This window comes from Impatiens glandulifera, chromosome 3, assembly GCF_907164915.1.
Source record: "Impatiens glandulifera chromosome 3, dImpGla2.1, whole genome shotgun sequence".
Taxonomy (NCBI): Eukaryota; Viridiplantae; Streptophyta; class Magnoliopsida; order Ericales; family Balsaminaceae; genus Impatiens; species Impatiens glandulifera.
In genome coordinates, this window is record NC_061864.1 from 11,370,254 (window position 1) to 11,442,342 (window position 72,089).

The following is a 72,089-nucleotide window of genomic DNA, read 5'->3' on the forward strand; positions in this document are numbered from 1 at the left end:
ACGGGTCAACCCACAATCCGACCCAAGTATCCATTTACTCTCACATATATCTAAATTAATCATTTCGACCCGGCAATCCGGACACTTTAAAAATTAAGCATCATTATATATATATATATATATAAAGATTATCTACTCCCATAGTTTCAAGAGGATTTATATCTACAAAATTTATGGTATATCTCTCTCAATATTAATATATATTTCAAACTTTAACCAATTTTTAGTAAATAGATTGTTTATACAAGTTATATTTAATTATGTTTCTAGTTAAAAAATAATATGTATTCATAATTATTTAAAAAATAAAACATAAATAGAAGTCTTTCAGTCTAACAAAGAAATAAACAAACAAACAAAGTAAAGTCATCCATTATGAGTTTTTGTCTTGGTCCAATAATGGCGTTCTAAATCCTCAATCATAAACAGCATGCGCATTCCTATTTCCTCCTCTATTTAAACTCCTCTTTCATTCTCTTCTTCTTCACCAACTCATTTCAAATTCCCAAAACATAATAGATATGGGAGTCATGCAAAATATCCGCCGATCTGAGATATCATCAAATTCCCCGAAAACAACTCATGGGAGGAGGAGTTTCCAATTCATTAACAATAACAACTCTCCTAATTCCTCCTCTCATTCACCATTATCTTCTCCAATTCACACCTTCTCCTCTAAATCCATGAATATGGAAGATAACATCAAAAACGCCATGACCATCATCACTAAATGGGACATCAATTCCTCATCCTTCAACAAGTTCCTCTCTTTATTCGACGGTGCTAATCGAGGAGAATCCAGAGAGTTCATCAAATCCGTCATGGGTTTACGTCGCGCCATGCATTTCTTAGTCTCAGAGAATTCCAGCTCCGACAAACTAATCCTTGCTCAAAACTTAATGGAAACGGCTATGTTGAGGCTGGAGAAAGAATTCCATCAGATTCTCTCCGTCAGCCGCCACTACCTGGATCCTCAATCGGTCTCAAGTCAATCTTCACGGATGAAATCTCGATTGAGCATCTCCGACGATGATGATTACAATACCACAGTTGGATCCGAAGAGGAGATCATTCAGAAAACAGGGGAAGCGATCTCTGAAGCAGAGAGGCTTTCGGAGATCGCTATGTTGGATCTTAAGATTACAGCTGATTGTATGATAAGCTCCGGTTACGGAACAGAGTGCCTTAAAATATATAAACTCAACCGGAAGTCAGTTGTCGACGAATCTCTCTACCGTCTCGGCATGCAAAAATACGCTTCTTCCGCCATTAATAAAATGGATACACAAGCTCTTGATCGTCACATCAAGAGTTGGCGGCGATCTATAACCATCGCTGTGAAAACGCTCTTCCACGGCGAGAGATTCCTCTGCGATCACGTCTTCTCCTCTTCTAAGAAAATCCGTGAATCATGTTTCGCCGATATCTCAAGTGAGGCAGCAGCGAATATCTTCCGATTCCCGGAGCTAGTAGCGAAGACGAAACAGAGATCGCCGGAGAAAATTTTCCGGTTGATGGACTTGTACGATTCGATATCGCAACTCTCGCCGGACATTGATTCCATTTTCTCATTCGAATCGGTCTCCTCTGTTAAACTACAAGCTCTAAACTCACTTCTCAAGATCGGCGATTCTGTCAGAACGTTATTGTCAGAATTCGAATCATCAATCCAGAAAAACACATCAAAAATAGCGATTCCCGGCGGTGGAATTCACCCTTTAACCGATTCAGTCATGGATTATGTAACTTTGCTTTCCAATTACAGTGGGGTACTCAGCGATATCGTCGATGATTCAGAATCTCTGCCGAAATCGCCGATGCTAGATGCTCCGGCACCGGCGGTATCAGTCCGGCTAGCATGGATCATACTTGTACTTCTCTGTAAACTTGACGTGAAAGCAGAGCTCTACAACGACGTCGCTTTAACCTACCTATTTCTAGTCAACAATCTTCACTTCATTGTCCAAAAAGTCCGGACCACTAATCTTAGGTAATTAATTTAAAACTTTATTAAAACATATAAAATATTATTTGATTATATTTAAATAAATAAATATTAATTATTATTATTATTATTATTAATAGGTATATTTTAGGTGAAGAATGGATACTAAAAAATGATAAGAAGGTGAGACAATACGCAACTAGCTACGAGAGAGTAGCGTGGAGCAAAGTGTTCACTTCTCTACCCGATAACAATTCAATGGAAGAATCGCTTGAAACAATTAAGGGTCGTTTTCGAAAATTCAACATCGCCTTTGAGGAGGCGTATCAAAAGCAAATGTCGTGGGTGGTTCTCGACGAAGGGATTAGAGATGAGATCAAACTTTCGATAGAGAGGAAGTTGGTGCCGGCATATAGGGCATTTTATGAATGCAATATCGTGATGGTTCGTGGGGAGAGGAATCACGAGAATTTGGTAAAGTATTCGGCTCACAATATGGGGAATTATTTATCAGATATTTTACACGGAAGTGCTATGTCTGAGATCTTGCCATCTTTTTCTTCGTCAACGCGAACATCTTTTTCTTCATCGACGCGGACATGCAAGTATACATGTATTCCTTAGTGTCGTCACAAGACTAAGAATGTCTTTAAAATTACAATAATTAATTTCAAATTGATATACTAAGTTTGAAAATGAATTAAAATAATGTATTTTAAAACATATGAAATAAGTGAGTATATGTTTAAAAGATTGAATTTTGAATTAGAATTAAAATTAAAATAAAATTAATATTTCAATTCTAATTCTATAAGAATTCATACATGTGATTGCAAATCAATTATAGAGAATTTTAAGATATTTATTTGAATATATATTTTTCAATACTTAATTGTACATTTAATTTGCAAGGATTTAACCATATATAAACTCATTTTTAACTTGTCATAAATTAATATAGTGGATTTGGATTTAAAAAATTGTTAGAATGAAAATCCATTTAAACAAATTATACTTTTCATTTCATTAAAAAATCTAATTTTAATTTATCTTGTAACCTTAAGCAAATAATTGAATTATAATTCTACCCTTCAATTGAATTCAAGCTTTAACAAAACCAAATTATAGTCAGTGAGAAAAGGTATTAATATTCATTTTTTAATTTGTAATTGGAATTAAAAATCCATTAAATTGTGTTTGATATAAGAATTGAAGTTAGAAATGTAAGAAAACAATTCCAAAAATATAATAGATTTTTGGGGAGAATTGAATTCATAGCAAAATATTCTTAATTTTTCTTAAGACCATTATATTACTAAATTATTATAACTTTAAAAAATATTTGAATACATAAAAGTAATAATAAATTTTACTTTTTTTTTTTTTGTTTGTTTGTTTAAACTCAACATAACCCTATAGATTCGTTCATTGTTGATGTTTAATCTATTTTCTATAATAAAAAAAAAGTAATTTTTTTATATATGTTGGATAAATCAAATATTTAGTTTTTGTTTTTTTTAAAAAACCAAGAGAGAGAAGATTTAGATGATAGGTGATGATTTTGAGAAAGTAATGATTATTTTTGGTAAAATGACTTAAAGGGTATTAATATTTATAAATAAAATATAAAATAATAATTTAAAATATAGGGTATTTTTGTATTTTGGTTAATGATACGAGTGATGTGATGAATAAGAAGTGATTGATTGAAAAATGGATTTTAGGTGGATTTTTTAAATAACTTAAAAAAAACAAGGCCTTAGTTTTGCTCTGAAAATAAAACAAAATATTTAGTTAGGACCATTTGAGGAGACGAGGAGCTAGCTAGAATGCTCTATATTCTAGAATCTTGCCTTCAGGGTGAGGTGTCCAATTGAAACAATAATTTTATTTTAAAAAAAAAAGTTCATATCAATTTTAGAGGCTTAACTTAGGCGATTGGTGTTATTTAAATAATTTATAGAGGAAAAAATAATAATTTTTAAATAGAGGGTATTTTAATATTTTGATTAATGAAATGAGTGATGTGATTGGTGAAAGTGATCGATTAAAAAATTAGTTTGGTATAAGTTATTTAAAAATCCTAAGAAGAACAAGTTCTTAGGTATAATTTAGGTCTTGTTTTCGAGGTTATTTTAATAATTTAGAGGCAGAAATAAATAATAATTATTAATAATTTTGAATATAATATATATATATATATTATATTATAGAATAATTTAAAGGTTATTAATATAATCGAATAATCTGATGGCACGAGCCTAATCAAATCAATTAAGGTGGTTCCTTGTAATTGATGACAAATGGTATTAATAAATATATTTTAACATTCCACTTATTAAAATAATAAATTAATATTTAATGTCTAGATTAGCTCATTAAAAAATTCTTTAAAAAAAAGTTTTAAGAAACAAAAGCTAAACCTATTCTAAATTTGGTTAAAAACATAAACTAAATTTTAAACAATTAAATCACAAAACAATAAATAATTGAATTACAAATAAGTCATCAAACAAAAATTATTTAAACATTTTTTTTCTTGTAATGATTTTAGAAGTGATATTCCACTTTTGATTGAACTTCAAATTGTTTTCATTAATCGAAATTCTCCTCCATGTATGTATGATAGTGTTTCCATCAGAAATAATATCATCTCAAACTTTTCATTTTGTTCTCTTTTTCGTGCTATAAATTCTTATATTTCTTTCTTTCAAGGTATTATAGCTCCAAAAAAACATTTGAAAACATTCGCGTAGAAATTATCGCCCTTAGCCATTTTTCTTTACAAGCTCTATGATTTCGTTCCTTGTACCTGGAAAGTTGGTGATATTCATGTAATTCCGAGCAAAATTGATCCGCAACTTGGATACAAACGCGCACTCCCCAAATAGGTGGTCAATTATTTCCTCTTTTACTGCGCAGATTGGACAATTGACGTCTGAACTCTGAAATATTCATATACTTCTTAATTTTGTCTCTTGTCGCAAATCTTTTCATGAATGTCAGCCAAATGATGAATTGATGTTGAGGTATAATCTTTAAAAACCCGACTACTTTATGTCAATCGACCACTACTTCCTTTGTTATAATGATCTATCATTTTTTTCTGTCACGAACTTTTCACTCATAACAGTATCTCAGCTATTTGTATCATTGTTTCTCTATTGAATTACATATTATTTATCAGATTTAGAACTCTGACTCTTTCTGAAATACTTCTTAGAATAGATGTGCATTTTTCTTTTTGAATATCTTTAACTGAGTAAAAGAGACAATTTCTTTTGATTCTGACTATGATAGATTGTAATTTAATAATTATGAGATTATTCTCTAGCCATGGATCGTACCAGAATAATATTTCTCTTCCATTACTGATTTTGAATTTCATCATCTAATATGTTTCTCCTGTGTTGTTCCTTTTCTTATTATTTTTTCAAATTTTATGTACTTATCATTTCTAATTTATCTATATTAAAGTTAGTTTTTTTTATTCATCATATTTTATTTATTTTTAAGTAATAATAGAAAAAAAATGAATTTAGTCGCTTCTACCATTTGAGCTGTTATATTATCATTGCACTTTTAAAAAATTAGCATGATCTTTGTATGTATTATTTTAACTTGTCGGTTAAGGGAAGAATGAACAAAATTTGATGTTTTAGAGTCATTTAAGTTATGGTTTCATAATTAGCTTACAGTTAGATCATATATATTTTCTCATTAATATCATCTTTAAATTATTAATTAAAATTATTGTATATACTTTTAAATTTTAATTATTACATATTCATACTTCTAATATATTTTATCTCATTAATCTATTTTTCAATAATTCAAATAATTAACCCACCATCATCGAACCTAATTAGATGAATATACAATTTTAATAAATAAATTTGTTTTTTCGTTTTGATTGATCAACTGTACATTGTTGGTAAATTCTGACATAATTAAACTCTATACCCACTTGGATTTCTTTATAAATATTAATATTATTATTTAAATTATTATTATATTAATATATATTTATTGTAAATCAGATTTGTAACGATGACAATGTTATAAATTCTGACATAATTAATGAAATAAACTTTCAGACAAAAAAAAAAAAAATAATTAATGAAACTCAACCCTTTTAATTTTTATACAAGATGAAGGGCTAGTTTGATCTTTGGGCCAGATTTTATCTCAAAACCCAACAATCCCATCATAAATCAAATCAATCCATTTATTAATTAAAATACCCAAATTACCTTTACTTAAATATTTTATTTTATATTAATAAAAATAATATATATATCTTATAATATTTTATTATATTATAAAATTTATTTTCATTAATTTATAAAAATATATCATTTAAATTAAATTTTTCTAAAGAAATTTATTCAATTTTTTTTATATAAATTAACTTTAAATCATTATTCAATTAAATTTTTATTTATATAGTAATGAAAGTCTTTTATTTATATAAATACTTAAATTACATTCTACTTAATATTTTATTTTATATTAATAAAAATTTATTTTAATATATATATATATATATATATAATATTTATTTACATTTTAATTTATTTTAATATAAATTAAATTCTAAAATTATTTCATTTTAATTTTTTCTATTAATTATCTTAAATAAAATTTAAAACACAATCTAAATCTAATTATAATCTATTATATTATAAATTTTTAAATAAATAATTTATATTAAAAATAAAGTTAATATATCTAAACATTAAAATAATTAATTTATAAATATACCTTGTTTTAAATAAAAATTTATAATAATTTTAAAAAAAAAAATTGAGAGAGGTGAAGAAAAAAAAAGATAAAATTGGGAAACAGGAATGATCAATTAATTGTATTATTAATTATAACTATTAAATACATATATATAAGTTCAGTTAGAGGAGAGTGAAGGAGTGAAAACCAAAAAAAGGGTGAAAAAGGGAAAAATAAAATAAAAACTGTTTTTTACCTCATTTCGTAACCTCTAGATCAAACGAGCTCCAAATGTAAATATATATATATATATATATATATATATATATATATATATATATATATATATATATATATATATATATATATATATATATATATATATATATATATATATATATATATATATATATATATTATTTTTTTTAATTTAAAAAACTAATACTAGTTGTTCCCATTTAAATTTATCTTTTAATAGGAAGAACTAAATCTGAAAATAAAATGAATATATTTATTAAATTGAATCTGTAATCTTGATCATCAAAACATATCCTCAACTATAAATTTATAAGTTGAATGAAACATTAATCTTTTTGGTATATTTTAAATATTTACAATTTAATTAAATATTATTTCGCTTATTCTTTTTAATAATTACATCACTCAATTCACAAATTAAAATATTAAAATACCATTTATTTTATTTAAATTATTTTTTATCATTATATATTACTAAAAAAGATTATTAAAATAATTCTCAAAGTATTATAAATTAATAACTCTATCAAACAAAATTTAGGAGTTTATAATAATTATTTAAATAATTCAATAACTTTACACATATTTTTTATTAAAAAGTTTAATCAATTTATCAGCTAAAATATTTTTTATTTTATTTAAAAAATTATAATAATTAAATATAAATATTTTTTTAATATTTGTACTTAATAATTTAACTTTACACACAAAATTTAAATGAGAAATGCCTTAAATAAGTTGCATGTGGGAACAGTAGAATTTATGGTCTATAATGTTCTTTGTTGTCCCTGCAATTCAATTCCCCAACTCAGCAAGTCCTATTTGTCAACTGCCGGTATGTTTTTATTTATTTATTGAAATATTTCTTTTTGAGTTGTAATTAACAAGCTTTCATATTTTTTTTTATTTAATTGTCAAATATTGTCCATTATATAAACAATATTCTATAATACCTGATTTGAGTTTAAAATGAAGCTACAAATTAATCAAATTTTTTTTCTAACTGTATCTCCTGCATAAAATATGATTTTTTTTTTCTTTTTGTAAATAACTCTAATAAATATTCAGAAGAGTGAGTTGTACTCATTCAAGTTAGAGTTTGTTTAAAGTTTATTTGAAATAATCAAATGCTTAAAAAAATTATTTAGATCAAATTTTTAAAATGTTTGATATTTTAATAAAGTTTTGTTTATAAAAAGAAAAAATATAACCATGACGATATTAAAGAGCAAAGAATTAGATTATTCTGTTGGAATTATGTTGGGATTTGAGAAGTTGTAATTACTAATTAGGATAGAAAATGGGGGAAAGAGTCGAAAGATAAATATAATCGCTGAAAAAAATAACTGACACAATAAAATTACAATTTTACCAACAAAAAAAAATTAATTCTTACTAGAATATAAATTTCATAGTTAGAATATTTAGCGACATTTAACATAGTGTCGGAAGAAACATTTAAAAGTGGCTGACTTGTAAAGAGAAATTATGACCAAACTATAAATGCATTTTCTTTTATATTATTTAGAGGTTTATATTAGTATTTAGCAACAATTATTTTTTAAATATTCATAATTAGTGATTTGAAAATAGCTTAGGTGAATAATTTTTTTTATTTAACTTTTTATATTTTATATTATATATTTAATAATTTTTATTATATTTAATAAATAAAAGGTACGACAAATAACAAAAATGCCGACAAAATATATTAAAAAATAAAAAAAATAAAAGACCACTTTTAGTGCAAAATTCTCCTAAGCAAGCTCTGTGCCCCTTTCTTGATCTGGGTTTTTATATAAGAGAAATAATGTAACTCTATCATATTCTCTTATTCAAATTAAAAATATATACAGGAAGTAATATACTTTTTACAAACAAAATATTATAGATTATTTTTGTCATGCATGTAATCATAATTTAAATAGATAGTTGTAAAATGTGTTAGTAATTCACCTGCTATCTCCAAAGTAAGACATAAAAATATATTTAACATTAACAATATCCAAAATGAAAAAAATAATAATTAATATATATCATGACAAAATAATTATAATAAAAAATATTTGGATCAATTAAATTATCAATTTTTTTTAAAAAAAACTAACACGATCTTACACGAAAATTAAACCTATAATATTTGATATATTAAATATTAACTTTTTTTTAACTTAAATTAATAGTTACTCTAACTAATAATCAATCATTACATCAATAATAAAATATATCACTTAAATTGTATAAATTTTATAAAACACTGACTATTATTTAGTATTTAATTATTTTACCATTATATTTAATTCCTTACATTTCTTAATTGATCAAAACTCATTTTGTAGATTTTTATAATAAAAAAAATAGTTTAATGATTAGTCCACTAAAATATATATGGAAAAATATTTGAGTACCTGATATTTCCTATTACAATAATTTAAGTGAGAAAATAAAAATATAAAGATTTTGACAGATATTAATGTCAAGTTGTTGCACATATTTATTTATTTTTAAATAAATAAAAGTTTATTTATAATTTCCAAACCTTTACTTTTATAATTAGAGACCATCACAAATTGTTAAAAGAAACTACACAATTTGTTATTTAAGTATAATTAAATATGTTTTTTTATAATGACTTGAAAAAAAAAATAAAAAGATTTGATATAAATTGTGTGTTAAATTATCAAACAATTGTTTTACTAATATATAAATACTAAGGTTTATTAATTAATGATCGAATTTAAGATATTTGTGACATTCCACCTACTTTTTTTACAAGCAAAATAAGTATTACTACAAACAAAAATTAAGTTAAAAAATATGTATATTACAAGTTATTTATTAATGTAAATAAATTAAATAAATAAAATTTAATATATATATATATATATATATATATATATATATATAAAAAAAAAACAACTCAAAATCTCAATACTGAAACATAAAGCATCCTTAACTAGGATAAAATATGTCTATAATTTTTAAACTCTTTCATATTTAAATTTATTGTTTTATAAATTATTTTTAAGAAAAAGAGAAAAAGTTAATATATATATATATATATATTTAAATTAGCAAGATATTAATAATGCTATATATGAGTTATACTAAATTTATTATATATATTTGTTTTTTTGAAACTACCAACATTTAAAATTACATATATATATATATATATATTTTATTTAATCACTTAATTAAAATAATTATATTACATTGTTATAAATTTTAAATATAAAAAAATATTATAATCATTCAAAACTTGAAATTATCTTCCAAAAAATTCAATAAAACTCTAATATAAAAGGGTTTGTTGGTACAGACTTATTTAAAAAATCAAAAGAGAAAAAATATTTATGATTATTTTTAGTAAAATAAATTTATGTTAATAACTCATTAAAAAAAGGTTAACATTAGACAAACCCATAAAGATGGAGGGAGACTTTTAATATTGGCAGCCGATATTGAATTTTTTTTCTATAATTTATAATAGAAAATATTTTAACATTTTAGTTAATAAAGGTATTAATTTGATTACATAAATTACATTTTTTGAACTGAATTATTTAAATAACACAAATCAAACGGCAATAAAATTGATTTTGTGATTAAATCTGAACAATAATATAGTTTTAAAGGTTTTGTTTCATTTTTTTATTCAATCGTAATTTAAAATTATTTTATTATTTTTATACTCAATTTAATAAATTTATTAATTAAAATACTAAAATATATTTTATTTTATTTAAAAAATATATTTTATTGTTATATATTATTACAATTTTATTCAATTTATAATTTTTTTTAAAATCAACATTTTTTAAATGAATTCAAATTTATTCAAGTAAACCGAACTAACTCTACAAAATATATATATAGTACTGTATTTTATAATAATATATGAATAAATTAGATTGAAAGAATTTTGTACATATGTTTTTTTAACTATGATTTTTATATTATGTTATTAAATGAATTTTATTTAATTTTTATATATATTTTTATCTTTGAGAATATTTATGATAACTATGATTTTAATAATTAATTCTTATGATTTTTTTTTATTCTGATGTTCTATTATTTTTATTAATTTATTTAAATGAATTTGTGATAAATTATGTCATAATTTAGATTTATAATCTAATTTGTTGGCCATATATATATGTGACTTGTTTTAATAATAATAAAAAAAACTTATCCTTTTAAAAAACTTATCTTTAATATATGGCTTGATTCTTTTCTTTCTAAAAGCCTTCAATGATCTTCTGTCTGCCTTTGCCTTCAAGTGTGGATGGTCCTCAAATTTATTATGAGCCCCTTCTATTTATTAGCCTCCTCAATTGATAGGCTAGCCAGACTCTTCATTTATTAGCCCCTCAAAGGTAATTTATATACTTTTTTTTTCTCTCATTAAGTTTTTGTTTAGAGGCTTGTTTGATGTCGGTTATTTAGGTTTTTTTTAAAATATAATATAATAAAGGTGTAAGTTATTTGAGTTTAGAATGCATTTGGATAATTGAAATTAGAATTAACATTATAATTTTAACTCTAATTTTATAAAAATTGATATTAAATTATAATTTAATTATTGTGTTTAAAAAAATTATAATATTTTAATTTTATTACAATTTTTATGTTTAAAAAAATAATAATCAAAATAAATAAATATTACCTATATTATTAAGAAAACAATTAAACACAATCAAAATATATATATATATATATATTCTAAGTTAAAAATATATCAATTAGAGACGTGTCAATAGTATAGAAAAAATAAATTAAAAATAAATAAATATTAGAATTACAATTTTGATAAAAAAAAAATAGAATTAAGAATTAAAAATTTTTAATTCCATTAAAATTATTAATTTTATATCATCATTTTTATAATTCCAATTTCGTGTTACCAAAATATATTTTATATTTAAATTTTATAAAAGTTAATTAACTTTTTTTTATATTTTTAATTAATGTATTGAGTAATTTGTTAGTTAAAAATAAATAAGTATGATATATGAAAATTATAAAAATAAAAATTAAACAATTTCTATAAAGAAAATCATTAAAATTTGAAATTTTCTAAATAAAAAAAAAGATTTTGATAGATACTTGTCTGACCCAACTTGTCTATTTTAAATGCTGGCCAGTAAACAATCATACTGATAGGGACGCAAAAGCTAAAAATATTTTGAAATAAGATGTCATTAATTTACATTTTAAAACATAAAAATAATAAAACATTATTTAATATTAAAAATTGATTTCAATAAAAACAAGAGAACTACCCGAAACAACTTGATTTTGATAAAACAAGAGAATGACGACCTCTTAAATGTATTTAAATGAATAAATATTATTAATATATACATAATAATAAAGGATTACAAAATATTATTTCATATATATCAATAACTCAAAAAAATATTAAACAAAATAAATTGTAAATAAATTTTTAAAAAATTTACCCAAACCCAACTTCAAACTCAGATGCTGGGATTTCAAGTACAAATTATTCTCAAGATCTGGGTTATTTCAAGTATTATAATCGGATCAATTTAAACTATTAAAATGGATAATATATTTAATAAATATTATAATTGAAAACAAAAATAAAATGGTAAAAAACTTGTATTTTGAGAATCGAGTTACAATTTTAGTTGAAGATAATAATAGTAAACAATAAAATTAGGCTTGTTTTATATAAATTTATTTAAAAACCTTAATTGGTGTTGATTTAGTAAAAATGAGTTTTTTCTATACAATATTTAAACGGTATTAATATATAATAATAAAAAATAAATAATTTAGTATTTTAACTAATAAATTAAATAATTTGATCGATAAGAATTGAATAAAATAATATATTATTATATTGAAATTTTAGAAAAATCTCACAAAAATGGTCAAATAAATTTAAATATGTCTAAGCTTGGTGAAATATATTAAAATATTTAAATAAATAAATATTATTAAATTTGTTAATATATATATAATTTAAATATATTATCTAAATAAATATTCATATTTAATTTTATTTTTTTTATAAATACGGATCCAACATTGTCTCTTTATAAAAAGATTAGGTTTGAAACAATCACCTTGCACAACCTCGTTCAAGCCTCTCCTAAACTTGTTTGATATTTTTTTTCTACTAAATATTATTTAGTAAAAATAATAAGTTATTTAAAATTTTAATTGATTTAATTATAAAATATTATTTTGTATTTTCATTTTTTATGAAAGTGAATGGTTAATGTCATCATAACTTTTTACATTTTTTTTATCTTTTATACTTAAATAATTTAATTAATAAAATAAATAATTTGATAATTAGAATAATAATACAATATAAAAAATTAAGTAAAATTAAAAAAATACATACAAAACCTAAAACAAATTAGTAATTTAAAACATTCTCTCAATACTATAAACTATGTAACATATTATACATTAGAGCCAAAATAAAATGTGACAAGATTTAGAATTGACTGAGAGAGGAATTTGAAAGAGAATGGGTGAATGAATGATAATTTTTAATATTATATTTTTATCATTGTTCTGAATAATATACTCTTACCACAAAATTTATTTCTTAGACTATTTATCAATATAGAATATAGATCCCTTCCAAACATTTTAATATTATATTTTTATCATGGATCCTAATAATATTGAAGTACTCTTACAACAAAATTTATTTCTTAGATATTTGATGTTGTGTTTTTTTATTATTAAAAACCCCTATCCTATCTTATTTTATTTTAACTATTTAATAATTAAATTTATCAAATTAAAAATACAAATAATTTCTTTTTTATCTAACAAAAATAAAATCAGAAACCCCAATAAAAATATTTAAAAAAAGACCAACATGATCATTTTTACCTGTCTGTCTGAACACTTATTATATGTGGTTTATTGTTAGGATTAGTTTGATTCAGTCTAGTTGGTCCAACTTAATTAATGTCATGTTATAGATAGAAAAATGAAGAAACAAAAAAAAAGTATAAAAAATATGAGGTTTGATCCATCTTATTATTATTTTTGTTATTTATTTTTAAAATAAAATTTATGCATACTCATATTATTTAAAAATTATTTTGACAGATAAATAAAATTGATCGAGCCGATCAAACAAACTAAGACGATCTTCTAGCTAGTTGAATCGAACAGATTAAAAAAGATTTTTTTTTCAAACCGACTTCATCAATTTATTATGCTTCTAGATATACAAATTGATGCAATTAATTAAATTGCTTATAAGATTAAAGAATGTGAATCTTAATTAGTTGATGCTATATATGATCAATCGCATAGCTAGTATGTGTCCCATTTGAGGAGTCAGAATAATATTATTTGATGGGAAAAAAATTATTTGAATTTTGAACAATATCTTTAATATTTAAAATTAATACAAATATAACATTTTGTGTTTTACTTTTTTGACGTGAATTTATGTATTGTAGAGGCTAACATGATATATAGTCCAATATCATTGTAAAATTTAAATTTATTTGATTTAATGTAAAAAAAACACCAAAGAATATTAGATCGAATTAAAGAAACGTGATTGAATTGAGTATAACTTTAGCAATTTGATCACCAATACTTTAGCATTTATTTATCAATCGATTAAGTTTTTAATATAAAAAAAATAACACATTAATAACCTCTACAGATAGCAAATTAAATTTCATATAGATATATTATTAAATAACTCAAATAATTTATTTGTATAAATATGAATAATATGGATCACATTTTATTTAATTAAATTTAAAATGTGATGAATCCTTATTATATGGATAAGAGTAACATCTAATAATTGAATGTGTCATAAAGTGATGCTAACAAGCTACAATTTAATATGTGATTTAAATAATTACAATTCAAATTTAGCATCTTTACATTTTGTACCTTTATTGTTTTGTTTCAATATTGCAATTTTTTTTTGTCCATTCCTCAATGCTTATTAACTTATTATAATTTGTAATAATATTTTAAATTTATAATGTACTTTAGAGGTATATTTTTTATATAAAATATTATGTTATTGTTGTTAAATAAAAATATTAATCAATATTATTTTTTATAATAAAAATAATTATATTATTTTAAAAAAAAAATATTAAGTAAAAAATTACAATAAAAAAATAAAATAAATAAGTTCCTAAAACAAAAATTAAAATAGTTTAAAAAGTTGAAAACCAAAATATAAACAATATTTAAATCTTATTTATATATATATATATATATATATATATATATATATATTAAAGTAACTATTTTAAAATTAGGGATGGTGTATTTAATATTTATTTTATCGAAAATAAAATAATAATATCTAGAATCCAAAAAAATAAAATTATGGGTTGATTCTCCCTTTTATAAACTCATTAAGATTATAATTAAATAGATCTTAATTATTTGTGGACCCCCATGAGGTGAGAAACTTAGCAGTACCAATGACCTTGAAAATCATAATATTATAATCCCAAAAATGTCTAAAATTGCATGTTATATTATTTGTGACAAAATTGAAAATTTATCACACCTGTTAATAGTAGTATTATAGTATCACAACAAATTAGCAGTTTTGGTTGTTTGATTAATTATTTTTGTGTTTTCAACCTCCATTATAATTGGAACAATCAACGTCAAACCTATTATTTTTCTAATATCATGGGGCGACATTATCAATATATATAATTTTTTTAGTATTTTAAATTTAATTATATATTAATTTTGAACTTGAATAAATTTCTTATACTTAAGTTCAAAACTAATATATAGTTGGATTAAAATATACCTTTTTTTTTTCTTTCTCAGTATTTTTAGTTGTACTTAAACCTCATATTATGTTATATATATATATATATATATATAATATAATATAATATAATATAATATAATTATATATATATATATATAATATAATATAAAATTAAATTTAAATAATTAAATAATATGATAAATTTATAATAAAAAAAATTCTTTAAAATAACATTAAATTTTTTTTATTCTAAATTATTATTAATTTTAACAATTATATTTATTATAATTGTTAGTTTTATTAAACGAATGAAAATAAAATGATATGTTTCAATTTGTTTTATTATTTATTAATTTTGTAAAAAAAAATTAATAAGTTAAAAAATAAAAAAAATAAAATCAAGGACTTTCATTTTTTAGTAAATAACTCAAATTTGACTTCCCAAGTTAAAATTCTTTTATACTTTTTTTTCAAATGATAAATATTTTACATTTTGTCAAATACTTATATATAAATAAAATATTTATATTTTATAAGTAAATTTGATATCTATTTATCAAGTTAATAGTTAAATATAATTTTCTTTTCATTTATAAACAAAAATTAATAGTCAATATTGTTTTGTAGCTAGTAGGTAGGGTTCGGAGTTTGTCAGATAACTAGTCTATTTTGATCAACTCCGAACCAATAAGTCATGATTTGAAAATTAAAATATCAATTTAAACGGATTAAAAATGTGATCACAAGGGTTACACATATCACACAAATATATATAACTATTTAACCAGAATTCTTTAACCCAGGATATCACATCTAGCTAGAAACAGATTAAGAGATGGTTCGCATGCGGTTAAAACTTAAAAGTCCACCCAATAGGAAATTGAGTTGTTTTGTTTGGAGTATGTTATCTTCATTATTATGTATTATCTATTGAAAAAAGCAGTGGCCATCGATGGAACCACTTGGAGTCTTTTGGACAGCCAATGAGTATAGGATATAAGCCTGGCTTTGATCTTAAATATATTAATACTATAATTTGATGAGACATCAAATGAGATACATCCTTATCTCTCAACCTTCTTCGGTAGGGAGAAAAAGAGGGCACATCAACTTCTAGGTGGAGCCAATGAAAATAAATTTAGGGCAGCAGAATTTGGTGTATCAAAATAAATTATTAATTAGAGTATTTAGTAACAAGGTATGGTCCAATATTTTCTTGGAGCCAAATGGTAGTTGGGGAGACTTTAAATCCAGTAGTAAAAAGTAAGATTGATACTGATTCATATATGGTACAGCCTGGACTTCTGCTCACAATATTTAATGTCTTAACAGGTGCCCTTAAGTCCTATATATTTATATATAAACTATCATCCATCTCTCTTCATGTCCTAAACCACCTTATAATTAACTTAACAATATTATGGGTTTCAATATCCCCATTCTTTCCGTGTTCTTAATTATTTACATCGTGTTTTACGTTACCAGGTTCGTTCTTCGTCGGCGTGACAAGTGTTGTTACATGCTACATTACGAGTGCTACAAGGGGAAAGACGAACGGAAACTTGACACGGAAAGATGTGCCAACATCGTCATGCGAAACAAGAACCTCGGGATCGACGAGTACAAGTTTCTTTTGCAAACCATTGTCAGCTCAGGCATTGGCGAGGAAACCTACGCCCCGACCAACTTCATCGAGGGAAAAGAACAGTGCCCAGATTACCACGATGCGTTAACGGAGATGGACGAAATCATGTTCGAAACTCTCCAGGGGCTTTTGGCCAAAACCGGGTTCAACCCATCCGACATCGATATACTTGTCGTCAACGTCTCGCTTCTATCGACCGTTCCATCGTTAACAGCTCGTATAATCAACCGTTACAAGATGAGGGAGGACATCAAGGTGTTTAACCTAACCGGGATGGGATGCAGCGCTAGTGTCATCGGGATTGACCTAGTTCAACACTTGTTCAAGACTCACCCGAACAAGCTAGCCGTGGTGGTCAGCACGGAATCGATGGGGTCCAACTGGTATTGCGGGAAAGAACGATCTATGATGCTCTCCAACTGCCTATTCAGATCGGGAGGTTGCTCGATGCTCTTCACCAACAACCGTGCCTTCAAGGACCGAGCCATCATGAAACTAACGTGCATGGTTCGGACCCACGTGGGCTCTATCGACGAAGCCCATACCTGTTGCATTCAAGTCGAAGACGACGAGGGCTACCAGGGTTTCCGTCTCACAAAGTTCCTAACCAAAGCCGCCGCTCAAGCGTTCACCATCAACCTTAAAGTGCTCCTCCCGAAAGTTCTCCCTTTATGGGAACTTCTCCGTTACGTTTACGTCTCCACCACTCAAAACTACAAGTCGCGGTTACTACGAGCCAAGCTCGAGGAAGTGGGGAAGGGTTTGAACCTGAAAACGGGGATAGATCACTTTTGCATACATCCGGGCGGGCGGGCCGTGATAGAGGGAGTGGGTAAGAGTTTGAGGCTTAGCGAGCACGATATAGAGCCGGCGAGAATGGCATTGCACCGGTTCGGGAACACGTCGGCGGGCGGGCTTTGGTATGTTCTTGGTTATATGGAGGCTAAGAAGAGGTTGAAAAAGGGAAATAAGATATTGATGATTAGTTTTGGGGCTGGATTTAAGTGTAACAATTGTGTTTGGGAGGTGATGAAAGATATGGATGAAGGAAATGTATGGGAAGATTGTATAGACAATTACCCACCAAAGGCTAAGGCAAACCCCTTCATTGAGAAGTATGGATGGCTCAATGATGATAGTGTCAACTTCTTAAGGTTGCAAGACAACAAGTAAAAGGTCTTCTATTCCACACACAATTACTATTTTACCCCAAGTATTTTGTCTACTTTTTATTTGTTTCTTCAAGTTTTTAAATAATAAATTATTGTAATATTGGGAATTAAGAGAGTGGAAAAGGGACACAAGGGTATATGTATTCATTATGTTGTTAAGCTTATTTTGATACAATTAATTAAACTTAAATATATTGTTTTAGTAAATGTATAGAGTGAGTACCTTGATTTTGAATTAATGCAAGTGTAGACTGAATCCACCAGAATAAGTGTGAAAATCAGTCAGAATTGTACAAATCCAACTAAACTAGTGAATTTATTGAACTGAATCACCGACTATTTCTGAAATTGCTAAATTGAATTTATGGGTTTGCCTTATTACGATTAAAATTTAAAAAAATATTTAGTTCGGATATAAAAAAAAAATAATTGATACTTGTAGCATTTTTTTTTTGTCATTCGAGCTGGACATGTATAAACGGGTCGTATTCAACTCGGACAAATCGTGTCATGTCGTGTTGTTTTTAATTTTATATATTAATTTTTTTGTCTTTATATATTTTCATTTTTGTTTTTAATTTTATTATATTAAAAAATAATAAATATAAATTCATATTTTAATCGGATAATGAGGTATCCGACGGGATCGGTTACCTGACAAATCGGGGATGTGATACAAATAAAGATACCCTTCAAGTTCAGAAAAATGTATACTTCACTACCGCCTGATAGAGTATCCGTTGTCATCCTATATATCATATTTATATAGTTTACTTTTTTTTTTTTTTTTTTCTCGCTTACTTTTTTTTATATATGTATAATTTTGACACGCTCATGCATAAATTATTAAGCTTGTATTTATGTTGGCCCACAATTGTACTCTGTCTTTTTTTTTTCAAATGGTAACTTAGGTCGTATGTATTAAGTAGGGTTGTCCTTATTGTGGTTCTTTTATTATTTCTGCAGATCATTGGATGATGAATGTGGGCCAAAATGACTTTGGGCCCTTTAGGGAAGATGATATGGACAAGACCAAAGGCCTAAGTAAATTTGGGTCATGGCCAGAGTCCAAACTCTACCTGAATTGTTTATTTGGTTTTAAAAAATTGAAAATGGTGACTTTAGATACAAGTTTTTATTTTTATTTTTATTTTTTCGGAGTTTATGTATTTGATCTATTCTATAAGACTTTATAGCATTTAAACTACCCACCAACTTACCAAGTCCAGTGTTTTAATTTTAAATCAGTTTACAAAATTAAAACTAAGAACTCAAATAAGTATGTCATAAATATTGAAAGAAAAAAACATTACATGTGAGAATATAGTACTCTTCATAACACTTTTCCTCAAAAATTAAAAGTATTGAAGGCACATTTAATTTCTTGCAGTTTGACACATGATTTGGGATATCCCTGTAGTAGTAGTACTGTAATCAGATGAGCAACCATATTTTCCAAACAAGGACTTAAAATATGCCTTGGAAGCCTTAATCATCTTGAAAGTACTAATCAAAGAAGGCTGTAGTTTCATATACCTGATTACCTTCTTATTAGGGGACTTGTTTGGTTTTTCCTCATGATTCAGTTGTCTATTGTAAGAAAGTTGGTGGTGATGATCAACTGGTGATTCTTTCTTCTGATGATCAGAGCTTGAGAACAAATAATCATGAAACTGAAACTGATCTTTACAAGTAGGTGCATGATCTTGTGGAGATGATTTACTTAAAATAATATTGGAGTTGCGCCTGATGAAGTAATTGTTGGAGTTTGGTTTGATTTCAATATCAATGAAGCCATCTTCATGATCTATTTCCTCACCATAATCTGAATTACAATCATAAGAGTAGAGATCATTAATGGCTGTCATGATCTGATTATCTTCCTCTCTGTGTGTGTTTATTGAGGGATGGAAGCAGAAAACAATCTTCATTTATAAGCATTAATGTTGCCTTGATAATCACACCATTGTTTACATACATAAAATAAATGGACATATTACCCATGATCCAATAATGACTTAAAAAAAATATGTAACAATAAGAACATAACAATTTCATTTATGGAAATATGTACCCACATGTAACAATAAAATGCTACAAATTTTTATGCTATGAGATGAACTGGGAGTTTAACACTCATAAATGTATGTATGTATGCATGCATATTCATTCATATAAAAGTGCATGAACCTATTACAAAATCAAAACATTGTACATTGAAAAGCCAAAAAGTTGTCTTTACAATTGCCTACAACCTGAAGTAGCAAACTAATTAATAATGTTTACAAATCTACTTCAAAATTACAAATCTGTATTATATATGAACAAGATCATGTATATACATGATCCCTATACTACTATCAGAATAAATAATTATCATGCATTGATCTATGAATGTATCAATTTTGTTTTATTTGAAAAAAAAAAGTACATACAATAGAGTATAAAAAGAGTTATAAAAAACAATAAAAAAACACGTGTGTCCAAAATGATACCATATACTGGAAAGACAACGATATTAATTATTTGAAAAACATTTATATATATATATATATATAAAAAATTTTATATGATAAAATATAACATTATCTAGATACAGAGCCGGCCCCGAGGTTTAGGTTGCACCAGTCCTCTGTAGAAAAAAAAAAGTCTGATATATTTTTTTTGTTAATCTAAGTCAAGTTTAAAAAATTGATAAAACCATATAAAATTTAAGTTTGTAGGTTGAACCATTAAACTACACCATTTTACATTTAAAATTAAAATACATTTTAATAAATACCTTAATATTTTAATAAGTGGGCTGCCCTGGGAAGTGGGTTGCCATAACCCGAAGACTTGTCAGGCTTACCCAAGGGCCGGTCCTGTCTAGATATTCATATTTAATGTGTTGGCTCACATTTCAATGTATATTTTTTTAATTCTTTAAACAAAGAGTTTGTAATTTACATGAACATTTTTTAGACGGATTATTCATTGTCAATATTTCCTGAAGGGCATATATATGACATTTAACATCGTTAAATAAAAACAAAAACAGTAGTTAAAGTTGGTTGTTAATGATTAATCTTGTTTAAATTTATTTAAAATTTACATTTCAGATTTTGAACTTTTAGAATTGACAACAAAATCATTTCTCATTTTCAAATTGATCCAATAGAGTACAGCATATCATGGGCTAGTCTCTATGCTTATCTTTTTGGCCCATGACCCAGCTTGAAGTTTCAGCAGCTACAAATGGTTTATTTCTTTTCATCTTAGGGCATCTTTCAATCTAATTCCAATTATATGAAAATTGACATTGTTTTAAAAACCGTCGTCAACCTGATTTTTTGACAACCGGTTGAACAACTGGTTACACGACCATATTGCACCCATGCTTGGAATTGATATTCTGAAAGCAACTGAATTGGTGATTAAAGAGGAGTATATTACAACAAGACCTCATTGGAAACACTTACTATATATATGTTCTTGTATCTTGATATTAAAATACGAGTCGTTTTGGAAACTTTATTTTAAAGAGATCTAAAATAATGTTTTTATATATATTCTCAATATGGAACGGATCCAACAACATAAACATAAGTGTTTTCAAATGGGGTTAATAGTATATTGCAAGAACGAACCAAGCACACCGCCAACTGATTAACAACCAAATCTAGGTATGTCAATCCTTCAGTAACTTCCATACATGATCTGCATCTTCATACAAGTAAGACCACTACAAAATAACAAAAATCAACAGACTAGTTATTGAAAGACAAAGTCAGGTTAAGATATATATAACTAAAGAGTGAATAGATAATGAGAATAACTAAAGGGTGAAGAAGATATAATTATAGATCTAAGCCGAAAGAGTCTTTTGTAATGGGTAACATTTCCAATAGGAAATTTTCGATTCGGACTGAATTTTGACAAGTTTAAAATATAACCGTATTGAAGTAAAAAGTGAACCGCCCATTCAATTGTATCGCCGTCGAACTGGTTGGACCGCCTATCGGACTGTGTATTATAAAATTATGTTTATGATGGAGAAAACTTTATAATTGTAATTTAATCTCAATTATTATATTTGGATAAAAAAATATAATAAAAAAATATATATATTATATATTATAAAAAATATTGGTTTGACGCAACAAATTAGGATAATTTAAGTGTTAAGATATTTTTTAAAATTCCGATCTTCATTAACAAAACATCGGTTTAATAACTTTATAGATTCAAAAAAAATATCGGTTCGTTTCATAAATTCAAAAACAAAATATCGGATCAACAATAACTTCTTAAAATTTTAAAAATATATATCAGTTCAAAATGTTAACTTACTAAATTAAAAAAATAAAAAGATATTGATTCAATATTTTAATTAACATCTTAAATTCAAAAATAATTATCGATTGAAAACTTTAATCGTATTTTAAATGATAAAATAATTAAGTTATTTTATTTGAAAAAACATAAAAAAGTATTTGAAATTATAATTCCGAGCTAAAAAGAGTGAAATTGAGAATTATAAAATGATTGAATTACATTGGAGTTTTAATTTTAATTTTAATTTTAATTTTTAATATTAAAATGTCTACCAAATTTAAGATTTAGAATTAAACCTCACAATTTCAATTCCAATACCAATTTCAGATTACCAAACACATTCATATAAAAAAAGACTTAATTGTTATTTGGGTTCAAACTTGGGTCGTTTGTATCAAATGAGAGGCTCGAACTTTGAACTTTGAATTGTGTCATATGTGATTGAACTACACAATTTTAATCACTTAATTTTTTTCATAAATAAATGAGCGCCTCTCGTCTTCTTACAATAAATAGTATTTTTATTTTTTAAACTAATTTATTACATTTGTAAAAACAAAAAAAACATTTTTTTTCAATTATTTCCACACATTACACATATTTTTAAAGTATTCAAATCATATTCGACAGTTTTGAACGCATATATTTCGAAAAATATACTCAATTTAAAATACAAATACATCCAAAATGAGAGATCGTACACAAAATTATGACATTATAAAGTTATTTGAAAAATAAATAAAAAAATCTATCTCTATTCAAATTTTCTCAGATCTTTAATAGATTACATATTTTTTTAGTCACCAAAACAAATTTCGACCTAAAATTCAAAATTAATACTTCATTTTTAAATAATACATCCAAAAGATCTCTAAAAATCATTTTATTTAAAAACGTGACAGATTAATTAGAAAAACTAAAATAATACGTTAAAATACTATAACAACGGATGTTTTTGTCAATTTAAGAAAAATCTCAAATGGCTAAAAGTTTGATAAATCGAACTTCATGTCACATAATTTAAAATTCGAACCTTATTTAGTAAAAACGATACAAGTTCAAACCTTAAATAACAATTAGGCCTATTAAAAATTAACTCAATTAAATTTTATAAATTTATCATTTATTTTTTTAACACGAATAATTGTATTAAGAAAATTATTGATAATCAATCTCAAATTAAGGATATACCTTATTATAAAAAAGTTTTCATCTTTTCTTGAGGTCAAATAATCCACCATAAATTGATAAGATCTTAAGTCATTTTTTTTCATCCCGAACACCTTAAATAACCCCAAATTTATCAAGAATTATTTGAAAATTGTTTGTCATAAATTAACCAAATTACATCTCAAATAAAATATAAAAATAAAGCACAAAATCAATTTGTGACATGATAAATATTAAGAAAAATAGCTAAAAAATGACAAAGCAACTCTAATAATCAAAACTCTTGTAAATTGGGTGAACGGTTGGGCATCCTACTTATATGCCTAACATTAATTCTTATGGTATAGTTGTCGACATCACCATGTATTTTTAATGATTTCCTTTCAGCATAATATTTTAGATGTTTTAGATTTTTTTCCTAACTTTCTTTAGGCATATAGTTGACTACACTATATACTTTAAATCTATACTTCCATTTTATTATATGATTTTCTAAAAAAAAAATTCAAGATAATACTTGATGTAGTTTAATTGAAATTGAGAACGCATTAAATTAGATGACTTTCAAAACAAACCAAATTTGTGGACTTTTATGGGAAACAATTACCCAACCAACATTTATTTATATATGTCACTTGGGTTGAGTTTAGAAACAACCAATGTCTATTTGAAAATGAATATTTTATCTCTTCCTTCATATAGAAGACTCTTGTTTTTGAATAAATATTATATTAATTAATATGTTTATGTCAAAAACAAACCAAAGAAATGAAGTGATTTACTATATTTTCATTTTACAATAATTATAACTCAGAGTTTTCCAACAAGTCCACCAACAAGTACTCTCAAATCTTATTTAAAGAAAATTAAATAACTTATTTATAATTGATTGAAATTTGATTTATAATTGAATAAAAATATATTAATTATTTTTTTTAAATATACCTGCAATATTATATAAATTGTAATAGTTTAACCAATGACTTGTATTAATATATAATTGAATAAATAATTTCAATTAAGACTCGAAAAATATAATATTTGTCGTCCTCGGTGAAAACTATTACCGACAGCTTACACCAAATGTTTTTTCCTAGTTAAAATTTATTTTTTTACTGCCTTTTCAATTCAATTATCTTCTCTTTTAATACACTTTCGTTGTCTTCCTAATATATTGAGTTTACACGATAACATGACTTATTGTTATTTTCATTATTAATTTATTATCTATTTCAGTAATATTATCAATCTAGTTTAATATTACATATTTTATTTATATGGAGGGACCAGATCAATCGCCCAATAAAATGGGCTAGAGGAGCTTTCTTAATTAGATATATCTTATTTTATTGAAATTGTTTGTTTGCCCATTCTTTATGCCAATCTTATTATTTTAAGCTTAAAATTGTTTGGTATTGCAAATTTAAGTCTCATTTAATTAAAATATTATTTTGCTCAATATTTTTGCACAATGATGCTTTTTCTGGACACAGTGAGCAGAGACCACTTGTTTCTTTTTTTAGTCACGAGAGTAATATTGGTATCCTCACTTTTTCTTTTATAAAAAAATATTTCAAATATATTAATTATGATAACCATGTAATTGGAACACCTAAATATTTTATAAACAAATCAGTCAAATTTTCAAATTAAGTTTCGACTAAACGTGATTTTAGAGTTTTTCATTTAAACTTCACAATTTAGAGAAGAGATAAATTGTATTAGAATATTATATTTGAATTTGTGTCTCTTATATAGATATTAAATTATAATTATAAAAACTAATATAATAATATAAGATAATATTAATATTATCTTAATTTATCACAATATATTATTTTATATTCTAATTATATTATCACAAAAAAGTTTTGATTTACGATTTCAAACGCCATTGATTTATTATTTACGTTTCATATACAAATAAAAAAATAAAAAATTCTATGTCATAAATTTAATTACCGACAAGACCAAATTTTATTGTTTTGACTAGTGATAACATGTAGATAATAAGTTAACGACGTTAAAACCGTTAAAACTAAATCTCGTTTTTGTATAATTTTCATCATAAATAACCGAACAAATTTTTAGTTCTGAAACCTCATTTGACCATAGATAAAGAAGTCTAACCAAAAAAAATTGGATTATATTAATATGGGTGCAAGGCGGAGATTGGTATTGACGGTTGAGCAGCAGCCGCCACATTTTTGCAAGAAGTCTTCTTCTTCTTCACATTAACAAAAAAACACGACATGTAGAAAAGTTGCTTAAGAAAGCAAAGAAACAAACAGTTAGTAGCTTATCTCCCCATACCTACCAAAACACACATGATACATCATGCATGGATTAAATGAATTCACATCCCATCTCCACCGTCCACGCGTCCTAATGGGTTTTCATCTCTCCTCCTAGTCAAGAAATTAGGAGAATGTAGCTCACCTCTCTCACTCTCTCTCTATATCTATCTTCCTCCCATACCATTTTCAAGAATAAATTCAAAACCTTCTTATACCGACCACATTATGATCATTTCTCTCAATCTTTCCTAACAAGTAATGCATCCATTTTGCATTGCACTTTTTTCTATATTATAATTACCCATTCTCAACCTTTCTCCCTCTCTCTCCATCAAATCCATAACTGCTACTGCCGCCGCCGGAAAAAAACGATAAGCAGATGTTGGGTCGAAGACCCGATTCTCACCCGACCATGGAACTACCCTCCATATCCATTTCACCCACCTTGGGCCAGCTACTCAAGAGCGTCGGAGACGTTAGAAAACAGGCCGCCGGCAGTGCCAGTGGCGGTGAGACGCCGGATCATCAGGTTTTCGATGTTATCGATCGTGCCGTCGATCTACGTCCTCTTCCATTCGTTCTCTCTTTCACTAATCTCACCTATAGCGTCAAGGTTCGCCGCAAGATGGATGTCCGCCGTTGTATTAACCGTTCGCCGGCATCCGGAACAAAATTACTTCTTGATAACGTATCAGGGGAGGCCCGCGACGGCGAGATTCTCGCCGTCCTTGGAGCTAGTGGTTCAGGAAAATCGACTTTGATCGATGCATTGGCTAATCGAATTGCGAAAGATAGTTTGAGAGGGACGGTTACTCTTAACGGAGAGCCTCTTGAATCTCGTCTTCTCAAAGCAATCTCGGCTTATGTCATGCAAGATGATCTCCTCTTTCCAATGCTCACTGTCGAAGAAACCCTAACATTCGCCGCCGAGTTTCGTCTTCCTCGTTCTCTATCGAAAAGTAAGAAGAAGCTCCGTGTTCAAGCACTCATCGATCAGTTGGGTCTGAGAAACGCTGCGAAAACTATCATCGGAGATGAAGGCCATCGTGGTGTTTCCGGCGGCGAGCGCCGTCGTGTGTCAATCGGAATCGATATAATTCACGATCCAATAATTCTGTTCCTAGATGAACCGACTTCAGGACTTGACTCTACCAGTGCTTTCATGGTGGTTAAGGTTTTACAGAGAATCGCCCAAACCGGAAGTATTGTCATCATGTCGATTCACCAGCCAAGTTACAGAATTTTCAGTTTACTGGACCGGATGATTTTCCTATCCCGCGGCCAGACCGCTTACAGCGGCTCCCCTGCTCAACTTCCCCTGTTTTTCGCGGAATTCGGTTATCCAATACCCGAAAACGAAAACCGAACCGAATTCGCCTTGGATTTAATCCGCGAACTCGAGGGTTCCCCTGGTGGAACTAAACAACTCGTTGACTACACCAAATCATGGAGCACTGCAAAACGGGTACAAAGCCCTGACCCGTTTTTCAACGGCGGTCTTGGCCCACAGTCATTGAAGGAAACCATCAGCGCCAGTATTTCCCGAGGAAAGCTGGTATCGGGTGCAGGAGCAGCCCGATCATCAGGATCGGGCACCTCCTCTATCGTCCCCACCTTTGCGAATCCAATGTGGACAGAACTGTTAGTTCTGTCAAACCGGTCCATCAAGAACTCGCGTCGCCAGCCGGAGCTGTTCGGTATCCGGCTCGGCGCAGTTCTGATAACCGGTTTCATCCTAGCCACCATGTTTTGGAAACTCGACAACTCACCGAAAGGCGTTCAAGAACGCCTCGGTTTCATCGCGTTCGCGATGTCAACCACGTTCTACACCTGTGCAGACGCCCTCCCTGTTTTCCTCCACGAACGTTACATCTTCATGCGAGAAACCGCCCACAACGCGTACCGGCGTTCATCCTACGTAATCGCCCATTCCCTAACCGCAATCCCGGCTCTGGTAATCCTCTCGCTCGCCTTCTCAAGCTGCACATTCTTCGCAGTCGGACTCGACGGAGGGTTCTCCGGTTTCCTTTTCTACTTCCTGATCATACTAGCCGCGTTCTGGGCCGGAAGCTCGTTCGTGACCTTCCTCTCCGGCATAGTCCCACACGTAATGCTGGGTTACACGATAGTGGTCGCGATCCTGGCATATTTCCTACTTTTCAGCGGGTTCTTCATAACCCGGGACAGAATACCCGGTTACTGGATTTGGTTTCATTACATATCTCTGGTGAAATACCCGTATGAAGCGGTTTTGCAGAACGAGTTTGAAGATCCGACAAAGTGTTTCGTAAGGGGAATTCAGATATTCGACAACACGCCATTGGGAAGCGTACCGATTGAGTTGAAAACGAGGCTGTTGAAGACGATGAGCAGTACGCTGGGGGTGAACATAACTAGCACGACGTGCGTGACCAGGGGATTGGATATACTGCAGCAACAGGGGATTACGGATTTGAGTAAATGGAATTGCTTGTGGGTTACCGTTGCATGGGGTTTCTTTTTCAGGATTCTGTTTTACTTTTCTTTACTCATGGGGAGCAAGAACAAGAGAAGCTAAACAAAAAAGAAATTGTAAGAATAAAATTTACCACCAGTTATTACCACAGCAGTAGTAAACTACTACAGGTAAATTTGATTCTGTAGATTTTGTTACATCTCTTGTTTTCTTTTTCTTTTTATTTTCAAATAATCCTTTCTGTAATTTGTCCTGCACAAACATTATATCATTATTGTTATTACGTACCCTAATATTATTGATGATTTCCTTTATTAATAATTTGTTTTACTTCCTTCTCAATAGTGTATTATTCATTCAATAATTCCACTTAATTATATATATATATAAATAACATTGTTATATTCAAATAAATATATATCATTTTTAAAAATAGTTCAGGTATATTGTGTTAGAAAAAATCTATTTCTAGTTATTTTGTACAAAGTATATTTAGGTTTTAAATGAAAATACAAGCTATACATTATGCAATGGAAAACTAAAAAAAATAATAATAATAACTTAATAGGAAGGTAACGATTGTTTTGGAAAAAGTGTGGAAGTAAACCTTCATGATGGTTACATTACATAACATTAGCCAAACAATACTCCAAATCCTTTTGGATAAACCTTAATTACTTTTAATTGTTACGTCATCTTGACCTATATCTTCATGATAATTTTGACAAAAATAGTAAGGAGGTGATCATATTTATATACCTTGTTTTCACTTTTTTTTTTCATTATAAGTTAAAATATGTGTATTAAATTTTGTTATAAAATACAATTGTCACAAAAATTACAAGCAACTAAAAAAACTGCCTATGAACAATCTCCTACTCTTTAGGTGACCAATATCCTACCTAATTAATTTGTATTCTCAATTTGATTGGTTGGTGAGGTGTTTATTATTATATATTTATTTGAAAATTGAACAACACATTTTTGACAAAGTAATTTAAGTGAACATTGTATTTTTAATGGGCTGCCATCAATAACCCTTAAACCATGGTCTATATATATTAACAATATTTTGTATTTGAACAAATTAATGTTACAAGTTGAAAGAGATCGAGTGGTTGAGATGTGCAAAAGACATGAAAGATGCATGAATTAAATTATAGTAATGTGCAGTTGAGCAGAGCTAACCTCTTTGCCTGCATGCCCAATATCATATATAGTACTAGTGACGTCTCTTGTCATAAAACGAATGGCAAACATCACCAATCTTTTATGGTATTTTTTACCCAAAAAAAGGGTCACACATGTAGACCCAGTCCTATTCTCAACCAAGTCATCAACATGGAACCTTTATATATATACCATAAAGGGTCCCATACCAATTTCAAGCTCAAGCTTATGAAACCCATGACCCAATTATACTTGTTTAAATTACCAAAACATAAATATGATTAACTCAAGTTGCATCTCTCCAGTGTTGGCTGAGATTATGAGGATGGATGAGATAGGAAGGTTTGTGTGTGTGTGTGTGTGTATCCTTGGGTTGAAATTTGAATCAACATTTTGTGTATGCCAAACATTAAGTAAATGTAATTATTATTATTATAATTATGATTGCTACTAATTAAGACTTGCATATGATTGATCAAAATTTGCCTATACAAACAAAACAAAAAGTAGAGCCCAAAATAGAATTGCTACTATATATATGGACTTGGTAGTGGTCAGAAGATTTGGGTACCTAAGCGGAAACTTTTTGTTTGTTTAAGTGACCTGATTTTCTCTACCAAGAAAAATGAATTCCTAAAATATCAATAGTGTAACTTTTTTTAAAGATTTAAAATAAAATTAAATACAGTGACTATTTTTACCATTTATGTTAATGATAGTCTGTTTTTTTTTATTGAAGATGGGCAAAGAAAATAGAGATGAGATTGTGGAGCTGAAAAAAATCAATGGTGGTAAGAATGAAAAAAAAAATTAGAATTGTATGGACTTAATTATAATAAAATGATAATTTAGTACTTACCAAATATTTTTGTCTCTTAATTTTTTAAAATTAATAATAGTCTTATATTGTTTGTTCAATCGCATACTTTTATTTTTAAAACAAATTACCCCTCAAACTTTCAGAAAATGTTCGGTTCATTCTGTTAATTTTTTCATTATATTTAACGTCTTCAACTAAATATTATATATATATATATAATTTATATATATATATATATATGATAATTAATCGTTAATTTTTATATTTATACATTATTTATTTTTATTTTTAAAAATAATCCATATAATAAAAAGAGAAATGATTAGGTGAGGGAATTTTGTGAGGGAATTTGGTGAGGGAATGACGTGGCATAATCTTATTCGATGAAAAAATCAAATAATTTCTCTCTTTTCTCTCTTTCCTCTCACTTTTACATTTTTCAACCAATGAAGGTGATGACACGTCATTCCCTCACCAAATTCCCTCACTCTATCACTCCTCTAATAAAAAATTGTTTAAACACAATTATTATAAAAAAAATTATACAAATTGAATACATTAATTTTTATATTTATATATATAATTATTAAATCTATTATATATATTATATATTATTTTTATCATAAATTTTTATATTTATATATATAATTATTAAACCTCTTTAATATATATATATATAATATTTATATAATATATTATTTATTTTATCTATACAAATACATATAAAAGTAATATATATATAAAACTAAGGTCAAAATATTTGGATGTCCTTTCTTTTTATTTTTAACTCTTAAATTATTTTTTAAAATATATTATATATATATATATATAAATAAGATTTAACAATTATATATATATATATAAATATAAAAATTAATAATTAAAAATAATAGATATAAATATAAATATAGATATATATAAATAAAAATAATTAATATCTATAAATATTTTATTTATATATAAAATATATTTAATAATTATATAAATATAAAATTAATGATAAAAGATAATATATATTATATAAATATTTTATATATATAAGAAAATTAATAATTATATATATATAAAAATTAATGATTAAAATTAATATATATAAAATAATATTTTAAATAGTTATTTTAATTAAAAATAATAAGATTATTTGTGACCTCTTTAAAAATTTGAAGAACAATTTATTTTAAAAAATAATTTAAAAATTAAAAACAAAAATATCATCCAAATAATTTACCAAAAAATATATATACTCTATCCATTATACTAATTAATATATATATATATATATATATATATATATATATATATATTTCATATAAAAGTGGGATAGGATTTTCTGTTCCTATTCCATCTCACAATGAGTGTATAAAATAATCATTTTATAAAAAAAAATAAAAAATAATAATTATACTTTTGTCCATTTATGTGAGAGTTATCTGTAGAGGGGATTTGAGAGGAAAAAATTCTGAGTATAAAAAAGTGCATCACTCTATTCAATTTCTTTTATACAAAATTAATTCTCATATAATCCATTAAATGTTACTTATTAATTAGTAAATAATATAAAATAAAACCTACAAAATTAATATAAATATTTAATAATTTAAATATTAAATTGTAGAAATAATTTACAAAATTAATTTTCCAATAGAGAAAATCTAAGAATAATGTAATTGGTTGATGATTACTCCAATAATGAATTTATTTGAGTTTCTAAACGGTAAATGTTGAAATAGTGCAAACCGAATGAATTAATAAGATAGTGTTAATATAATTTCAATCAAACATTTTGAGCGACAATTTAAATTATCATTCGTCGGAGGTTGGCAAACACCAACTTCGAAAAATGTCCTGCCGTAATAATTTGTCATATATATGACCAAAATAATAAGAAACTCGTAAAAATCATGAAAATATATCTCTAAAAGGGCCTCCATATGTAGGATTGGCCTTGGGGTAAACTAACAAGTTCATGGGTTAGACCAGGAGCAACCAACCAAAAAATAATTAGTAAATCTAATATAACAAAGTCTCCCCTCTTATAACCTAGCGATAATAAAAGATGAATATCTACAATCTTCTTAATGTCCTAGGTTCGAGCCTGTCAGGTTATAAGTTATGCTCGTTTGATTAATTAGTTAAGTGTGTTTGTTGGCTATTTATTTAATTCACGGGGATTAGTCGTACTCCGAAAAAAAAAGCGAAACGTAGTGTTCTAAAAAATATGTCTTTTATTTCTAATTTTATATACATAAGAATTCAATCATTTACAAATAAAAAATAATTTATATCTACTAAATGAAAACAATTTATCGATGTTAAATACTTATTATTATTGTCCACATGAAATATCAAATAAAATAACTTATTATTTAAAATTTAAAAATTACAAATATTATGTAAATACTAACATAATTCAATGAATTACTATCATAACTAGCATGTATCCCGTGCATTTGCACGAGTAATAATATAAAAAACCGTGAAAAAAATATTACGGTAAAATTTTTATAGACGGGTCAACCCACAATCCGACTCAAGTATCCATTTACTTTCACATATATTCAAATTAATCACAGCTCTCGATCCGAACACTTTAAAAATTAAGCATCATTATATATATATATATATATATATATATGTTAGTTAGTTAAAAAGTTGAACTTATATTGTTAAAATGTCTCGCGTTCATCAAATTTTGGGTTGAATTTAAAATATAAAACGTTATTAGTCTAGTTGGTTAAAATGTTGTACTTATTATTGTTAGGTTGCAAGTTCGAACCATAACTATGACATTTTTAATTTTATTTTTAACCGTTTTAAGTTTATGGGCGGGTCAACCCACAATCCGACCCAAGTATTCATTTACTCTCACATATATTCAAATTAACCACAGCTCTCGACCCGGCAATCCGGACACTTTAAAAAGACCCGACAATCCGAACACTTTAAAAATTAAGCATCATTATATATATATATATATAGATTCCAAAAACACAGTTATATTATATTAATATTTTTTTAGAGGAGTGACAGATGAAGGAATTTAGGAAAGAATGACATGTCACTACATTATTGGCTAAAAAAAGATAAATGGTGAGGATAGAGAGAATAGAAAGAAAATTTGTTATTTTTTTAACATTGCGCCACGTCATTCCTTCTCAAATTCTCTCTAAAATCATATCTCTATTTTTTATTATTCATTACACTAAAAATAGTAAATAATTATTAAATTAAATTTGTCTATTTTTTTAATAATTTATTAATCTGTCTTTAAATTAATGATCTCATTATTACTAGTTTAAATGTGCATTATGACTTAATAGTTATTCACCATGGCCGGTTGAAGGTTCTATTTTTGTTTTCGATTTATTTAAATATTTGGTCGGTTTGAACGGTTTGAACAATTTCAGTGACATTGAACCGACAAACTGAAATGTTGGAATCGATTTGGTAAAATATAAACCGTAATAAATTTGATTTGACCAATTCATTTTAATATTCGGTTTAGTTTGAACGGTTTGAACGATTTAAACAGTTTAGTTACGCCATGAAGCAAATATATAATCTGTTAAAATATTATAAAGTTGAAGATTTATTTTCAAATAATTAACTAGGATATGTAATCTACAATGATCTTATACATGTAATTTGTATTGCTGTAAATGTAAAATTAATTAAATTGTTCAAATTAAAGTTGTTTTTTATTATGTTTAAGTCACTTTTGAGATAATATTTATAAATAAATTACTATACTTCTAAGTTCTAGCTAATTAAGATTGAATATTTTGATGAAAACTTCTTTCATCTGAATTATTATTAAGATTGGTTAATATTTTTGATCATTTTATTTAAATCCATCCCATAATTCAACATAAAATTATCTAAATAGTTAATCTTAAAATTCAACTATTTTTTTTTAATTTTAAAAGATATATTTATTAAAGTTATTTGAAAAATATTTTATCATCGTTAAACTTACTTTTGAAAATTGTCAAAATAAAAAATAAAAAGATTTTATTTTCATTTAATAGAAAAGATATAATTGAATCAGATAAAAAAAAAAGAAGTAAAAAGTGAACAAAAAAATCTATAAAACTCTATGAAACATTATTGTTTTCAGATTTAAAAAAAAAAATAGTTTGAATAAAATAAGGATTATAAATTTGTGAATAATTGAGTTCAATTATTACAATATTACTTTATATTTAATATATATATTTTATAAAAATATATTAAAAATAATTTAATATTTGAAATTATTTAAATGTAAAAAGTGTTGTCAATAAAATTAAAATTACCTTAAATAAAAATGAGAATCATCCCTCACTGTCTAATCACTAATCATGGTAATGCATTTTGGAAAAAGAATTTGATATATTAATTAATTAAAATAAGAAATAAGATTGTTAAATAGATAGATGATGTAATAATAAATTATTTACTATGAAATGATCCCCACAAATATTTGCTTTATTAAGCTAAAAAGGAAAACCTTTTTATAATTAAAAAGTTAAAAAGTAGTTTTGTGTTTGACTCTTTGGTGCGTAGAAAAGAAAAAGGTGGAAATTGAATCCATAATTTTAGGGAGAATCTGTATCTATCTATCTGTATGTATCAATGGAGGATTGAGCTTTAAGAAATACACACATGAGGAGGAGGATGAGTGATCAAGTAGAAGTAATGCAACGCTAATCTCGCTCTCTCTCTCTCTCTCTCTCTGTATGTGTATCAGTCAGCATGTGACCATCTTCTCTCTCTCAATTTTTATCTGCCGACAAGTTTTACTGTTCAAAGAAAGCCATGGATATAGCTGGATGAATCTCGATTTCTCTATCTCTTTCATACCAGTCCAAGTCCAATTCAGTTAGCTGCGATAACGTACTGAAAAGTTTCTGATCTTCTGCAATGAAGGTCAAATCAAGTGGAACAGCGGCGGTTTTATTCCCACCTCTCGTTACTTTTGAGCAAAAGAGGTTCACCGTCATCATTTCTCTATCTATTTTCTGCTCATTTGCTCATGATATTTCATTTCCAGTTTCATATACTTGCCGCAGTTGTATCACTCATGCATTTGCAACGTTGTTTTCTTCATTATCTTACATTGTAAAACTAAACTACTAGTTACTTCACACTCAATGCGGTATCAACACTGAGTCATGAAAATAGCACGTTTATGAATTGAACCTGCAAATAGATCTCTCATTTAGCTCAGTGAAAGATCCGATTAGGTCTAGATATACTTAGATAATTCTTATTTGCTGGGATATGGGGTTTAAGGACTTAACCAAAGAATACGGCTATGAGCAGGATTACCTGTGGAGGTTGTTGATCTATATACTGGATTGACGTTTTCATTTCTTCTGTAGTTAAAGTAAAAAACTCAAGTGGAATAAATGAAAATTGATAGGCAAGCGGCGTGTTTCATGATTGGTTACTCAATATTGGATGATTATGCATTTTCTTGTTTTAATTTGAAACTTTCTATTGTGATTTAATATGATCCATTGAAGTGGTAACTGTACGAGGTTCATCTAGTGACTAGATATTGGTGTGGAACAGGGATGCTTATGGTTTTGCTGTGAGACCTCAACATGTACAAAGATACCGTGAATATGCTACTATATACAAGGTTTTCCTATTCTTCTCTTCTTAAGACTATCTCTTTGCAATTTTAATTCTTGATACAATTGTTTAGTTGTAGGAATGTGAATGATTTTTGTGAATTATCTCAAATTGTTAGCCGATTGTGAGTAGAGAGGCTCAAGATACACAAATTCACATTGTAGATTGTGTTCAGACCTTTCATTTTTTCTGTTTGTATTTTACGATTGATTATGAGAGTCAAATTTGGATGGTTCCATCCATATGGATATGTTCCACACCTGGAAACTGGGGAAATGAGAATATTTTTCTTTCATCTAAAATCATTTGAGATCTTGCTATAGTTGTATGGAGATAGACAAGAAAAAAGTAGTAATAATGTAACTAAATGGTTCTTTGATGTCCATATATTAGGAGGAGGAGGAGGAACGGTCAGACAGGTGGGGGAACTTTTTGGAGAGACAAGAAGATCCTGCTACTGGATTACAAGAAGGCAAAGTTCAAAATGCTGTAGAGCAGGTAGCCTCTATGCAGACAAAAGGTACCAACATGGAGAAGGGTGTTGAAGCAAATGGTATATGCGAGAAGAAAACATCTGACGGTGAACTGGTTGAAGATGTATCCAAGGCAGATATGAAAACACACAGGGTTCAAATTTGGACTGATATTAGACCATCCCTTCTTACTATTGAGGATATAATGAGTGTTCGTGTAAAAAAGATTAATATAGCTAATGAAGAGCAACATAACGTGTTTGAGAATCCACTTCCACCTATTTCAGAGGCTAAATCAATGAAGGGAGCTTCTGAAGAGGACTCTGAAGATGAATTCTATGATGTGGAGAAATCAGATTCAAATCAGGATTCACCATCAAGTGATAGTTTATATGCCCGTTCTCAAGGTGCTGCTGATGGTTTTCATTCTCCACAATATTTATCTCCATGGAGAGAAGAGTTAGAATGTCTTATTCAAGGGGGTGTTCCCATGTCTCTTAGGGGAGAGGTAGGGTTCTGGTTGTTTGATTGTTAGTAAACTTTCCTTTTTCCTCTTCGCACGTGCTTTTACAGTTAATCAATTTCAATTTCAGCTTTGGCAAACATTTGTGGGGGTGAAAACTCGTAGGGTAGAGAAGTATTATCAGGATTTGTTGGTTCCAGAAAGTAAACCAATCAATTGTGTAGAGCATGCAGAGGCAGATCATGACAAGATGTCTACCATAGAGTCCACACCAATGCCTGAAAAATGGAAGTGCCAGATTGAGAAGGTTAGCTGTTTTTATTTCCTTTTTTTGGAACTGATTATCTGTTATGCTGAGAAATTTATGAGAATGAATTTTCTACTTGCAGGATTTGCCTCGAACTTTCCCAGGCCATCCCGCTCTTGACGAGGACGGTAGAAATGCTCTAAGACGTTTACTTACAGCATATGCTCGACATAATCCTTCTGTTGGATATTGCCAGGTGTCTAGAAATGAAGAACTCATGCACTCATTCCACTACCTTGAATTAAGTTACAGTCGATCATATCATCATATGGTTATCTGCATGTTGATTTTACTATTTCACTTAGTCTAAATACAAATAGTCGTGAAATTGATATTTCCTTTGCAGAAAATAAGAATCTGATTGCATCATATGGTGGCATTCCATTGTTTTCTGATGGAGCTCCACCTTATTTTAAGAAGACCAACAATTCAAAAATTATCCTTTTGGTTGTTTAGGCATTCACCAAACCTAAATTGATTCCCATATGTACAAGGACAATTTTGGTAATGCTGCATTAAGTAAAAGACTTTTTGGTAACATAAGAAAAAGCGTAGAGCTGATAGGCAGATCCTAATTATTAGTCTGAAGCATGTGCAGCCTTTGACGTGTTATGACTTCAGAACCAAATGAAAATAATTAGTAAATGTGAAATATCATATTGGTTTCATGTACTTGCAGGCCATGAATTTTTTTGCTGGCTTACTACTTCTTCTCATGCCCGAGGAAAATGCTTTTTGGTGAGTAAAACGTTGTTTCTTAGTTTCTATCCTGCCAGTGTCAGTTTTGTTGCTTGTGGTAGAATTTTTGTAGACCATTTAACTGTATAAAATATGTATTAGGGGGCAATATATATAATAAGGCTCGTCTGTTCTACACCATGAATCTTTCATGTTTGGTCAGACCAGCATCATCTTTATTAACTTCTGTGTTTGATGTAATTTCACCTAAGATGTTGATTTCTGATACATACACAGGACTTTAATGGGCATTATAGATGATTATTTTGAAGGTTATTATTCAGAGGAAATGATAGAATCTCAGGTATGCATTTAACTTTTTTACATTGGTTTAAAATACTGTCTCTTAATTCTCTATTCACTGGTTGTCTTTTCTTTTGATTTATGGGTGCTTGTCTTGTAATGTTGGTGGTTGGGGAGATTCAATATGGATATATATTTAAGATGTTCAGTGTTTTTTCAAATTTATTTTTTTAATACTTTTACATTTGGATTATTGTTTTGATATATATCTAGTGTTTCCAGTTTACCAGTTCTTGTAGTATAAATATAAGAATTGTTAAATTATGATCTTTTATGTTGTGGAGCTAGCTTTATATATGCTTCAAACCATAGGATGTTTAGGCACCTCTTTCTTTCTTTCTTTTTTTGGACAACCTTCAATTTCATAAAAAGGCGCCGAGAAGGTGACAAAAGGGTAGTACAATCGTACAAGACAAAACCAGCAAAGAAAGGAAAACAAAAGCCAAGAAAACAACTCAAAACGAGAAACAAATCACTGTATAAGGCTTGAATCGTGTCCATGATATCCTACACTGAGAAGGTTGCAAACACCTTGTCGATGATATTTAGGCACTTATTGTATCTCAAATTATACCTCTCTTTCTCTTCGATTTGCATCACATCAAGGGAGTTAGGGTACATGGGTCTATGATGGCATCACTCACTGTATGATCAAGTGAATGCCATTGACAAATTTGAACTGAATGTTTCTTCCTAGTTTCCAAATAGTACACCTAGAAAACCAGCAAGGTTGCTTTTAGCATTTGACATAATTATATCATAAATTTTCTTATGACACCAGTTATTTTTTATTCACAATTTTCTGTGGTATTCCATCAGAGTTAAAAAGAGATTAAGGACCATCAATGACCAATTGACTGGCAGGCAGACTTACCTATTTTTTTTCCCAATATTATCCAGGTTGATCAGCTTGTCTTGGAGGAGTTGGTGCGTGAAAGGTTTCCAAAATTGGGTTGGTATCGCAAAACTGTAATAGCTTCGGCTGAAGCTTCTATTGGATTTTAGTTTATGCTTGGTTCAAACTTCTTATATTTTTGTGTATTGCATCTATTTTGTGGTCAGTTCATCATCTTGATTACCTTGGCGTCCAAATTGCATGGGTTACTGGACCATGGTTTCTGTCCATCTTTATGAACGTGCTCCCATGGGAATGTGGTCAGCTTCTATCTTCTGACATCTTTATTCAAATAAATTATCCTTGTCAATAAAGAAGTGTTTCATGCATTTATTTTATTCTTGGTTTTTTTCTGATGTGTCCACTCGTCATCTGATGAGTTGTTTCTTCTGTCAGTGCTTAGAATTTGGGATGTGCTTCTCTTTGAGGGAAACCGTGTCATACTATTTAGAATTACACTTGCTCTGATGGAGTTATACGGTACTGGATAAATTACTTTTGATGTTGCAAAATCTATTTATGTTTCAAAATCTGGTATTTGTGAGAGGTAACATAATCTTTTAAACATTTTGCAGGACCAGCGCTTGTTACAACCAAGGATGCAGGGGATGCAGTAACCTTGCTGCAATCAATGGCCGGCTCCACATTTGATAGTAGCCAACTTGTTCTGACAGCTTGTATGGGTTACCAAAATGTTAATGAATCAAGATTAAATGAATTGAGAAACAACCACAGGCCAGCAGTTAGAGCTACTCTGGAGGAAAGATCTAAAGGACTTCAAGCATGGAGAGATTCCCAGGGTTTGGCATCGAAGTTATATAGCTTCAAGCATAATCCAGGATCACTGATGATAGAAACCAAGGAAACAGATTTGTTGAGTGACAAAGACACAAGTGGCATAAATCATACTGTGACAGGCAATTCAGACATAAACTCTGTTCCAGATCTTCAAGAGCAGGTACCTGGCAATACAATAATGGGTTCATCATGTCAACCTATGATCCATTATGATAGGGAACTTAGTTACATGGGGATTAAAACAAAATCTTCTTAATAAACACCTATTATTATTAATACATGCTATCATTGACCAATTAAAAATTAAATTTGAAGTTGACTGGAAGAGAAATAACAGGTTTTTGAGTGCTCAGTTCATTTTTTGAAATAGCTCACAAAACCTGTTATTTCTCATTCCAGTCAACTTGAAATTCTATTTTCAATTCTAATTGCCCCTTGTATATAGGGAAATTTTACTCACATATATATATATTTGTATAAATTGACTTGTCCTAGAGCATCTATGTGAAAGTTCACACTTTTTCTGAATTATTTAGCCTTTATTTAGTTATCATGTATAAAACATGTGCAGGTGATGTCATTGAAGATTGAATTACACAAGTTTCTAGAGGAGAAGCGATCTGCGGTTCTCAGGTTAGCATGATATCCATTATATTGCTCCATCATTTAATCCATTTGGTAGAAGTTGTAAACAAATTTTCCATGTATTCAAAGAGGCACTTGATTTAGGTGAAACTAGGCAGCATCTTGTTCATTTAATCTCCACGGCATTAAGAAGCTATGTGATATACCTTGTATTGAATTTAGGACTAAAACCTTGAAATCAGATGAATGAGAGGTATAGAATTTGAGATTAGAAGATAAGAGCTCTTAACAAGCTAGGAGCGATTGAGAGGTGGGAAGATAGAACTCTAGATGCTAGGGAGAATACAAATGGGGATGAAAGAGAGAAACTCTAAAAGAGTATTCAACTAATTTCTTGCTTAACTAAAACATAACAATTAATCTTCTATTTCTACTATTAAAAAAAAAACTTCTATTTCTACTATTATACTAAGTACTAACTGCCACTTCTCATAACCACCTTCAACCGCATACTTCAACTATAGGGCATTAGCCCTAACCCTTTTCTCTTGTATCACAATGTTGGTGGAATATTGACATAATTATGCATGTATAAAAACTGAAGGTATTTGTATGGATTTGCACACTTCTTTTTTTCCCTTTCAATATTTGGGTTTGTGTTGGAAGATGATACTGAAAAGATAAATGAATTTCTTTCTTATGACATCTTTCTGTAGTAAAAGAGGAATCTTCTTAAAGTCAGATTTTTTAAACTCCTTTCTGTCCTCATGTTTCTGCAACCAACAAATAGATTGCAAGTGATTAAAAGATCTAGTCTTTATCTCTAACATCAGTCCATTTCTGAAGAGTGTCAATAGTCTCCTGTCTACTCAAAAGGACATGTGTATGAATGATCTGAAAAAGCAGACCAGTTTTTGGTCTGTGTGACTGGTCGGATATGCATTTACAAGACATTTGGTCTTGTCAGCTCCTCCATTACATTGCCATAAACGGCCAAACTAGTTATACATGCATATCAATACTAAGAGTCTAAGATAAATGCCATTTTTGTTGCCAAAAAAATGTATATATGATTCTTAGCCATACATTTGAAAACCCCTAAAATTCTCTTCCTTCTTACCTAGAATTTTTTCTTGTTACTTCAAGTAGTTTATTTTTTGGTAGTCTTCTACAATCAAAGTGTGGATCGAGAGGCTCCCTTCCACTCGGTGGCTCACTGCAGGCCTAAAGTTGGTCGTGTCTTGGGTTTCTCTCAAGATCCATGCTTACTGGAAGTGGAGTTATAGGTAGAGTGTCTGGAACGAGAGGTCTCATGTACCAAGGTCCAAGGAGGAACAAGGTTTGACATTTGATCAAAAAGAGTTGCCCTTATGGACTGTATGAGATGATTGAGGAAGAAAATGCAATATATAGTGATTGCTAGGTAGTTGATGAAAACAAACCTCCTTTCTAGATTCTATGCTGGGATATTTATAGGAGATTGATCAGATTGGAAAAAGGATTAATGAACTTGCAGTATGGATCTAATGTTTCTTGCTAAGTGATGGTTCCTTTGACAATATGGATCTTTGACAAGTTTGTTCTCATTTCCCCTTCTCTTCTTTAATATTTTCAGAGCCGAGGAGTTGGAGACAGCACTGATGGAGATGGTGAAGCAAGATAATCGACGACAACTCAGTGCTAAGGTATGTCACAACCTACTTCATGCAACAGTTTCTCCATACAAGGAAAAAGATAAGCCGTTCTTTAACCAAAAATGCTGATCTTGTTCTTGTGACCAGCCAACCTTTATTAGCTATTGGATTGTGTTAAGATATATGATATTTAACAAAGAATCTGAAATGAGAAACATTGTATGTATACTTATTCGAATTACTGTTTATATATTCAAGGTTGAATTGTTGGAGAGAGAGGTTGTTGCACTCCGTCAGGCCCTAGTGGATAAGCAGGAGCAGGAAAATGCCATGCTTCAGGTTTTGGTTGCTAAAGCTGTTATGCTCTTAAACTTTTTTAATCCCTTCTTTCTCCGATCCTAATCACTAAATTTCTCTTTTCTACCTGTCTAATAGGTATTGATGCGTGTTGAACAAGAACAAAGAGTAACAGAGGATGCACGGATATATGCAGAGCAAGAAGCCACGTCTCAAAAATATGCTGCTCAAGTGCTTCAGGTTTTTACCATATATCTGTCATATTTTTAAACTACATTGATGCTAATCCATTTATTATGCACATTCCTAGTTAAAGTTTTAAAAATAATAACTGCTAGTTATATTCATTTCACATGATTTACGACCCAATCAAGCATTTATTTATCTTTATTATCAATTCATGTAGGAAAAATATGAAGAAGTGACTGCTAGACTTAGTGAAATGGAAGAGCGCGTGGTAATGGCAGAATCCATGTTAGAGGCTACATTACAGTACCAATCTGGCCAAAGCAAAGCTCTGCCTTCCCCACGGTAAGTAACTTCCTGTAAAGATTAATCAAAAGAATTTGAGATGAGATGACTGAGATAATCTTCTTTTTAACATTAATCAAAAACATTATGTCATCAAGGGACTATGCCGGCCTTATTTATAGAACTAACTAAAACCTAATCCTAATTACATACATACTAATAAAAGTTTTTTCTGCCATCCATGAATTATGTTGCCATGAAATGATCCTCTTAATGAATTTGGTTTAATTTGACATTTTATTTTGGTGCCTGGCTGCTTTTCCTTTTGGATATAGATCGATGCAGCAAGAAACATCTACGATTCGCAGCAGTCAAGAGTTTGAGCCAGTGAGAAAGATAAGCCTGCTGTCTAGACCGTTTGGACTTAGCTGGCGTGACAAGACCAAGGTTAGTCTTAGTTGATTAATTATGCATTTAGAAGACATCCAATTATCTCAACAACATCATCATCTGGATCTATTTGTACATACAATGATAAGACATATCTCAATGATTGGAAGCAGGAAAAGGCCACTGATAATGCTGAAGACTTGCCCGAAGGCGAAAGCTCGAGTCCGGTTATTACCCAGAAGAAGAAAGTGGACAGTAATGATGTTCAAGCCAATGAGTAGCAAAAGCGAAAGGGGTTTGTTTCTTTGTTTGTTTGTCCACCACCATTATTATTATATATATATATATGATATATTAAGTAAACTCTGCAACATAAGTAATACATCTTTTATAGATATGAAGGTAATTGTTAAGAAGAATCAATAATGTGAAATGAACAATGTAAAGCAGGAATGGATGATTCATTGATTGATATAAATATTTCTAATATACATGCATGTTTGATCAACTGTGTGTATTATTGTGTTTTTTCAATTTTTATCAGCAATTTGATGGTTGAATTTATTAATATGGCTCAAAACTGAGTTTCACCTAGTTTTATTTTAGCAACTTTGAATAAAATACATATAGTAGAATCAGCTGATCAGAATTAAAAGGTTTTTTTTTTTTGTAAAAAAAAATGTAATAGGTTCATTTTTCATTGCCATTTAAAGGGAAAAAAATGTAATGCTAAAGTGGTAATTAGAGGTGGTAGTTAAGTGTTTGAAAAGTAATTAAACATCACACAAAATATTGTTTAAAAATCATATCACGTGTATACCACCTTTATTTTCCTAAGAATAAAAGTGTTACAATATTAATGAGTTCAGTTGACTTATAATTTGTTTTCATTTGACTCTCTCTTTGTATTTCAGAGGGAGTGGAACACAAGTAAAATGAAGAACGCCTTGGAGGAAATGGTCCAAACTCTTTTTTGAATTTTAAAAAGAAAAGAAAAAGTAATTATGTGTGTTTTAATTTAGAATAATCACCTCAAATTAGTTTATAATCTAAATACACAAATAATAAGAAAAAATCTATATCAATTTACTCTGATCTGACATATGGGTCACTGTATAATAAGAGATCAAAGTTTCCTCGATTAGAAGAAAAAATTGCATTTTGCACATATGGGAAATCAATCATTTTAATTTATTTTAAAAGAATGAAAATAATCTATGGTTAATAAAAATTATTTAAAAAGTTGGATGAAAATCCATCTGCTTACTATATATTTTCTTTTTCTAAGAATCTGCTTGCTTATTGAGTAAGCTAGAAAAAAGGATATTATAGATATTATTATTACAAGAAGGAGGAATTGCTTTGTCTGAAAGTAACACTAACAATTGAAATTGAATCTAGTCTAAAATAAATCATATCATATTCCACACATAATAATATTCTTCCAAACTATATATATACGTGACATCCAAACATCAATAATAAGCTGTTAATTAATTAGTTGGATGACCTGTATAATTAAATATAATTTAACATTCCTTCCACTCAAATTAGGCTTCATTTCAAATATATATACTTATTGTTATATTTAATAGTTGTTAAGTTAGATTTATATTGAATATAATTGTTGTGAATTAAAATTAATAATTTATTAGAAAGAAAATCAAATTCATTAAATAATACTTGAATTTCCTCCTGCCAGGCAGGCTCTTCTAACAGTAAGTAGTAACGAACTAACTAACTAAAAATGAATGGGTCCCACTGCACGCCCACGCCATCTGTATGAGTAACAGTTACCTTTTGCCGTTACTGCACCACCACCATGTACACCCTTTCAACTCTCTCTCTTTCTCTGTATCTCTCTCTCTCTCCTCAAGCTAATTAAGGAATTAAAGAAGAAGAGAAAAAGGATGAAGAATGTTTCTTCCGCAAGATCCAGTCGTCCACCTCGTCCCCTCCACGATTACTGAACGACCGCTGTTCTTATTTATTTGTATTTTCCAACTGCTGCTTGCATTTGTAGTCTTTCTTCATCATCATCTTAATTCTTAATTTGTTTGGCAGATCGCGGAGCTACATTTTGTCTGTAGTAGGAGGTAAAGTAAAATCTGATGAGGAATACTAGTAGTACAGGATCAGATAATGAATGCTGTGTGATTATTGAAGCTACAAAATATATATACAAGTTTAACGAATTTGCATGTCTGTTTGCTGCTCATATGATCATGTTTCTTGCTTGCTACATCGATCTGATTCTAGATGTCTATATCTATCACTAATTAATGTTGATTTACATACATGTTTCAGAAACGCTTTATCTAGATTTAACATTTTCAGCGATCATGCTGTATATATGGCGTTGGTTTGACTGACTGACTGGCTGGCTGTGAAATGAATTGAATTACTATTTAAGTTCTCTCTCTTTGTTTTGTGATTCTTATCGATATGTTTCATGATCGATCTGTATATATGATTTTGCAGTGAAATGGGAAGGAAAGGGAGATGGTTATCTGCGGTGAAGAAAGTTCTTACTCATGAATCAAAAGAAAAGAAAGATAATAATAATAATAAGGTGCATGCATGATTGATTGATTAGTTTGTTCATGTATAATCTACATTTTGATTTCATGTGAGAATTTCATAACAAATTATTAGTCCTTGTTCAATACTCTGTTGTTTTCCTTCAGAAAAGGAACAGACCAAAGAGGAAATGGTTTCGGAAACACAAAACTCCAGATGCAGGCCCTCTTCCTCCTCCTGCAACTCCTCCTGTGACAGCTGAACCATCATCATCATCATCACCCATACCTGCTGCTGCTGCTGCAGCCGCCTTAATAGTGGAGGAAAAATCGCAAGAGATCCAACATGAACAACCGTATTCCATGGCAATTTCCACAGCAGTTGCAACAGAGGCGGCTGTTGCCCAGGCTGTTGCAGTCGCCGAGGCTGCAGCAGAAGTTGTCCGGTTGGCAACCATGGTGAGATATTTTGACAAACCTAAGAAAGAAGAGATTGCAGCTACAAAGATTCAGACTGCCTACAGAGGATACTTGGTAAATATTTGTACATTTTATAACCTTATTTTCTCAGTTTAATTAATTAACATTGGTTTATAATGTATAATACTAATTAATAGGCAAGGAGGACATTACAGGCATTGAAAGGTCTAGTGAGGTTGAAATCAATGATACAGGGTGAATCAGCCCAGCGCCAAGCCACGTCTACATTACAGAGCATGCAGACTTTGGCTCGCGTCCAGTCCCAAATTCGATCCAGAAGACTCAAAATTACAGAGGCTAACCAGGCCTTGCAGAAACACATCCAACAAAAACGTGACAAAGAGCTGCTCAACTTTAGGGCTTCTGTAAGTTCCCTTTTTCACGTTAATGCATATTGCATTGTGGGGTTTAGGGTTTATAATAATATTAAGGAACAAACAATAATGTTAGACGGGAGAAGATTGGGATCATAGCACTCAGTCAAAGGAGCACATTGAAGCAAACCTACAGAGCAAACAGGAAGCAGCCATAAGAAGGGAAAGGGCACTGGCTTATGCATACACTCATCAGGTATTTTAGGACTCTTTTTTCTTATTTATTTATAAGAAAATAAGTGTAATATACATTATGAATATTACAACAGCAAAAGTGGAGGAGTGGTTTAGATTCTGGGAAGTCAGAATTAGTAATAGACACAAAGAATCCAAACTGGGGATGGAGCTGGCTAGAGAGATGGATGGCATCAAGGCCATGGGAAATCAAGAGCACAACTGGAACAGAATCAGATGTAGCTTCTCCGAAAATGTCGGTGGTGGTCCACCACCAAGAAGTTAGTAGTAGGAAAGGCTTCAATAACAATAATAATAATAATAACAGTAATGATTCACCTGGCAAAAAGATTGTTATTAATAAGCCATCCAACAGTAGCAGCAATCGAAAATTAGCTTCTGTTAAAACATCTTCAAAGGAAAGACGGTCATCAGTTGCATCTACTACTAGAACAACAGCATTGGCAGGTGTTGGGGAATTTGATACGAAAAGCTCAGTTAGTTTCCAATCGGAAAAGTGTAGGAGAAGGCAGAGCGTATGTGGATCTTCTTCAGAAAGAGATGATAACGATAGCTTGGTAAGTTCTGTGTCGTCCTCAATTCCAAGTTACATGGGTACCACACAGTCTGCTAGGGCTCGGTCTAAAATGCCAATGAGCCCATTGGGAAATGCAACAACCACCTCACCAGGAGGAGGAAGGAAACGTGTCTCTTTCCATTCATCATCAACCCCAACCCAAACCCAGGTTGGACAACAAAGAAGGCACTCTCTGGGCTCCCCTAAGCTTGAACACAGTTCCATAAACCACATCAATGTGCATTAATGAAGAAGATATAGAAGAGTACCGAGTGGATTTGGCTTCAATTTGTTTTGTGTTGTTTCTCCTGTTATTTATTATTAGTGTCTCTTATTCTTCTTCCCTTCCCAAGTCCTAACTAACATCATATTCTCTTTTTACATTGTTGGGGGAGGAGGAGATGAATGATTTCCATATTTCACAATTACTTCATATTTCACAAATACTTCATATTTCTAACGCTATCAAAAATATATCAAATGATTTCTCAAATTCAAAAAAGTTGGTCTTCCTGTGTTTGTATTTGCTTGTTAAAATAATAAAAATAAAACTAAAGCCGCAATGATCATTGAAAATGAAATTACAAAAAATCCTCCTATAGCCTAGACTCTCTTCCTTCGTGTTAATCTTCATTCTTTAGAAGTACTAACAGTCATCACTCAAACCTGCAAAATAAAGAGGGACCAAAATTCAGATGATTTTCTCAAAGATTAACAACAACTAATCATCAATTGTGTCCAACATAGCCTTAAAAGCCAACATCTTTCACATAAAGCAGATGAATGTTTTGCAAAATTCTAGACATAAATTTTTCATAAACTGCTGATTCTACACATGTTAAGTATTTGCAAAACCTGTCTACACACTTTATTTGAAAATAATGGACTTCTAATACATACTAGTCAAGTGTGGAACATGTAACATAAGTGTTATTGATTGAACAACATAACCATCAAGCTTGATTGAATGTAAATTTTGTTTTCTTGAAATACTAACTGCATACTTGAGACAATGAAAAGTAAATTTGACCATTAACTTGATTATTGATGATGTGCATGAAGTAGATAGATACCCCCCTTAATAAAAACTATACAAGAATTTAAAAAAAAAATGCAGTTGAAAGTATATAGATCCATGAAGAAAGGTGGAAGAACTTACAAAGTTGCATCGTCTTACCCCTCTAAGTACGCAAAGGGTCTTACCCCTCTAAGTACGCAAAGGGAAGGCTTTGAAAGGGAGTTGTCGGTGCGTAATTGAGCTGATAGTTGACCATCACTGGCCCAAAAATGTTAAATGCTCCAGCACTACTGAATGCAACTTCTGCATCAGACCACCTCTTAAACACAACTCTCGCTCGCCACCTCTCTCTATCAACTTCAGTTTCCAGTTCTTTTAGCGGACCGAATCTCTTAAACATTTTATTTAAACTCGATTCCACAGGGACCATATTACCTTGACAGAAATTCAATACCAGTTCTGTTGGTCCATTTTCTACCCTCCTCCAATCATCGTTAGTAACAACGCACCTGCCTGCTGATAGTAGCTCATCAGAACAGTTTTCAAAGCTTCTTTCATCCCTGTAAGAGTTGATTACTTCATCATATTCAGATACTTCAGGAGAACTCTTTGCAGTATTACATGTTTTTCTCTTTCTTTTACCAGTACATGTACTCTGTCTTCTAGGAAAATGAACTGAAATTGAATTGCGAAAACCAGAGAAGAAAGTAGCAATGGAACTTAAGAAGTCATATCCTCCTTTATTAGGTTCTACCGCCACAAGGTGAAGTAGCGATAATATCTCCGATGCGGATGAAGAATCCATAGGATTCGAATCGGTTTTTTCAATTTTCAAATTGATTTTGCTTTCACCTTCTTCTTCTTCTTCTTCTTCTTCTAAGTAGTGTTCAATCATGTTTATTGGTTCGAGAATATCCTCCATGGAATATTTATATTCATCCCCCCCATCCTCGGTCTCCCAATTCCACGATCCATCTTCATTACTAACTCCATTAATCAGCAATTCAGTACCTACAATTTCCACCATTACCTCTCCAACGTCATCTTCCCTACTCTCGTCATAGACCTCACAATTTATTAGGGTTTCATCATATATAGTTACAGCAGTAGGATCTGAAAGTGAGGAGAAATTATCACTCTCGTTCATTTTTCCTTTTTTCACAACGATATCTATCTGGGTAATCAATCATACAAACAGGATATCCCATTAGTGCAGGAACAAACACAAAAACTAAACAGCATAATAAAAGAAAAAGATCAATCGGAAATATACATATATATAAATCACGCGAGTTTGATATGAACAATAGATAAGATAAAAGAATGATATGATACCTTAGTGGGTGGAAGCCAAGTGAAGGGTTGGGATTAGGGTTAGGGTTTAGAGTGAGATTTATAAATCTTTACTTCTTCTTCTTCTTCTTCGTCTTCTTTATAATATAGGGAATCCGTCGGCGCTCCAAAGAACAGTGGGGTTAAATCTAGGGTTATTTGAATAACCGTTTATTAAACCCTAAACGAACCGGTAACATAGCAAAGGAGTTAATTAGCTAATGAACTTTACAGGCACAAATTGTGTCCTTTATAAATATTATTGAGAAAATATATCATATAAATATTATTCACTTATTTCTATAATTATGTCAAATATTTTAATTATATTGTGTTTCCTAAACATTGTAGTATAGGAATTAGAAATAATATTAAAAATGAAATATAATTCTAATTTTATTTTGTTACACTAGAATTATATATATATTTTTTTAATTTCACTTTTTTAGTTTGAATTTGTAATTTTAATAATTTTTTATATTTTTTTAATAAAAATATTTTATTATATTATCATTTCAATGTTAATATTTAAATTGATTAATAAAAATTTAGAAAGTTAATAGGTTAGATTTTTTAAGTTTAAGAAGTTAATGTTTATATTTTGTTTTTCCTTATTGAGAACTTATGAAACTTAATCTTATGGTAAACTAATATTTTAATACTATGAATAATATATATTTAAATTATTTTTATTATATTTTTTAAAATAAAATTTGTGAATTGTGATTATAAATACAACATAATAAATAATTAAATTAAAATTTAATGTTAAATTTTGTGAAATATATATATATATATATATATATATATAATGATGCTTAATTTTTAAAGTGTCCGGATTGTCGGGTCGAGAGTTTCGGTTAATTTGGATATATATGAGAATAAATGGATACTTGGGTCGGATTGTGGGTTGACTCGCCCATAAAATTAAAACGGTTAAAATAAAATTAAAAATGTTATACGTATGTTTCGAATTACAATTTACAACTTAACAAAAACAAGTACAACTCTTTAATTAACTTAATAACACTTTATATTTTAAATTTAACACCAAATTAGATTAACGCGAAACATTTTATCAATATAAAAGTTTAACTTTTTAACTAACTAATTTATCTATCTATATATATATATATATAATTGATACTTAATAAAAATATTCGGATTGTCGGGTCGAGAATTGTGGTTAATTTGGATATATATATATATATAAGAGTAAATGGATACTTAGGTCGGATTGTGAGTTGACCCGCCCATAAAATTAAAACGGTTAAAAATAAAATTAAAAATGTTATATGTATGTTTCGAATTACAACTTAACAAAAACAAGTACAACTCTTTAACTAATTAGGTTAATAACACTTTATATTTTAAATTTAATACCAAATTAGATGAACGCGAAACATTTTATCAATATACGTTTAACTTTTTAACTAACTAATTTATATATATATATATATAATGATGCTTAATTTTTAAAATGTCCGGATTGTCGAGTCGAGAGCTGTGATTAATTTGGATATATATGTGAGAGTAAATGAATACTTGAGTCAGATTGTGGGTTGACCCGCCCATAAACTTAAAACGGTTAAAAATAAAATTAAAAATGATATAGGTATGTTTCAAACTTGCAACCTAACAAAAACAAGTACAACATTTAACCAAGTGTAATTGTAATGTGGTTTGCCGATGAATAATAGGTCGGTATTAATTGAAAATAGTTAAAAAAATATGAATCAAGTATTTGTTTGATGTGGTCACAATGTTAAATATTAAAAAATATAAATCAAATATTTGATTGATAAAAGTGTAAGATCACAAGATAAGAGATTCATTCGAAAAAAATATGTGACGAGATATGTGAGAAGATAAATTATTTTACCGAAATGAATAAAACGTGGAATGAAAGTGTTCTATTTTTTATTTTAATATATTATTCATAATTTATTAAAAATTTAAACATTAAATACATATTAAATTTATTAAATTTATTTTTATTGCACAAAATATCCCTGGTAAGAATTAGAATTCTATTGTTAATTTATGTGATACAAATAAATAAAAATTACTGGAAATGTTTCAAATAATTGAATAAATATTCATCTTAATAATCTAATTAATAAAGTTTTAACTTTTTTTCTCTTTCTATTATACACATTTTCTTAATGTTTTTCATAATATTATTCTAATTTAATTTCTTTTTATTTTGATACCAAAGCTTAGGATTGAAAACTTTCACAAATTTATTTTTGCATCTCTTAGTTAGTTTTTTTTTTTTTAAATGTCCGGGCCATCTCTTTGTTGTATGAAGAAAAAGGAACTTTGTTTAGTTTTGGTGGTAGAGTCTCTTACCAAATATATTATTTTATTTTTCCATAGGTTAAAAGCGGAATAACAACTAGGGAGAAAAAATAATGTTTACATTCATCACAAAAAAAATATCGATTAAAACAATTGAGATCTATCGAAATATTAGATTTTTTTTGTTAATTTGTTATAAAATTAAAGAAAATGTTAACAACAAAAGAATAAATGAGTGTTTTGTGTACCAAATAAAATCAATACAGAAATCCAAAGAGAAATATATTATATTATTATGATATTGAGAATTTACATAGTCTTTAGGATTATTTTATATATAAACTTCTCCATATATATATATATATATATATATATATATATATATATATATATATATATATATGAAATAAAACTGTATTAATTAAAATAATAAATTGTTTGCAACATCTTAAAATAGATATAAAAATATTAGTAATTGAAATACATAAATATATATATATAATAAAGATAAATACTTTTAATTTAAAAGAAGAAGGTGAGGACATAATTGAAACAAAGTCATTGGTTTAAAACATGTTTATACCTATAAATTCGGTACCTACATTTCAACCTAACCATAAAACTCTATTAAAATTTGGAATTAGAAATTAAATCCCCTCTTCTATCCTAGCGGCAAAAAAGGTGAATACAACCCTAAGTTCCTGGATTCGAGCCCGTCAAGGGGCAAGTTTTGCGCCTGGTTAAATGATTAAGTGTGTTTGCAAGCTACATACTTAATCATTTACCCCATTTTTTTTAGAAACTACAAATATGTTAACTCGTAAAATTTAGAATGATGTTCAAGTTTTTAAGAAGAATAAACAAGTAAAAATTTCAATTTAATTTCTGAATTTAAGATTTTTTTTGAAATTTTGAAAAAATTCTTTGAAAAAAATGATAATTTTTTTACAATATATTTATTCGTTTTAAAGAGAATCAAACTGGTGACTTTTATTTTTTCATCCATCGAATTTGTAACTTAAAGTTAGTCTAATTAATATATATATATATATATATATATATATATATATATAACCCACCAAAGTAACCCAGAGATAAGAGTCGGTTTAAGAGACCAAAATGTCACAGGTATTTAAAAGCGCTTTGAGTTTAAGCGGGGACATGGCGGTGCGGTTGTCAGGCTAGTTCTCATTCGTTTAAAATATATATATATATATATTTATAATCAACCCAATTACTTGCAACAACAATAATATAATATGAATATATGTTTATAAACCTTATATATATGATAACATTAGTATATGACAAGCTTACCTGCAAATATAACCATCTTCAAAGGTATTAATATTAATATTAATATTAATATTAATATTAATATTATTATTATTATAAGTGAGAAAAAGTAGTTGTTTCTAGAAATACAAAAGAATATATATAATATAAAGACTATCTCTTTTTCGAACCTTCCACCGTTCCACGTGAAATCGGGCACCCACTCCCTCAAATACTTTATTTTGGTATTCCTTACAAAAAAAAAAAAAATTACAAGAAACTAAAAAATTGAACAAATCATTTAAAGTTTGAGCTTTAATAACTTTATGTTTTTTTCTTAACAAAATATATCGACCAACTCTAACCCTTTCTTTTTGTTTGAGAAGAGTTTATTTAACTAAAAATATATTATGTTAAAAATAATAATTAAGTCTATTTCTGTATTCATAATATTAGCGTTGCTTCAAAATATTAGTGATCAGAATTTAGATTTGAGACTATGTAATGAGAAATTAAAAAAAAAATGTTCAACTCCATAGTATTTTTAAATTAATCAACTTAAAAGATAAACACGAATTAAAAAATAGAAAATAAATCTAGATCTTGTTCCATTTGAGTTGAACTAAACTCATATAACTAATTTTTTCTCAATTTTTTTTATTATATTTACACGCTTAATATATTTGTAATTTTGTAACCAACTAACTTTAATAATTACTTCCAACAAGAAAATTTAAAAATAACCTATTGATTATTATATAAATAACAAGTTCTCCTTATAAAATCCATCATGTTTGGATTTGTGAATGTTGAATTCACATATATTTTATGAATAATTAATCCTAACCTTTACATTATTCAATTCAATACATACATTTATTACAAAAGTTTTAAAATTTGAGTCGTATTTTAACCATAAATAAAAGTTAAATACTTATATCAAAGTTGAATTCCCTATTCGAGGTTTCAACCTTTCGAGAATTATTCAAATTTCAAAGTACTAACCTCTTCTCAACTGCAATTAGGGTTTATCTAGAAGCCATCGTCATCATCATCGATGTCAATTATGATAGATGGAGTCATAGGCGATAATTCTGCATCTCTGATCATCAAACTACTACATATAACTCCGTCTTCATCTCTTCGTTTCATCAGATCTTTTCCTCTTGCCAATTGGAGATAATGGAAGAAGATCGGAAGAACATCTTCGAAGATTTCTCTGATCAGGATTTGGAAGACAACGAAGATGTGATTTCTCTATCCGATTACATCTCTGTACGCGGTAATCTTGAACAGGAAGTTTACTCTTCCACCGATCATAGTCTTTTCAATTTCTTCACCGGTTTAGCGCCGATCTGCGATATCACCGCTAAAAACAACTCAATCGATCTGCAAGAGGACGGATTAATTAGATCCAAGTCACTCTACGAACATACTAATGTCTTCCCGATGGATGCAGAGAGAGCAATTAAAGAGGCGAACAGAAGGAATCGGTCTGAATCTATGAGGAATCTGAGCTATTATAATAATAATAATAATAATTCAGTGACGAATTCTCAATCAAAAGTAAACTTCACGGCGATCACGTCTATGTCGGATAAATCAAGAAGGAGGATGTTCATGTTTGGACCGGTGAAGTTCAAACCGGAGATGGATATTGAATCGATTCGAAAGCGGCAGAGCCGTCATGGACCAATGCAGATACCTCCGATGCCGCCGGTGGCGGAGGAGAAAGAAGGTAGACGGGAATTGACAGTTAAGTGCGGCAAAGACTCGGTGGGGAAAGGCGGTATGGCGGCGGCGCGTGCAGCGCGTGCAGCAAGTTCGTTATCACATAGGTCCAAATTTACCCTAACGCTGGCTCGGTCGCTGGGTTGCATTTCTACAAAAGTGCTCTAGACTTCTTCTCTGTTTAAAAAAAAAATAAAAAAACTATTTTTTTACCTTTATTTTTATTTTGTTTGTTAATATATAATATTATGTAAATATCAAAAACATTTTAAAGAATTTATTTCCACTATACACAATTCAATTTCTCAGAAATTGACATTCATAATTGTAGGGTGTAATTAATTAAATTTATAAAATTAAATAGAATGGAATGAACCCTTTCTTATTTTAAAACACAAATAATGTCCTGGACAATTAATTTTTTTATTTTTTACGAGTTTAGTTTATATATGTTGATCTATTTATTTATGAAAATGATAACAAGATATAGTCAATTATTTTATTAACATGTTTCTTAAAACAATTAGAGTAACTTAAGAAGTTTCTTCTCCAAAAAGTTTTAATTGAAAAAATATATATAATATTTTTTTATATAGACATTATATCTTTACCCATAAATAAACATTGAAAGATATTTATTTTAGTACAAAAATTAAGATTATATGTATTTTAATAAAAAGTTCTTTTATACCTGATTGATCTTTAGAAAACTATTTATTTTTTTATTTTTTAAAAAGTTCATTTATATTAAAAATGAAAAAAATTCGTTTAAGAGACATAAAAAAAAAATTCTTTAACAAGTTATCGGGCTCGTAAATCTTCGAGAGAACGATTAATTTTCCGACAAACTGTGCTGAATTTTCTAAATGAATCTCAGAAATATCATAATAATAATACTATGAATGATACGTATCGGACGACTACATTCGATCATTGAAAGTTCGACGATTTTTTTCCAACCATATAGTCTACCAAATAATAATTGGGTATGGTAACCCAAATATGTATGTATGTGAGTCTGTCATAACAGTCGTATCAATCTAAACTTCTCATCAACTACTTAAAGTCTCAATATCACCAAATGAATCTCTCAAAGAATAAACAAATATGAAATTAAAAATATATATATTAATTATAATCTCAAGTATAAATGAATTTCAAAAATAATTATTTTTTTTTATTAACCCAATATTCAAACTTAATTCAACCTTGAATGTCAAAATTTAACCTCTATTCATATTCTATTTAATAAAAATAGACAAAGACCGATGTATTAATTAATCTTGTATTAATAACACGAGGAATAAGTATTAGTTTGAAATTTAAATATTTATATATATGAGTTTTATATAAATTAAGATTATTCAAAATATGGTATTATCTTTGACTATATAATAGGCTGTTAGAGTACCCGTTATTTCTTTTACATTCTTAATATTCATTATTCAAAGTTTTAAACAGCTGACTTTTGTTTATGAAAAACAATATTTAAGGATTATGTTAAATTTGAGTTAGCTTAACTTAGCTGCTGAATGATCTTGTCAATAATAGAAGTCAGAGTATATAACTATCTATATATATTGATTAATTCTAGGTCCAGCTTGTCATGAATATTTTAAAGTAGCTCTTAGTTTTAATAAAGCATTTATCAATTTTAATTGCAATAGTCATTTTCACTTTGTGTATATAGTAAATTGCAATGTTTTTGATATACAATAGTCAAATAGTCATTTTTAATTTTGATTTATATTTTAATATATTCTTAATTAAATTTGAGTTAGCTTAGCTAGCTGCTGAATAATCTTACCAATCTACCATATTTGTTTTTTAATTTTAATTTATTTAGTTATATTTCTTAATTTACATGTTTAAATAAGACATGTAAGATAAAATATCACAATAAAGCATAAGTTAAGGGGTCACAAATTAAAAAATAAAATAAAAATCTCGCCTAATTCGTATTATTTGATTATTCATGTTTTCATAAAGTAAATCCTGAATACGTATTATTTGATGTCTTGATGGGCTGGACTATTATTGACTTCTAAATTGGGCCTAGGACATGATTATTTTATCTTCATTCTTACGTCTGATTTTCGAATTCTCTACATTTTTGCAAAATTTTATAATTTTTAATTTATTATTATTATTTTCTAGATAGAAGAGAATTCAATTCAAGAGCTGCCTCCCTAACGTAATTACTCATCAAATCCAAACAAATCCATTAATCTTGTTCAGGTTCTACTTATGTTTTGTAACCTTTTTTTTTTCTCCTCAATTACTTTATAAAATTGCATAAAGTTTTATTTTTTACACTATTTTTTATTCTTAGTTTTTATTATTTTGTTAGGTTAGAGATAATTTAATTCTAACACTGGGAGCTGCAGAAACAACAAACTCTTATACTTTCTATTTTTTTATTCTTTTTTGCTTTGCAAAATTGTATATTGTTTTCATTTTTTGACATTATTTTTTTACTCATGCTTATTACTTTATTTTACAATTTTTTTATATTAACAAAATTTTAAATTATTAAAACGATTTTATTTGACAAAAGTTAATAATCAAAACCTTTATATTCTTATATTAAAAAATATTATATTTATTAATTATTTTTAAATATAATTATAATTATAATTATATATATGCCATTCTTAATATTTATACTAAAATAAAAAAATTTCATTTAATTTATAAAATTATATGCATCATTAAATTTTATATAAATATTTTTTTTAAAATTTTGCATTACTTATAATTTAGATTAATGTTTACATAAAAAACTTTTCTTTATAAAAGATTAATAATTATAGTTTGAAATTGCAATATGATCATTAATATAAAAATATTGGTGTATCATGTATATATGATTCTTGTATCTTTAATAATTTGAGAGTAGTTTGATTAATTAGGAGTACCACATCATTAATCTAAATTCTTTATCCAAAACATACATGATACAATGCCTATTTATTAATTTAAGGCAACCCATTCACTTACTTTTATTTTTAAATCAGTTAATTTATGAAATAAACTCAGTCATAAGACTCATAACCAAACACTTAAGTTAACAAGATGGTCGAGTTTTGCAAAAAATATATAGTAAATTAAGAAAGACATTTCTTGATTTATTCGTTGTGGATTGATTATATGAAATAAATGTAAATTGTGCATAATGTATGGTGCATAATATTATCAGTCACACACATGCAAGCTCAAAGATGATAATAATAATAATATAATATAGTAAAAAATGTCCCATTTGCAAAAATGAAGGGACCGATTAACTAGTTTAATAATGCTAATGGCTAATTAGAGATAGAATGATCATTCATTCAAACATCAACAACAACATCCGTCCAATTTTTATTATTATTTTTTTCAATAAATAAAAAATAATTTGTCCAATTAATTCCACCACCCCAATTCTGAGGTAATTGAATTGGTCTTTCTGATATGAGCTTCAAATTTGCTTGACCCCACCCACCCACGGTCCCCATAATCCTTCCATCTCAACTCTCAAGTCTCCTTCTAAACGTACGGGTTTGTTTGTTTGTTTTGCATTATTTTCAAATAATCTGATTCATTTATGCAGCATGTGTGTGGGGGACAAATTGCTCTTGCTAGCTATTTTGGTGGTTTGCCTTATTAGAGGGATTGTTTCATTTGTTGAGGCAAATGTTTTCATTACTAGTTAACAAATCAATGTAACCCGCGGTGAATTTTATAAAATAAAAATAAGAAACGAGTACAAGTCGAGAATCTAGTTTCCCAATTATGTTATCAACAACATTAATTGTCACTTGTTGTTGTGTTCATTGTTAAGTTAGTACATCTACCTCTTATGAGAGACACAAATAAAACATTTACATATTACTCATAAATATTTTATAGAGAATAAGACCAAGTCCAATATAAAAAACAATAAGAATTAGGAAACTAAAGTAATTGACATACATGTGAGGACGGAAAAGAAAAGACAACACATGAAACACAATATCTTAAACAATATATAAAATTTAATAAAATAAAGAAGAATTAACATAAATGTCATTTTTTAATGACTGTTTAGGTCAGATGAAGAACTTTTGGAAGAATTATTTCATTTGATATGAACAAAGAAATAATCCTACAAAGATATTAGTATTTTATCGTGATAATTCTAGTGAGAAAAGGAGGGGTCTTAAGTAATAATATTTTAATATTAATTATTGAATTAAATGATTGAATATTTAATGATAGAATTGTTTTCAACCAAATAAGCCAAGATCAAACAGAATTTAAGAGATGTTGATGTTGAAATTTTTAAGATTTGTATAAATGAATAAAAAAGAATAAGTAATTTGAATTTGTTTAAGATAATTCTAAAATATTTTTAGTTTAAAATTAAAATTTAATAAAATTAAAATAAGATTATTTTAATTGATTATATTAAATGATTTGATAAAAAAATAAAATAAAAATAACACTTAAAAAACCTATAATTAATAATTCAAAATCAAATGAGGTCTTCATATGTTGTAACTTGTAAGATATATAATGCATCATTTAGACATCTATACTATACTTATTATTTTATTTTTTAAATTAAATTGAAAATATAATAATTTTATACTAATTTAGTAGAAAATTAAGTCTATATGGGACGCATAGGTGGTTGTCAATAGAAAATAGTTATGATTAGACTTGTAAGTGTACAAGTGCATAGAAAATAATTAAGATTAAATTTGTAATAAAGGTATGCCAATAAGAAAAAGTTTGATTAGACTTGTAATAACTGCATATTATATGATCATATCATAGAAAAATAAAATATAATTAGACGTGTGTAATAAATACATGTCATTAAAACGAAAAAACTTTAGACCTTAATAGGCTGGGTTTTAAAAATAATATATATTCATGAAAGCATAATTGGTTCTGCCCACATGTTTCATTTTTATTTATTTTAAACATAAAACATATTTTTTATCCGTAATTTCTTCTATCAAATCCCTCTAAATCATTAGTTAAAATATTAAAGTATTATTTATTTTTAAAAAATATATATTATTATTATATATAACCTTCTAATTTTAAAAAAAAAAATAAATACAATTATTCAAAATCACCACAAATAAAGAGTATTGAAATAAAATGTGAATTATTTAATAATCTTAATGAACTCGTATAAATTTTAAATAAATGATTTTTTTATAGTAAAAATATTTAAATAATAATAATATATAATGATAAAAGAAATAAAAAATGATAATATTTTTCAAAATAACACTTAAAAATTAGATAATGTTTGAATCAAAATTTTGATAAAATGTTTGAATATCCTTTAGTAAAGATTCAGTTTGAGCTTTGTTAATGAACTATTGATGGATAAAATAATCATAATACATCAAGTTTGAGCTTTGTTAATGAAGTATTATTTTGTCACTAAAAAATATGAAAATTGAATACCCAACTTAAAAATTAAATGCTTGAAGTTCAAGTTTTGATTTATAATTTATTTTTTACAGGTAATAAAAAATACAAATGAGTCAAAATTTTATTCAATTGGTGAAAATGTGTTAACCAATTCAAAAACGTGTTAAAATTAAAATGATTAACTATATATTTTTTTAAAAAAAGGGTTAACCACTTATTAAACCTACTAAAATGTGTTAGATTAATAAAACTTATTAAACCTATCAAATATACCGTTAAAAAACATTAAGTCAAATAAATCAAAAACTTGTTAATCAAGTCAAACAAATTTAAAAAAAAAAACTTTTTAAACAAGTTTAAACTTATAATTAAGAATATGAATAAAGAAAATAAGTTAAATAAATTTAATTTATCAAATAACACAATTTAATTTGAGTTATCTAATTTATACCCAATTTAACCCCATCTAATACATATTAATAAATAATATGAATTAAGTTTAATCAATTTAATTTGAGTTATATATCATTAATATGAATTAAGTTTGCTAAATTAATTTGTATTATATATTATAAGTTGGATAATACGGATTCTGAATATATGCCTAGCTATATGAAACTATTGGTCAAAGGTAAATAAAATGAGGGAACTAAGTCAATGATATGAAAATAGAGGAGACCCTTTCTAAGCAAAAACTTGTATATGTATATCATTTGCTCTTGGGACAGGGTTTCTTTGAAAATGTTTTATTTGATAAAAATGACCGATTATATTTAGAATTTTGTTGTGATAAATTAATAAAATGTTTTTTAATTTGCATATAAAATTTAAATTTAATAAAAATAAAATAAGACTTTTTCTTTAATGAGTTATTTCAAAAACTATGATGAGCGGTGATTTTGAGGGAGTTAAAAATATTTAATATATTATAATAAAATATTTTATTTAAATGGAGTAATATGATAGATTAAGAGAAAAGTGAAATTATTCTTTTGTGGGTTTTTTTTCTTGAGGGTTTTTTAGTTGGGATAGAACCGTGACCTTATTGTTTATAAGCCGACTTTTATTACTGTTGTATCTTGATATACTTTATTATCTTGTCATAATTTGAAAATAAGATATTAGTTATCCAAATAATCCAAAAACAATATAGGCCAAAAGTTGGCAAGCACTGATTGGTCTTTAGTATTTCCCTTCCGATTAAAATGTTGCGGTCAAAGTAAACTTAGAGAAATTTTGGATGTGGGTTGACTTGTGATGTGACCTACACCACATCAAATTAGTTAAAATATTAGTTTAAAATAAGCAATTCTTTGATCATATTATATATACCATATATATATATATATATATATAACGAAATAAAAGATGCTCACGCATGCTTATATTGACTCCTTCAAAGCCAAATTCGGTCAGAACGGTATTGACCGGGCAACAAGCCAACAATGAATGTTAAAAATAAATAAATTAACAAACACGCCTTTCCCAGAAGGAAAGCTACTACTTTAATTTTTGATAAATGAATTCATCAATTATTGGATCTACACTTTCATGAATAGTCAAATATAACTGTATATATATATATAAATATATGGCAGACAACTAGCTTAAATATATAACCACCACATGAACTCAGTCCTCCTATATACCATTGTAAGCCTCATATTCACAAAAAGAGAGATAAATACAAAGAAACCTCATATATAGATCTGATCTGAGCTGAGCTGAGCTAGCTAGACACCATTTTTAACACAACATAAACTCGATATCGAGAAAGCTTAGTTGAACTGATGGCGGGCAAGGAGCGTTCTCTAGAGGAAACGCCAACATGGGCTGTTGCAGTGGTTTGCTTTGTATTGGTTGCAATATCAATACTCTTGGAACAAGCCCTTCACTTTGTTGGACATGTATGTATATATATCATATTCTAGCTAGCTAATTGTTCTTCTTAATATATAATTAGCCATCTAATTACTAATTGGTATTGGTAATATTGATGATCATTAGTGGTTGAAGAAGAAAAACAAACCAGCACTATGTGAAGCACTTGAGAAACTTAAAGCAGGTAATTAATCAGTCAAGTAATTACTAATTATACGTTTTTGCTAACAATTAATAATAATTATATGTTTTTGAATAATTTTAGAGCTGATGGTGATGGGATTCATATCATTGCTGCTAACAGTTGGGAAAGCGCCCATTTCAGGAATATGTGTTTCTGAGAAAGTTGCAAAATCATGGCATCCTTGTGATAAAGAGAAACAAACTGAATATGATGATAAGTGCATAAAAAAGGTAATTCTTTATTCATAATAATAATAATAATTAATAATTCTATATTTAATTTTACTTTTGTTCATTTTTTTTTTTTAATTCAGGGTTTAATTACATTGGTGTCTGCTTATGGAATTCATCAACTACACATATTTATATTTGTCTTGGCAATTGTTCATATACTCTATTGTATTTCCACCCTGGCCATTGGTACACTCAAGGTAATTAAGTAAATAAATCATTAATTAATTATATTTACCAAATTAGTTAAGAGAAGAACATCAGTTTTTTATTTTATAATTGGTCTTAACTACTTTTATATATTCATTGTATATTTATATCCATATAAAAAAAATATTTGTATATAGTTGACTAATTTTAAATAATATAATATCTTGATCACTTAAACATGAGATCAAATATTCTCTCTATATATTGATATATATATTATTTTATTTAAATAATTCAGATGAGAAGATGGAAGGCATGGGAGGATGAGACAAAGACAATTGAATTCCAATATTATCATGGTATATATGTGATATTTATTATACAAGTAGCTAGATATTCCTTTTTACTAATTTGTATTTATAACAATTTTATACTAAGAATTATCATTTTTATGTCTATTATAATAAATACTCATCTAAATAAATGAAATTTTGTACAGACCCTGAGAGATTTAGATTCGCAAGAGAGACATCATTTGGTCGCAGACATTTGAGTTTTTGGAGTAAATCAACTGTTCTATTATGGACAGTAAGTTTTAATATTATTTTTCATTTATTTCTACATTTCTTCTTTGTTGTTAGGTATATAACTTATTTTTAATATTGGCCTAATGATTGTTTAGTGGGGTTGATGATTAAATTTGTATATAAGAAGTCATCTCTTTATGTCCCCACTAAAAGTAAACTGAGTTATATATATATAACACATTGACCCTATTATTTAAAAATCATATTTTTCAAATAAATTAATTTATAGTTATAAGTGAGTCTCATTTTATATAGTTTAAACATTAATATGCTTATATCTTTATAATTATTGAAATTCAAATAATTAATCTATTTATAATTTGGGATGATTATAGGTATGTTTTTTCAGACAGTTCGTCACATCTGTGACCAAAGTTGATTACATGACCTTGAGACATGGTTTCATTGTTGTAAGTTCATTTTCTTTTACCAACTTTACTTATGCATATTTTAATTATACAAAAAGATATATAACTGATTTTGGCATAATATTCAGGCACATTTAGCACCTCAAAGGCAGACTAATTTTGATTTCCAAAAGTATATCAATAGATCACTAGAACAAGATTTCAAAGTCGTCGTGGGAATAAGGTATTGATCGATCATTCGTAAACGAAAAGTTCGAATTTGATATATTTTTTTTAAATTGATTTTTTGTTATAAGTTAATTAATGATTATTATCTTATCATGTTTACAGTCCAATCATATGGCTTTTTGCAGTCACATTCCTTCTTACCAATACCCACGGTAAGATCAACTTGTACAAATTAATTAAGTCAACTCTTTTAATTTAATTGAAAATATATAGGATCAAAACTCATATTGATTTTGTTATTATCTTCAGGATGGTTCTCATATCTATGGCTGCCATTTATCCCTCTTATTGTAAGTATATAATTCAACTCAATTCATAATCGATAAAAAATTTCAAAATATTTAAATATATGTTATTGATGATCAATCGGTTATTGCAGATATTGCTAGTAATAGGGACAAAGTTACAAGTAATAATAACAAGATTGGGGTTGAGAATTCAAGAAACGGGAGAGGTGGTGAAGGGAACCCCGGTGGTTCAGCCAGGAGACGACTTGTTCTGGTTCAAAAACCCTCGTCTCCTTCTCTTTTTCATCCATTTAGTCCTCTTTACCGTAAGAACAAATTAATCGAATTAAAGTTAACATATATATATTTTTTTAATATAGCCTTAATTATATAATAACCATATTTTGATCATCTTATTGCAGAATGCCTTTCAAATTGCTTTTTTCATTTGGAGTTGGGTAAGAATCATAATTCATATAGTAATTAATACTTTGCCAATAACCTTTAATTTGGTTAATTATTAATGGGATGTGGTAATTTGTTTTTTTACAGTATGAATTTTCTTTGAGGTCATGCTACCACCAGAAGCTTGAAGATATAATCATAAGGCTCTCAATGGGGTGAGTTTAATGAATTCAATTAATTAAACTATTTTGTATTAATAAATAATTAACCTTTGGTTAAACTCTTAATTTGCAGTGTGATTATTCAAGTTTTATGCAGCTATGTCACGCTTCCTCTTTATGCCTTGGTAACACAGGTTAGACGCCTAGCTATTAATATGTTTGATTAATTAATTACCTAGCTCCACATTTATCTACAGTAAAAAATAACAATTTAATCGTTTTTTCAAAAATAAAATAAAATAGTAACTAATTGTATTTGAGATAAAGAAGATGAGAATTTTGGTCAAAAGAAAGCTGTCTTTGGACGGAACTGTTGATTAAGATATTGTAATAGTCAAAAGTAAAGGGACCACCAAATTAAGTCTTCCTGTCTTTTGGCACATATATTTTGTGGTCTATATTTGTTAATAATAATTGTCAAGAAAAATGGCTAAAGGGAATTAAATGGTTTTATATTGGACTTTTCATAAGAATAGTTTATTTAAAAGTCTCTATGATACATAAAAGTTTTGTTATAGACTAATAATTTTCATTGAACTTTTGTGTCTTATAATTAATTAATGTAGATGGGAACATCAATGAAGCCAGTCATATTTGGGGATAAAGTTGCAACTGCCTTAAAATCATGGCACCACACAGCAAAAAAACACGTAAAACACGGCAATTCAGAGTCCAACACACCGTTCTCAAGCAGACCAGGGACTCCCCTACACGGAATGTCACCTGTCCATCTCCTACGGGGACAACACCGCTACCACGATGCTCCTGGAGCCGGCAATGACAGTCTTCAAGCCACCCCGAGGGCGGCGGCCTCTAGTTATGATCATGATATTTGGGATGAGGTCGAGACAAGATCCCCACACGGGGTTCATGATGCAGAAGGATTCGTTGTGAGAGGACAAAATGTTGATAGCGATAATCAACAACGACGACAAACCGAGGCTGCAGGAGCATCCAGCCATGGTCAAAAGGATCAACATTATATTGATATCCATTCGAAGGACTTTTCGTTTAATAAAGAGGAGATATAATTGTTTTTTTAGTTTGTTTCTTAATTAAAATTGACGATTGTAACTGTAATTATACGGGTAAGTGGGCATATTACCTTTCCATGTATACCAATGTTGCATACTTACATTGAAATGAAAAGTAATATATATTTCAAATAGGCTAATAATAATTATCAACATTTTTTATTTATTTATTTAGACGTAGGTATCTGAACAACTAGATTGGTCAGACGGGCCAACTCATGGCGGCAGGGTGGGTCTACCCATTAAAATCCATTGTTTGACGAGTCTACGGCGGACTGAAAATCGTCAACCCAACCCAACCCAACCCAACCCAACCCAAGATGGGTTGCGTGTTAGGCAGGCCAGCCCGCGAGTTGTCTCATTACAAATAAAAATTATTAATAATTCTATAAAATAAGGGTTCAAGAACATGATCAAATAGTCATAATACACACCAAATAACAAGGTTTTGAAAACCGTTCCGTTCATCAACCCAGTTTTTTGGGCGAACTTCGGTCCGACCGGTTCAACCGGTTGAACCACTGGTTGGACCGGTTTAATTTTTGTAGGGTGAAACCAATAAATAAATAAATAAATAAATAAAATTATTTAAAAGTAATAAATAAACAAAATCATATACCTTTATTTTTAATTTAACTATGATTAATTTTTAACCTAACTATGGTTAAAAAAATTTAACCTAACTATGATTAATTTTTAACTTTAAATTTATTTTCTCTCTCCAACTATCATTTCTCCAAAAGTATTGTCTTATCTCTCCTCGAAGCAAGTATCATCTTCTTCAAGTATCATCTTATCTTCTTCTGATCTTCTTCCAGTCGAAGGTAAAAGGAAGGCTCAATATTCATGTTTTTTATTTTACTTCTTAGCTGAACAGATCTAATCAAAGACGAAGGGAAGGAGGACACGGAGGAAGGAGATCAATCTTGAACAGATCTGATAAGAGGAAATTTTGGTGTTTGGAGAGAGAAAACATTTCCAACCGAAAATTTCGGTATCTCTTTTCTGTCCAAACCGTCCGGTTCAACCGGATTTTGACCGGTTCGTAAGGTTCACGTATTAAAGCCAACAATCGGTACGGTTAATCACCCGTTTCACGGTCGGACCGGTTGGACCGGCGGTTCGACCGCGTATTTTAAAACCTTGCCAAATAAGAATCATGTTTATCGTTACACATTAATTGATCAAATAGTTCAACAAAATAACTAAAATTTAAAAATTTCAGTAAAGTCAACATTTTTTAAATATCATCAATTTAGATATAATTCATATCAAATCATTCTCCTTCATCGCCTTTCTCGTAGACCGAAATATTAAGTATTGATTGATTCAGTGCTTCTTAGGAGAAAAAAACTAAGGCTATGCGGCATATGTCTATAAGGCTATAAATCATATTAGATTTTTTTTGTTAACACACGGGCCAACCCAAGTCTGACCCGCCTAGATCCGCGACCCGAGCGGGCTGACCCGTGTAGGCCCACTTCCAAATGGGTTGCTAATATTTCAACCCAACCCGTTTAAATTGTAGCGAGGCGAGCCAACCCAACGAGCCTAACCCAAATTGACGGCTCTATGTACAACACTACAATTAGCTAATTAGACGAACTAATAAAAGTTCATTAGTTAATATATTTTTTTAATTTATATATTTATTAATTAAATATTTTTTTATTTCTTTCCTTCTTTTTATTAATTAATTATCAATTTCTCTCTTTACACTTTTTTATTAATTAATTAATTAATTTCTCTTCATTTATTTATTTTTTATTGTCTATTCATATGTATTCGATATTTAATTATTTTAATTTTATTTATTTTTGCATTCTTCTTATATAACATTGATTATTTTAAAATTGTTTGATTTTTTAAAGAGTTAATATTTTGATATTACAACAGCTCATTCTTCAATAAAAAAAATCTCATTGATTTTGTTTATTATTAAAGACTATTAATTTTATTTTTCTTTATATTAAAAAAAATAAAATAAAAAATTTTACAAAATATTACAAAGAAAAAGAAATAAAAAAAAATTAATTAATAAATAAATAAATAAGAGAAATTAATTAATTAATAAAAAAGAGAAAAAAAATAAATATATAATTAATAAATATATAAATTTTAAAAAAATTAAACGAGAATTTTTTATAATAAATACGGTTAAATAAACTTTAATATATAGGATCAATTTTTTATAATATACGGTTAAATAAACTTTAATATACGATGTAACTAAGCTACTTGAATAAGCATCTACGTCAGCAGAAGCATCGTATGAATGGCCCAGAAGTGAGTTTTGAACGGGCCTTGTAAAATTCAGGCGAAGCCCGTTTTCCCTCTTATAAGCCCAACTATAATAAACAAATATTTTTTGTATTAAAAAAGTAAATTGAGATATAGAGATAGAAATGGAGATGGAGAGGTGTCTGTAAGCAAGTAATTAATGAAATCGATTGATCGATCGATCGATCGAGTGTTCTTGGTTGATTCATTCTTCTGTATCGCTTTTCCCGTTCTTGCTGACGACGTAAAGCAATTGTTTATACAGTCTTACACGTTATTATTACAGGACAAGAAAGAAAGAAAGAAAGAAAGAAAGAAAGAAAGAAAGAAACGGACTTTATATTTGTTTTTCTTCTTATTCTTCTTCAGGATTCAATCATCATCATCAATTACGATCGATGGAAGTTCGTCTCAATCCAACGGTTGATCATTCCTCCGTCCCACAACGGCAGCAACATCAATCTTCGCCGTCGAAGCAGCCTAAAGCTCCACCCTGTTCCGTCGATACTTCTTCTGTCTCCTTAAGGTCTTATTTATTCATTTTCTTACTGTTCTTTCATTATTCGTGTGATGGAGAAAGAAAAGAGCAATCCTTTAAAATATCTGTTTGGTTTTATGCTTGCAGGCTCCAGAAAGAATTAATGGCTCTCATGGTAAAACAACAACCTATTCCTTCAATCTGTCTGTTTTCCTGTTGATTTCTGTCTTTATGACACTGAACATAATAACTGCAACTGGATTTTGAATATTAATATTTATTTGGGATTAAATAAAGAAGCAGCACTTCAACCTGTTCCTGCTGCAGCTTTTGATAGTTTCTTAAACTAGTTGGTGTAGAATGAAGAAAAGAGGCCCCTTGAGTATAAGATATTGAAATGATTTCATGTGGGTTTTTCATACAATTGTCCAAGCTGAATCCAAGAGATTAGTACAGATTTTGCTCAAACCTTACAAAAACAAAATAGAAAACTTAAACTAAGATGTCATTTACTGCCTTCTTTTCATGAAGGCTCTTTGCCTATTTATTTAGACTAGACCTGTAGTTCATAATTATTATAAACGCCATAAGGTAGAATAAATTCATGGGAAGTCAGTATTATTGTTTCTTAATTTTAGTGTTGAAAGATTTTTAGAGAACTATGTGAGTGGTTAGGAGGAATAGGACTTCTACATGTTAGATTAGAAAGTTTATTGTAAATCTTAAGGAATTATTTCTTCTTGAACTAAGAAGTCAAATTGAAAAAGCAATGAACTTTGATTAACTAGCTAGTTTAAGATGAGTATGTACAGAAGGATGATATATCCATATTGATGTCTAAATATTCCTTGAATCCCATTTTAAAGTAGTCTTAATTATTTGGGGTGAGTTTTAAGGAAGGAAGGAAGGAAGGTGTGCTTTGTTTTTTATGGAAAATTCCCTTCAAAAGTAGTGATGTTGGGTTAAAGAGAAGAATTTTGATTAGAAAAAGGTAGCAAAAAGAAAGAAAAAAGTTAAAAGTGTATAGTTGAGACTTCAGAGATTGTAATGTTAAAATGAAATTGAATTTAATCTATGATTGGAATTTGAACTTCTTTTATTGTTGTTACACAGATGAGTTGTGGAGATGGTGTATCTGCTTTTCCTGAGGGTGAGTGCATCTTCAACTGGACAGGTACAATTGATGGTGGTAAAGGAACAGTGTATGAGGGTTTATCATATAAACTCTCTTTGTGTTTCCCTTTGGATTACCCTTTTAAGCCACCTCAGGTGAAGTTTCAAACTATGTGCTTCCATCCGAATGTCGATCAATTTGGCAATATATGTCTTGACATTCTTCAGGTATGAATTTATTTTATTTTATTTTCAGTATTATCACTAATAATGAATGTTGTTCCCCACATTCTTATGTAACTAACAGGACAAATGGTCATCAGCTTATGATGTTAGAACCATTCTGTTGTCAATTCAAAGCCTTTTGGGAGGTTTGGAAAAGTTTTAATGCTTCATAGCTTTCACTTATTATTGAATTATCAAGTCTTGTTAATAATTGAAAGTAAAAAAATTGCAGAGCCCAACAATGAAAGCCCTCTAAATAGCAATGCAGCAACTTTATGGAAACATGAAAAAGGTCAGTACTGTTCACTTCTTCTTTATATAATGATTACATTAGTCTTGTTTGATCTAGGGTTATTTGAATAAACATAAGTTATTATTTTACAAATAACCTAGGTTATTTGGGTAAAAAGACATTAGTTTGGTTGATTATTTGAATGATCTAGTGATTAGTTTTTCATTGAAAAATGGTGCAGAGTATAGAAAAATGGTTATAAAAGAGCATTCATCTGGACAAATAATGGAGAGCTGATTAACACAAGTTTGTTTCTTCTTCTTCTTCTTCTTTGCTCTGTACTTTTATGCTTGAACATCTGAAATATATATAAATTTGCTCTTCCCTGAGAAAAAAAACTAAGGGGTAGTAGCCAAATTAGGCAAAATCATATACAAGTTGTAAATTTCCTTGAATAATATGTTTTATTGCAATATTAGAGATAAAATCTCAATATTAAACGATTCTTAACTTTACGACATCATCTTTTTCATTTTTTTGTATTGTCTCATTGTTAATTTATGAACATATTGCTTTTGGAACTGTTGATTAGTAAATGTTTAGTTGATAATACTTGAAATTGAAATATTAATAAGTTTATGGTTTCTCATCGGAAACGATACTATCATTACCCTATTGAAGCTCGCTGAATATGTATTTTTTTTTGGAAATTTACTCCATTTTTTATATTTTCTCCAAAATACCTTTATTTATTTTTATAAATTTTAAATACAAAAGGATGTTATAATAATTCAATAAATTCAAAACTTAATTAATTTTTTTTTTTCATTTATCTAAGTTTTTTTAACATGAAACAAGTTCTTACACGTTATACTAAACTTAATCCACCTCGCGAAACGTTAAGCCCCTTGTTTCACGAAAAAGGCAATTTCGTCAAAAAATAAAATAAAAGACCACGAAAACAATTAAAATTATATTTTGTCACCACCTCAAATAAGTCATTCTTTGAGGTCATTTACTCAAATTTTCGATAAAAAAACAAAACGTAGTTTATTTGGAGATGAGTGATGAGAGAATCAAAAGCATGCTCCACCACAATTCAAGTTCCAACAAAAGTTATTGTCAGATTATGTACCTCACTATGAATACATTCTAAAACATTTTTAATCGCTACTAAATAATAAAAATCGATTAAAACTCGAAATAAAACAAAAGTTGTTTCTAATATGATTAGAATAAAAAATCAAAACCTAAGTAGTGGTTAAAGTATAGTTATCATAATTGCACGGGCATAATATAATATAAAGATATGGAGTTTATAATG

At 28.3% G+C, this 72,089-nt stretch overlaps 8 protein-coding genes across 11 annotated transcripts; 7 read left to right on the plus strand and 1 right to left on the minus strand.

The window, feature by feature from the left end:
• The first annotated feature begins 521 nt into the window (after positions 1-521).
• On the plus strand, positions 522-2,569 carry LOC124929716 (exocyst complex component EXO70H1-like). The gene is made up of 2 exons (XM_047470111.1): positions 522-1,990; positions 2,086-2,569. The coding sequence occupies exons 1-2, from the start codon at positions 522-524 to the stop codon at positions 2,567-2,569; spliced, it is 1,953 nt and encodes a 650-aa protein (XP_047326067.1).
• Positions 2,570-17,069: 14,500 nt separating this feature from the next.
• On the plus strand, positions 17,070-18,728 carry LOC124929459 (3-ketoacyl-CoA synthase 19-like). Its single transcript, XM_047469823.1, has one exon. It carries the CDS (start codon positions 17,125-17,127, stop codon positions 18,520-18,522), a length of 1,398 nt encoding a protein of 465 aa, XP_047325779.1. The 5' UTR covers positions 17,070-17,124; the 3' UTR covers positions 18,523-18,728.
• Positions 18,729-26,541: 7,813 nt separating this feature from the next.
• On the plus strand, positions 26,542-29,057 carry LOC124929458 (ABC transporter G family member 6-like). The gene has a single exon (XM_047469822.1). The coding sequence runs from the start codon at positions 26,685-26,687 to the stop codon at positions 28,860-28,862; it is 2,178 nt and encodes a 725-aa protein (XP_047325778.1). The 5' UTR covers positions 26,542-26,684; the 3' UTR covers positions 28,863-29,057.
• A 6,270-nt stretch (positions 29,058-35,327) lies between these two features.
• LOC124929497 (TBC1 domain family member 8B-like) lies at positions 35,328-44,231 on the plus strand. The gene is made up of 18 exons (XM_047469873.1): positions 35,328-35,720; positions 36,307-36,376; positions 36,763-37,350; positions 37,436-37,612; positions 37,695-37,808; positions 38,292-38,350; positions 38,588-38,654; positions 39,554-39,605; positions 39,716-39,808; positions 39,945-40,028; positions 40,124-40,506; positions 40,918-40,979; positions 42,547-42,616; positions 42,824-42,904; positions 43,001-43,102; positions 43,269-43,393; positions 43,669-43,780; positions 43,897-44,231. Exons 1-18 carry the CDS (start codon positions 35,653-35,655, stop codon positions 44,002-44,004), a joined length of 2,415 nt encoding a protein of 804 aa, XP_047325829.1. The 5' UTR covers positions 35,328-35,652; the 3' UTR covers positions 44,005-44,231.
• A 1,380-nt stretch (positions 44,232-45,611) lies between these two features.
• Positions 45,612-48,228, plus strand: LOC124928665 (protein IQ-DOMAIN 3-like). 2 transcript variants are annotated; one of them, XM_047468907.1, is made up of 7 exons: positions 45,612-45,716; positions 45,788-45,819; positions 46,205-46,295; positions 46,411-46,776; positions 46,860-47,087; positions 47,173-47,292; positions 47,366-48,228. In XM_047468907.1, exons 3-7 carry the CDS (start codon positions 46,209-46,211, stop codon positions 48,092-48,094), a joined length of 1,530 nt encoding a protein of 509 aa, XP_047324863.1. In that variant the 5' UTR covers positions 45,612-45,716; positions 45,788-45,819; positions 46,205-46,208; the 3' UTR covers positions 48,095-48,228. The 2 variants fall into 2 exon arrangements, with proteins under 2 accessions (XP_047324863.1, XP_047324864.1); XM_047468908.1 differs by having other exon boundaries at positions 46,205-46,290; positions 46,409-46,776.
• A 77-nt stretch (positions 48,229-48,305) lies between these two features.
• LOC124928666 lies at positions 48,306-50,326 on the minus strand. Of its 3 annotated transcripts, none has more exons than XM_047468912.1 (3): positions 50,201-50,278; positions 49,025-50,035; positions 48,306-48,513 (listed from the first exon to the last, which is right to left on the minus strand). In XM_047468912.1, the coding sequence occupies exon 2, from the start codon at positions 50,010-50,012 to the stop codon at positions 49,047-49,049; it is 966 nt and encodes a 321-aa protein (XP_047324868.1). In that variant the 5' UTR covers positions 50,013-50,035; positions 50,201-50,278; the 3' UTR covers positions 48,306-48,513; positions 49,025-49,046. The 3 variants fall into 3 exon arrangements, with proteins under 3 accessions (XP_047324868.1, XP_047324867.1, XP_047324866.1); XM_047468911.1 differs by having other exon boundaries at positions 48,307-48,513; positions 49,007-50,039; positions 50,201-50,326; XM_047468910.1 differs by having other exon boundaries at positions 48,307-48,513; positions 49,007-50,035; positions 50,201-50,276.
• Positions 50,327-62,543: 12,217 nt separating this feature from the next.
• On the plus strand, positions 62,544-66,599 carry LOC124931744 (MLO-like protein 12). The gene is made up of 15 exons (XM_047472292.1): positions 62,544-62,829; positions 62,930-62,987; positions 63,069-63,217; positions 63,301-63,417; positions 63,666-63,726; positions 63,867-63,955; positions 64,290-64,364; positions 64,451-64,545; positions 64,653-64,702; positions 64,800-64,840; positions 64,930-65,103; positions 65,200-65,235; positions 65,330-65,397; positions 65,477-65,537; positions 65,970-66,599. Exons 1-15 carry the CDS (start codon positions 62,713-62,715, stop codon positions 66,432-66,434), a joined length of 1,656 nt encoding a protein of 551 aa, XP_047328248.1. The 5' UTR covers positions 62,544-62,712; the 3' UTR covers positions 66,435-66,599.
• A 2,226-nt stretch (positions 66,600-68,825) lies between these two features.
• LOC124931272 (probable ubiquitin-conjugating enzyme E2 C) lies at positions 68,826-71,279 on the plus strand. Its single transcript, XM_047471704.1, has 7 exons — positions 68,826-68,961; positions 69,087-69,243; positions 69,343-69,370; positions 70,309-70,536; positions 70,616-70,679; positions 70,766-70,825; positions 71,007-71,279. Exons 2-7 carry the CDS (start codon positions 69,116-69,118, stop codon positions 71,060-71,062), a joined length of 564 nt encoding a protein of 187 aa, XP_047327660.1. The 5' UTR covers positions 68,826-68,961; positions 69,087-69,115; the 3' UTR covers positions 71,063-71,279.
• The last annotated feature ends 810 nt before the right edge of the window (positions 71,280-72,089 follow it).

Excerpts from the sequence above, each read along its gene's own strand:
- LOC124929716 (XM_047470111.1), top strand. The coding sequence starts at position 522 with ATGGGAGTCATGCAAAATATCCGCCGATCTGAGATATCATCAAATTCC. Across the intron at positions 1,991-2,085 it reads GTCCGGACCACTAATCTTAG|GTATATTTTAGGTGAAGAAT; the intron begins GTAATTAATTTA and ends TATTATTAATAG.
- LOC124929459 (XM_047469823.1), top strand. The coding sequence starts at position 17,125 with ATGGGTTTCAATATCCCCATTCTTTCCGTGTTCTTAATTATTTACATC.
- LOC124929458 (XM_047469822.1), top strand. The coding sequence starts at position 26,685 with ATGTTGGGTCGAAGACCCGATTCTCACCCGACCATGGAACTACCCTCC.
- LOC124929497 (XM_047469873.1), top strand. The coding sequence starts at position 35,653 with ATGAAGGTCAAATCAAGTGGAACAGCGGCGGTTTTATTCCCACCTCTC. Across the intron at positions 40,507-40,917 it reads TTCCAGATCTTCAAGAGCAG|GTGATGTCATTGAAGATTGA; the intron begins GTACCTGGCAAT and ends AAACATGTGCAG. Across the intron at positions 43,781-43,896 it reads GCTGGCGTGACAAGACCAAG|GAAAAGGCCACTGATAATGC; the intron begins GTTAGTCTTAGT and ends GATTGGAAGCAG.
- LOC124928665 (XM_047468907.1), top strand. The coding sequence starts at position 46,209 with ATGGGAAGGAAAGGGAGATGGTTATCTGCGGTGAAGAAAGTTCTTACT. Across the intron at positions 46,296-46,410 it reads AAGATAATAATAATAATAAG|AAAAGGAACAGACCAAAGAG; the intron begins GTGCATGCATGA and ends GTTTTCCTTCAG. Across the intron at positions 47,293-47,365 it reads CTTATGCATACACTCATCAG|CAAAAGTGGAGGAGTGGTTT; the intron begins GTATTTTAGGAC and ends ATATTACAACAG.
- LOC124928666 (XM_047468912.1), bottom strand. The coding sequence starts at position 50,012 with ATGAACGAGAGTGATAATTTCTCCTCACTTTCAGATCCTACTGCTGTA.
- LOC124931744 (XM_047472292.1), top strand. The coding sequence starts at position 62,713 with ATGGCGGGCAAGGAGCGTTCTCTAGAGGAAACGCCAACATGGGCTGTT. Across the intron at positions 63,956-64,289 it reads CAACTGTTCTATTATGGACA|GTATGTTTTTTCAGACAGTT; the intron begins GTAAGTTTTAAT and ends GGATGATTATAG. Across the intron at positions 65,398-65,476 it reads ATCATAAGGCTCTCAATGGG|TGTGATTATTCAAGTTTTAT; the intron begins GTGAGTTTAATG and ends CTTAATTTGCAG.
- LOC124931272 (XM_047471704.1), top strand. The coding sequence starts at position 69,116 with ATGGAAGTTCGTCTCAATCCAACGGTTGATCATTCCTCCGTCCCACAA. Across the intron at positions 69,244-69,342 it reads ACTTCTTCTGTCTCCTTAAG|GCTCCAGAAAGAATTAATGG; the intron begins GTCTTATTTATT and ends TTATGCTTGCAG. Across the intron at positions 70,826-71,006 it reads TTTATGGAAACATGAAAAAG|AGTATAGAAAAATGGTTATA; the intron begins GTCAGTACTGTT and ends AAAATGGTGCAG.